At 49.2% G+C, this 70,118-nt stretch overlaps 3 protein-coding genes across 3 annotated transcripts; 2 read left to right on the forward strand and 1 right to left on the reverse strand.

Moving 5' to 3' along the window:
• Positions 1-15,161: 15,161 nt before the first annotated feature.
• On the forward strand, positions 15,162-19,020 carry LOC141964345 (transmembrane protein 209-like). The gene is made up of 6 exons (XM_074914613.1): positions 15,162-15,373; positions 15,762-15,934; positions 16,554-16,729; positions 17,444-17,515; positions 18,454-18,550; positions 18,884-19,020. Exons 1-6 carry the CDS (start codon positions 15,162-15,164, stop codon positions 19,018-19,020), a joined length of 867 nt encoding a protein of 288 aa, XP_074770714.1.
• Positions 19,021-29,626: 10,606 nt separating this feature from the next.
• LOC141964346 (transmembrane protein 209-like) lies at positions 29,627-41,550 on the reverse strand. Its single transcript, XM_074914614.1, has 10 exons — positions 41,536-41,550; positions 40,597-40,625; positions 35,339-35,397; positions 34,441-34,579; positions 33,274-33,517; positions 32,713-32,914; positions 31,918-32,093; positions 31,132-31,203; positions 30,097-30,193; positions 29,627-29,763 (listed from the first exon to the last, which is right to left on the reverse strand). The coding sequence occupies exons 1-10, from the start codon at positions 41,548-41,550 to the stop codon at positions 29,627-29,629; spliced, it is 1,170 nt and encodes a 389-aa protein (XP_074770715.1).
• Positions 41,551-49,372: 7,822 nt separating this feature from the next.
• LOC141964373 (electroneutral sodium bicarbonate exchanger 1-like) lies at positions 49,373-59,346 on the forward strand. Its single transcript, XM_074914688.1, is given in 21 exon segments — positions 49,373-49,499; positions 49,938-50,073; positions 50,287-50,447; positions 50,821-50,935; positions 51,065-51,206; positions 51,318-51,475; positions 51,846-51,933; positions 52,395-52,541; positions 52,720-52,808; positions 53,282-53,456; positions 53,597-53,730; positions 54,411-54,656; positions 54,758-54,863; positions 55,273-55,434; positions 56,073-56,186; positions 56,540-56,701; positions 56,815-57,066; positions 57,819-57,887; positions 58,420-58,593; positions 58,693-58,824; positions 59,245-59,346. Coding segments are annotated over 21 exon segments (2,976 nt in total). The 5' UTR covers positions 49,373-49,387.
• Positions 59,347-70,118: the final 10,772 nt, after the last annotated feature.

Here is a 70,118-nt window from a genome sequence, read left to right on the forward strand (position 1 = left end):
CATTCCTTTCTAAAAACAAACAAAGAGGTATTTCCAAACTGGGGAAAAAAAAACCCAAACCCTGCACCTTTTATCACAGCAGGTTACAGTCTCCAAAGGCGATACCTGCAGGACTCACTAGCTGGCCCTTGGCCACAGGACATGGCCACCAACAACCCTCAAAGGCTCTCAAGAGCCTGTAAGGGCAAAGCTTCATCTTCAGCCCTACGAGGCTCCAGCTTCCCTTGCTGCAGGGGCGCTTCCCACCAAACACACCGATTTTATCCTTGCAAAAGCCAGGGGCTGAGAGCTGACGCCCTCCTCGCCTGAAGTACCACTGCTGGTGCTGCATGAAGAGCAGTTGTGCCTTAAAAGCTGAAGGAGAACTACAGGGGCAAACAGAAATAAGTCCTTTGGCTTCTCTTTCCCCTTGCCACCGGGGCTGGGGAAGGGCATTGCCAGGATTATCGTATTCAAAGCAAGAAAATCCCAGCCACTGGGTCTCACACTCAGGTCACAACTGTGACTGTGAAAGGGCCTCCTGGAAGCACTTGGTGGCACCGGTTAACCAGATGGGCAACAGGAACAAACGCTCCTGTCGGGTGATGAGTTTGCTGGTCCCTGAGTACTAATTTCAGAGCCAACTTGTTGTTACCTCCCTGCCAGCTCCCGGGACTTGCCCGTGTTTCCCGGCACCCAGATTACCGTGCCCTCTCTCCGATGACAGCCCCCACCACCCTCCGTCCCTTCCGAGCAATGCATCCTGCTCCCCTCTGGATTTGTCAAGAAAACCCCAAACCCCGACCTTGGAAAAATCACGGGATGAAAGGGCTTAAAATAAAATTGCTTTAAATCACAATTTAAATTAAAAAAGCAATTTAAATAAAATCACAAGCTCAAGTGTGTTACATGGGTTTTGGAGTGGGCAGAAACGGAGCGATTTGGGAGTCGCCGCTTTCAAACGCCCCTGGGCAACACGGGGAAAGTCTCCTTCTCTCTTAGAAACCACTTTTCCTCTGTGCTCCAACCAGCGACACTAAACCTGCCCCAGCAGCCCTCCCTGGCGCAAAGCATCTCCCTCCTGCGCACCGGGGAAATGCCAGTGGGATTTTGGGGAGAGTTTTCCCCCTGGCTGGGGGATGCTCAGCCCCTCGGCAGAGCCCCGGCTCTGGTACCTGTAACTCTTCCAGAAGGGACGTGTTGTAGCCCCCACTTGGGTTCATCCTCACGTTGGTCACTGGTTTTGGGGTCAGTCGACCCTCCAGAGCAATCAGGGGTCAGATTCCCCCCGGACACCAGTGCAGCTCTCAGCGAGTGGAGCTCAAATGGCCCCCAGTGCGCCCCAGCAACAGAGCCCCCACTGTGGCCATTGTGACCTCATCAGCTGTGGGGCGGAGCCTGGACTGAAGCCGTGACTTGGCCTGGCTCTCGCTGCCCGAGGAGCTGCTCAGCCCCGACTGCAGCGTCCTCGAGACCGCCGACGCCATCCTGGGCCTGGAGGACTTTGTGTTGGGGCTGGAGGCCCGGGAGCCGTGGGGGAATGCGGGGATGGAGCCGCCCCCGTCCCAGTCGGCCGTGCCAGAGGAGAGGGACTGGAAGCGGGGGCAGAGCACCCTGTCACCACCCCCCAGCAAGCGCAGGGCGCTCGCAGCCAGGCCGGGGGGGCCAAGGGGGAGTGATGAGGGGAGCGGGGCGGTGGGCAAAGAGGGTGGTGTTATAAATTACGACCACAATGGATCATAATCCAATTAGAATTTAATTAATTATAGCAAATAGCATATGAGCAAAGACAGCGCTGGACGGCAGGGGAGTCTGCGCTCCGCCAACTGCCGTCCTGATCAGTTCAAACAGTCCCTTTTTATACATCCTTCCTTCCGTGTTCATGAAGTAGTGGAGGTACTCTGCGCATGCTTCAGTTGTTGTTAGGGGGTCGTCTTCTGCCTCTTGGTGGTCGCTGAGGCCAAAGTAAGAAGTCTTCCTCTTTTGTCCCATAGTTGACCCTTCACTCATATGTCCTTATATGGTGTTATTTCTCCTGTTTCTGTCGGTTTCCTGGAAATCTGGCGGTTATCTTATCTTGCACAAACGGTATCTGGTGACTGTTTGTGTAAGCAGTTGCGGTTATCTTATCTTACACAAGCGGTGTCTGGTAGCTGTTTGCATAAGCGATTTCATATCTTTTGTTGCCTAACCTTTACATTGAGCTTAACATAAATCTTAATAAACAATACTCTAGTCCATAGTTTCTCACAATCCCCCCTTTTTCTTTTTTATCCTATTCTTGTTTATTAGACGCTACTTTCATTTTCGGCACTGCAAGAAACCTTTTTCCACACTCCCAACATTTATCATAACATTCACAAGGTAATATCTCACAATTACAATAGGCATAGTCTTTACGTGGCATAACGCATTCACAATAATCTTCATCCTCATTAATAGATACACTCTTATATTTTGCCCCAGACCTTGTAGTTAAAATAAACAGTTTAGCTATGTCAAATCGTTCTTTAATGAAGTGTAAAATATAGCGTGATATACAAGGTCCAAATATAAGTCCCAGAATCAACATAATAAGCGGTCCTGCTAAAGCAGATAACAAAGTGGTTAGCCAAGGTGAAACATTAAACCAGTTTTCATACCATGATCTGCCCGCCTCACGATCTTTCTCACGTTGATCTAACCTTTTCCGGAGTTCAGACATGGTGTCCTGGACTACTCCCGTATGGTCAGCAAAAGAACAACATTCTTCATTGAGAGCTATACAGAACCCTCCTTCCTTTAAGAACAATAGATCTAATCCTCTTCTATTTTGCAGCACTACTTCTGATAAGGACTTTACTGAAGTGGCTAAATTTTGGATATATTGTTCTATTTTTGCTAAATCCTCATCTACAGCCATCTGCAAATTTTGTAATTCCTGACCTTTTACTAGGGAGGCTATGCCTGTACCTGCTCCAGCTCTGCCTGCTATCAACAGTGTAGCTAGGGTTACTACTGTAATTGGTTCTCGTTTTTGTCTATTCAGGTCTCCTTCAAAGTGGCGTAACACTTCCTCAGAGGGATGATAGATCAGACGAGGAACAATAATCACCTGTATGCAAAACTGAGATTGATAAAACACATTTAGGGATAGGCAAGGTGTTACTCCGATGTCTGAACAAACCCATTTCGCTCCTGGTGTCGGGATAGCCCATTTGTCATTTTGATTCTTATGTTTCTCTATATTGGTGTTAGTGACTGTTCGGTTGCACAAGGGCTGATACTTTTTGGGCACTGTACCTATACATTTTCCTTGGCCTGTTACTAATTGAATAGTAACTCCTTGCGTCTGGTTCTTCATGTCATCCCATGGGCATTCTCGTGGGTTTGATCCATTAGACCATTGAATTCTACCTGGTTTTCCAATTGCTTCAAAATATGGAGGTCTAACATTATAACATAACCAGCATTCCTCAGTCAAATTTGGTTTTGCTCTCATTAAGGGCACAATAAGAGGCCTGCATTAGATTCCATAAGGGGTCCTTGGATTCTGGCAACTCCAGATCCCTGGATAAGGAGAATTCAGTCATAGCGTCTTTAGTTGTTTCCGAAAGGAAGTCTGGAGAAGGGGTCACGACAATTACGGGGGCAACCTTTTCTTCAGAAGTGGGTGGGTTCAGGACCAGGTTTGGTCCTACTGGTAAGGGATCGTGGGGCATCGGTCTTTTTTTTTTTTTTTACTTGAAAAATTCCTCCTCTGTCTGCACCTGTTTCCCAATATCTAACTCCCCAATATTTTCCTGCCAGCCAGGAGTCCTGAGCAGGATTTCTTATAGTTATATTGATGCCCACACAAGGAATCGTTTGACTTAAGCAATGGCCCCACCGGTCTCCGGTTAATTTTGGTCTTTTGCATCCTTCCGGTGACCACTTTATTTCTAGATATTGGTCTCCAGGTGCGGACCACTCAGAGGCCCATGTTTCGCACCCCCAATATGCACAGTAATAATGACCTGGAGAATTACAGTATCCTTTACCAGGGTTTGATGCTGGGCATATATAAATTGGTTTACATATATCCGCTTCATCTCTGTGATCTTCTTCAGTAATTAAATCATGCAAACTCACATTGAAACTAACTGTGCCCGGTGTAGTTCGTGCTTGGATTGGATTATTTGGATATCTTATGTTTGTTATTGTCCAGTTCATAGGTTTATGAGGGTTTCCATTTGCTTGGGTTATTACTAATAACAAAACTAACGGTATACCAGAAAAAAGGGTGTCTGTCAATTTTGCCAATTTAAGTATATTTTTACCAGTCCTAGGGAAGTTCGGCCATTGCTGCTTTTGCGTCCCATTGTTCTGGTTCTTTTCTCCACAGTTTGTTCCTCCTCTGCCTCGCCCGTCGACTCGGTTGCTTCGAGTCACGGGGTGTACCATCTTCTCGGCAGCAAGGGAATTCTTCAGGAGAACTGCTGTTTCGGGCTTTCTGCCTATTTACATAGGCTTCCCACTTCGCAGCTTTAACTAATGAGGCAAAGCAAGACACGGTTAGTACTTCCCTTCTGCACTTTATAGCCAAAATTTCAGCTACAAAGGGGACTGGTTCGTTGGAGTGGTAACAATAATATTGAGGGTTTATTCCTTTGGCAAAAATTTCCCACCACTCATGGGATCCCCGAATAATTTCTTGTTTAGACTCTAATTGTTTTAATTTCCACTCAGTGAGAGTTCTTTGGATTTTCCAACACTGTGTGCACACTCCTATTGGAGGGTATCCACATTCACAGTGTGTCCACCATTTGTCCTGGCATACCTTACATCTAAAACAAGCAAATGGATAACAATTGCAGTTCAAATCATTACATCTAATTTGTATATCTAGAGTGCATATATTATTTCCATCAGCATATTTTCTATATTCGATATTGTGTGGTTGCGTAAGTCTAGCAATTTCCTTTAACACACTTTGTACGCTTCCATATATAATAGATAAAAAAAGAAATAATTATAGCAAGTATAAACAGCAATACACACTTTATACCAAAAGGTAATGCGGCAAAGTAATCAAATAAAGTCTCTATCATTACGTTATCTTTTCAGGGTTATCTTGGTGTCACCTGGAGTACTGATTACTTTCCAGTGGGGTCTCGTCACTGGGCCTTTAATGCGACTGGCATGAGTCCATCCACGCTCAGCAGTCCGGACAGCTGTTTCTGTTGTGAGCAAAACAAGATAAGGTCCCTCCCAATTGGGTTTTAGGGTTTCTTCCTTCCACACTTTAACCAATATCCAATCCCCAGGTTTAACATTGTGAATTTTTAAGTCCAACGGGGGTCGTTGCACAATCAGTCCATGTTCCCAAAGCTTGTTACGATGTTCTGCTAATTGTGAAACATATTCATTAATCACACAGTCTCGAATTAAAACATTTGTTTGTGGATTTTCAATTCTATAGGACATTCCATACACCATTTCAAACGCTGATATTCCTATATCTGCTCGGGGTCTGGTTCTGAGAATTAATAGTGCCACGGGTAGGCACTTAATCCATGATAATTTGGTTTCTATCATTAACTTGGTCAAAATAGTTTTGATTTCTCCGTTCATCCTTTCAACTTTTCCCAAACTTTGTGGATGCCATGGGGTATGGTATTCCCACTTAATACCCAAGCTTTCGGTTAGGTCTCTAACAATTTTTGACACAAAGTGTGTTCCTCTGTCCGAGTCGATTACTTCAGGTACTCCATATCGAGGTATAATGTGTTCAAGTAACACTTTAGTAACTTGGTTAGCAGTTGCCTTGGAGGTAGGAAAAGCCTCAACATAATGTGTTAAATGATCCACCATTACTAATAAATATTTGTAACGCCCTACCCTGGGTAGTTCAGTAAAATCCACTTGTATGTGTGAGAAAGGTCTGTATGCTGGGGAACGTCCTCCAAGAGGTTTTTGTCTTACGTTGTTTCGATTAACCTTTTGACAGGTCTCGCAGGCTGCCGTGACTGTCTTTGCTACGTTATATACGCTTATACAGGCAAACTGTTGATTAAAATGATCAACTAACGCCTGGGTTCCCCAGTGTGTTTTACTGTGTATTTTTGAAAATATTTCGAGTGCTATGCCCTTTGGCAAGGCTTCTCTCCCATCTGGCAATATGTACTTACCATCTTGTTCCTTAGCTCCCATCTGTTCTAGTTTTTCCTTTTCTGCAGACTCAAAACTCAAATTTTTACTAACAGGTATTTGTTGCATAATCAAAATCGTACTATAATTGCCTGCCACTCATTTTGCTTCTGTATCAGCTGCATTATTTCCCCTGACTTGATAACTTGTACCTCGCTGGTGTCCCTTTATATGTACAACTGCTATTTTATTCGGCATTTTCAATGCCCCCAGAACTCGCCGAATTAATTCCGGGTGTATCAGTTCTTTTCCCTGTGAGTTAACAAATCCTCTTTCCTCCCATATTTTCCCAAAAGCGTGTACTACTCCAAACGCATAGCGTGAGTCTGTATATATAGTTCCATCCCTTTCCTTCAGTGACTCTAATGCTTTCCACAATGCATACAACTCACAGGCTTGAGCCGACCAGCTGGCACTCAGGGGGCCTGATTCTATTGTCTTAAATTCTCCTTTTTCCAGCTTCACGATAGCATATCCGGACAATCGTTTACCTTCCACTATTCGTGATGACCCATCTATAAATAATACTTCTCCACGTTGTAGTTCTTCTTCTTCTAAGTCTGGCCTAATGCGTGTCTGCTGTTCAATTGTTTGAAAACAATTGTGCAATAGTTCATTACCTTCTCCTGGGTACAAAAATTCAGGGGGGTTAACTGCTCCAATAGTTTTCAAAGATAGTTTAGGGGATTCTATAAGTATTCCCTCATACTTTAATAATCGGCTATCTGTAAGCCATTTTTCTGCTTTTTGTTGTAACACTCCCCTGATATTATGAGGCGCATATAAGACAACTTCTCCATTAAAGGTAATGCGATTTGTTTCCTCAAGTAATAAGGCAGCAGCAACAATGATTTGTAAACAACTCGGCCAACCCCTGCTCACAGGGTCCAACAGCTTTGATAGGTATGCCACCGGTTTCTTTTGTCCGGCCCATTCCTGAGTTAATACTCCGAATGCCGTTCCTTCATGTATGTTAACAAATAAATGGAATGGCCGCTTTAAATCTGGTAGGCTTAAAACCGGTGCTTGACTTAGCTCCCTTCTGAGCTTGGCAAACTGCTCTTGATCCTGAGGGGTCCACTTGGGTATTCTGTCTTTAGACAGTTGTTCATATAAGAATTTAACTTTAAAGCTGTAGTTTTCTATCCCCTGCCTACAATACCCAAATAGCCCTAATGCTTGCCGAATTTGCCTCTTAGTGACAGGCATAGGTAATTCCAGAATTCCTTTAATGCGTTCGGGATCCAATATCTTCTTGCCGTTAAACAAATAATGCCCCAAATATTTCACTTTTTCCTCCACAAATTGTAACTTTTCTTGTGATACCCGTAGTCCCTTTTGTGCAAGAAAGTTTAGGAGTCGAATGCTTTCTTTTCTTACATCCTCCTTATTATTCCCTGCTATGAGCAGATCATCTACATACTGTAATAGTACGTTTCCCGTTTGTACTCGGTATTCTTTTAAGAGCTCTTCCAGGGCCTGTCCAAACAGATTAGGGGACTCAGTGAACCCTTGGGGGAGCACGGTCCATCTCAATTGCTGTCTACGGCCTGTCTCTATGTCTTCCCATTCAAAGGCAAAATAATCACGGCATTCTTCTGCCAGTGGACAGGCCCAAAAGGCATCCTTTAAATCAGCCACACTATACCAGGAGTTATGGGGTCCTAGCTTGCTTAGCAGTGTGTATGGATTTGCTACTACAGGGAACCGGGTGATAGTTCTTTTGTTTATTTCCCTTAAATCATGTACGAGCCGATATTTCCCATTTGGTTTCTTTACAGGCAGAATGGGGGTGTTAAAGGGTGACCTACAAGGCTCTAAGATTCCTTGTGCTAGCAATCGATCAGTCTCTGGTTTTAATCCTCTTCGTCCTTCTAGGGATATGGGATATTGCTTTACCCTCACAGGTATGTGGGGTTCAGAAATTTGGATTTTAATCGGTGGAATTTCCAGTCTACTAATTGTGTCCGGAGAGTACCAGACATCGGGGTTAATTTGTCTTTGATCATCCACGGTCAAAGGATAAGCAGACACTGTTAGCTCTTGATTTTTCACTTTAATTTCTAATTGCAATTCAACAATTAAATCTCGTCCTAGCAGATTAAATTCTGCTTCAGGGACGAGCAAGAGTTCACCCATTCCAAATTTATTTTCAGTTTCGAATACCACATTTTTGATTTTGTTTACTTTAAAGGGTTCTCCTTTTGCCCCAATTACTTGTACTTTTTCAGGGGAAATTTTACATCCCTCAGGTATTTGCCTAATAGTCGATTTCTCAGCCCCAGTGTCTACTAAAAAGGTGAACTCTTGTTTGTGGGGACCTAATTTTAATTTTATCAAGGGCTCATGATGACTCCGGTCCCCTAAAATATAGAGCCCCTGACTCTCCTATTCCGTTTTCAATATTTCCTCATCCCTGATCTTTTCTCTGCAATTCTTCTTTATATGTCCCTTCTTTCCACAGTAAAAACAACATCTCTGTTCCTTCTTTACTACTGTGTTCCCTTGTTTCGTTCCAGCAGATCTGTGTTCACCAGTCCGCCCTTTGCGATCCTCTCTGACCGCTGCTACCATCATTTTTACTTGTCGCTTACTACTTTCTTCTTCCCGCCTTACATAGACTTTCTGAGCTTCCCTCAATAATTCATCCAACCCTCTATTCTGCCAGTCTTCTAACTTTTCAATCTTCTTTCTGATATCTTCCCATGATTTTGCCACAAACTGAGTTTTGAGGAGCGCTTGCCCTAAAGGGTCGTCTGGATTTACCCCGGAGTATAGCTGAAGGGCTTTCCTCAGTCGTTCCAGCCACTCAGTAGGGCTTTCATCTTTCTTTTGCATTTCATTAAATGCTTTATTGATATTCTGGCCACGGGGTACTGCTTCTCTAATCCCCTGAATTACTATAGTTCTCAGGTCCGGCATATGAGTTCTATGCACCGGATCCTGATTATCCCAATTAGGTCTTTGGAGTGGCCATTTAATATCTGCTTGAGGTCCCTGGGCATGTTGAGCATCCCACAGTCTCATTCCTGCTCGTCTAATCATATCTCTTTCCTCGGTAGTAAATAATTGACCAAGGATAGATTGCATCTCATCCCAAGTATAAAGGTTTGGTCCCAAAAATTGATTTAATCTTTCTGCCACTCCGAGTGGATCCTCAATTAAGTTTCCCATCTCGGTTCTTTTAAAATCCTGTAGGTCAGCCGAGTTGAGGGGTACGGAAATATATCCGATCACAGGTTGAGGTCCCCCCATGGGTATTTCCCTTAAGGGGTACATCTGAGCTGCCCCTTTTTGACTTCTAGCTACGCGTCTAGGAGGAGGGGGAGACCCTTGTTCCGACTCTGGTGGGGGAGTGGGCGCTCTGGGGACCTCTGAAGGGGCCACGGGAGCAGGAGGAGGAATGTAAGGAGGGGGGGGATTAGAAGGGTTTCGTCTAACTCTTCCTTCTTTTTCTTTTGTTTAGTTTTTATCTCATTTAGCGGGTAAAGTCTAGCTCCCGGTCTTTCGAGCCACACTTCTGCATATTGACTCTCCTCTGGGTTAAGGGGTTTTTTACTATTAACCCAGACGTTTAATTGCTGTCTGTCCCAATCTTCTTCTGACCCATAGACTGGCCAAAAGACATTTTTATAAATCTTCTTCCCTCCCCATATCTTAGTACAATATTCTATCATCTTCTGTTTATCTTTCCCTAAGGTTCCAGGGAAATATCTCCAATTGTCTAAGATATATGCCAGAGGGGTATTCTTAGGTACAGTGGGTACCCTTCCCATGGGAGTCGAAGGTTTGCTGCCCTTCGCCCCCATCTTCTGGATTATCCACAAATATACACTCACTCGCTCCCCTTGTTCCTGGCCCAGTCCCTCGCGGGAGATGGAAAACGCAGTACTTAAGGGTCCACACTCGCTTGGTTCAGTATATCGAACCTCTCACTCGTTATAGTCCAGGAAACCCAATCCCGCCCAAACGGCAAACCCGCGAACAAATTCGCAATATACTTACGCGTCCTGCGTCTTCGTCCGGACTCCCGTGCACAGAATTTTTATGGGATTTTACCGGTTTCTCCTTTGCTCATTATTCTAGAATTTTTAGGTTCGTCGGTAAGGTTGAGGTAGGCTCTCGGTCACGGGGCCGCGGATTATCGCGGGGCGCCTCCCCGGAAGACCAAAGCTCACCGTTCCTTATCCGAGTCACGGCACCAAGAAATTGTTATAAATTACGACCACAATGGATCATAATCCAATTAGAATTTTATTAATTATAGCAAATAGCATATGAGCAAAGACAGCGCTGGACGGCAGGGGAGTCTGCGCTCCGCCAACTGCCGTCCTGATCAGTTCAAACAGTCCCTTTTTATACATCCTTCCTTCCGTGTTCATGAAGTAGTGGAGGTACTCTGCGCATGCTTCAGTTGTTGTTAGGGGGTCGTCTTCTGCCTCTTGGTGGTCGCTGAGGCCGAAGTAAGAAGTCTTCCTCTTTTGTCCCATAGTTGACCCTTCACTCATATGTCCTTATATGGTGTTATTTCTCCTGTTTCTGTCGGTTTCCTGGAAATCTGGCGGTTATCTTATCTTGCACAAACGGTATCTGGTGACTGTTTGTGTAAGCAGTTGCGGTTATCTTATCTTACACAAGCGGTGTCTGGTAGCTGTTTGCATAAGCGATTTCATATCTTTTGTTGCCTAACCTTTACATTGAGCTTAACATAAATCTTAATAAACAATACTCTAGTCCATAGTTTCTCACAGTGGGTATTTGGGGGGGGGGACTATTGTTTTATTTTGTGGGTGGGGTGTTGAGGGTGGTGTATTTGCGGGAGAGGGGGGAATGTTGGTGTTTGGGGGGGGCAGTGGGATTAGAATAGTTTGGACAGGACCTTCTCTATTGTTTTTTTCATTAAAATTTGTTTTCTAGAAAAACTTCCTGTCAGTGTGGGAGGGGGAGGCAGCGCAGGGGGCACCGGGAAACAGCACCCGATGGTGCAGCAGCCCCGCTGAGCCCCAGATCAGAGCTGGCAAGCTTTTTGCCCCCCGCGGGAGGCAGGCGGGAGCCTTTAGGACCCAGCGGCGTCCCCGCGGGCTCCGTGCCGGCGGCAGAGGGGGTCCCGGCGGCGGCGGCGCCCCTGCCCGGTGCCCCGGCAGGCGGGTCCGCCCGGCGCAGCGCGGGGAGGCCGGGTCTACCCGGGGCGGCCCTTCCCGCCCGCGCCCCCCCTGCCCGGCCCCGCCTGCCGCCGCGGCAACAGGCGCCCCCCCCTCGCGGCGCGGCCGTTGGCTCCCGGGTGTGGGGGGGCCGCGGCTGCCGGGCACCCCCGCCCGCTGCCGGCTGGAGGAGGGGGAGCCCCTGCGCCGCCTGAGGGCGGGGGGAGCCTCCTCGCCTCTGCGGAGCCCCAGCTCTGCCGCAGGTACTGTGGCTGCCCCCGCCCGGCACCGCCTGGGGCCCGGGGCCTGCGCAGGGCCGGGGTCTGAGGGAGAGGCGGGGGGCCTGTGCGGGGGGGTCGGGGCTGGGGGGTGTGGGGGCACCCGTGTGTGACAGGGGTCGGGACGGGGGATGGGGAGCCTCTCCTGTGCGAGGGGGGTGCGAGCTGTGGGGCTGCCGGCGCGTGACAGCGGGGACGTGCAGGGGCAGCTCCGAGGGTCCCTGTGCGTGGCGGGGGAAGCTGGGGCAGTTGCGTGTGTGTGGCAGCTCGGGGGGGAGGTGCCGCGGGGCGGGGGAAGCTGGGGCTGTGTGTGGCAGAGGGGGGGCGTGGGGGGAAGCCGGGGGGCTTGGGGCAAGGGGAGGTGTGGGGCACCTCCCTGTGTGGCCCCGGGGTCAGCGCCTGCCGGGCTGTCAGGGCGAAGCCTCCCCTCATTCCTTAGCAGCAGAGGGCAGGGACGTGGGAGGACACCGTTCAGTCTGGAGGGGAAACCCCCCCGGCAGCCCTCCCCTGCCGGCAGAACAGGATCCAGCGTGCCTTTGAGTTCCGTGCCCCGAGAGCGCAGCTTCTGCAGGAGGACGTGGCTCAGAGAGAGAGGTGGGGAGCGTGAGGATGGGGAGCGGGTCTCTGCTTGGGGTCGCTCCTTTTGTCAGTGTGGGAAGGGAGGTCTTGGGGCTGAAACTGTGTGAAAAACCTGTCAAGAAAACTACCAGGCAACGTGTTCTTACAGAATTCTCCCAGTAACCGCGATATTCACTATTTCACCGTTGAATCCTGTACCAGTAAGGAGGTAGTGATGTGTACGAGAAGTATTTGTCCCAGAAAGCAAATTATTTATGTTCCCCTCTAGTGAGGAACTATGTGACAAGCTTTCAAGTGAGTGGCAGGAAGGAACAGCAGCATATTTTGGTGACAGGACTAGAAGAAAAAGTCACCAGGGTTATTTCTTTCATATCTGGTATTAACTTTTAGATGTACCGAACGCCCAGCATGTGGCTGTACAGTCTGAAAATCCTCCGTTCCCAACTGAAACGAGTGGGATTTTTCAGTAGAAAAACTGCAGAGCTGTGCAAGGCCTGTCCTGCCTCTGGCTGCTGAAGGATGTGATTTTTCAAAACTGAGGTTGGAGTCTGTTTCTGTCCTCTTATCTGCACCTCACTGGAGAAGGTGGATGCTGTTCCTCAGTAATGAGGTGGCAGTGCTGACAGGAGTGTTCATCAAAGCAGTATTACCTGTTTTTACTGGTAAAAGGAATCTGTGGTTGGTGAGTTTGTTTCTTTAAAGATGCTAAACATGACTCTGGCTAAAGGTAAAGTCCATTCACATAGTCTCTTTTGGATTACTGCTTTTTTTTTCTTGAATCTTGTGCTGACTGAGGGTCTTACTGTATAAAAGCTGTCAAATTCTGGCATTTCTCTGTGTTTGTTGTTACAGATCATGGCACCAGAAACAGCAACTTCCATCCTCGACAGGGCCGTCAAGATGAGGAAGGAGACGGAAGCCCGGAAAGGGCTCTTGGCCTGGACACTCCTTAATGTGTCTCTCGCAGGCATGCGATGTACTGAAATGTGCGTTAATTGTCACACCTGAGTCAAAGAAGCAAAGCCTCCTCCTTCGTATCTCCCTAAGTATTTCCTGGGACTGAGTAGTTGCAAAATGGTAACTTCTTTTGTGTCTTTTTCTTTTCAGGACTGAAAATCTCATCAGCTCATATTACAACATCACATGCTGGCCAATCTGGCATCTTGGTGAGTTGCTGCAGCATTTAGTGTTTGGGGTTCTTTTCTTTTTTTCACTTGTCAGTTTGATTGCTGGAGAGTAGTCTTTAAACAAGCTTTTTTTTTTTTTTTAAAAAAAAAAAAAGGTTTTTTTGTTTTAAATTTAAACCAAAGCTTTAGTTTGCTTTCTGCTGCCTCCCTTGAAACTTGGAATTTCATCCGTGTTAGTGACAGGTAAGGAGTGTTAACAGCTTTCTTAGATAGGAAGAACTTACTTGGTGCATTAAATCTGTTGACCGTGTAGAGGAAGGCTTTGGGGAACACGGCGGATTTTCCTGCTCTGTTGTCCCGTGGGCGTGGATGGCATTTCACAAGAATTCAGTTTTGGTTTGGAGGAGCAGACTCTAAGCCAGCTGTATCAAATATGGTTAGAGGATGAAGCAAGAGGAGGAGAAAAATCATGAGATGAATGACAGATGATTTGACAGAAGATGGTTTTTGAGAAATACTGTGAAACTTCACGGTAGTGGATTTGAAAATGACTGTCCATCTTTAAAAATTCCATTTTAGCAGTATCAGTTAATGTCAATATAGAAAGGAAAATTGTCTCCAAGGGTTCTGGCATGCAAAGGTGAAGAAATCTTGGCTACTGCCCAAATTGGTACTTACTGACAGCACTGATAATTAGACCTGTTTTTAATGGGCATATGCCCGTTTTTGCAAACGAGACGCTTTGGTTATTCCCTGTGCTCAAGCTACGGTAAAAACTTCTCTGTTTCTTCTAGAACTCGCACCACTTGCATCTCTGTTCATCCTGAACGCTGCCTTTGATTTCTGGGTGTACTTCAAATACACAGTGGCACCGACCAGCCTGGTCGCGAGTCCTCGCCAGCAGACCCTGCTGGGCTTGCAGAATGCAGCTGGGTGCAGTCAATATCTCCGGCAATTCTTTTTTTTTTTTTTTTTGCTTGTTTCAAGATGGTGTCTGTCTCAAGGGCAGGATTCTCTAGCGAAGCAAGTTCTGAATCGCCTCCTCTGACAGGAGCAGTAAACTGAATTACCCGCAGCGTATTAAAATTCACCGCATCAAGTGATAATTTGATGAGTGTTTGTGGGAGAACTGGAGGGGAAACAAACACAGACGGTGGGAAAGGGCAGGATGAGAGCGGCGGCTGCCGGACAGGGAGGGACTTGAACCCTGTGAGGTCGGGCAAGGAATTTGTGACTTGTCCATGGAACTAGGATCTGGGCAGAGAGCGCAGGTTCATATTTAATTTTGATGTCTTACTACTGTCACGCTGGGTAAGGAGAACCGAAGGAGAGGGACAGACAGACCTTCTTGTGAAGTCTGAAATGAGCCTCGAGAGTGGTCACTCAGAAAGCTTTTGAAGATCAAAGCAAAGTTCTAAAAAGAACCTGACAAGGCAAATATACCAAAAGCGGAATGCTGGCACGGTAGTATTGCGCTCTGCTCGTCTGCCCTAGAAAATGGGGAGCAGACAGTTGTAACGCTGTAACACCAAGGTTTGAGCATCTCCCGTGTTTATTTGCACAGATCAATTGAGACATTCAGCGGCTCAAGATGCACAGAGTAGGCAGGTAGAGGAGCTGATGAAATAGGTGATGGAATAGAGAACCCTCCTGCGTTAAGCAAGGTGCCTGGTAACACTGAACTGAAATCTGAAGCTGCAGGATTCGTGCTGAGTTGTGGTCCTGTGTCTCAGTCTTCTCTTTTTTTTTCTGTCAGTGGCTTGACTGCCGTGTTCTGTGGGGGCCAGATTTTTCTAGCATCCCTTCTAGCATCTTTTCTAAATCGCCTTAAGCTGGCGTTGTGTGTGCGTCTAAAGCGGGGAGGAGAGTTTGGGGCTGCTGCATCCGCAATGCTCATTCTGGCTTTCCCTTCCGGCACCTTCTCCTCTGCCCCGGGGCCAGAGTGTGCTGAGTTACAGCCCGTCACGCTGCCCTCGCACCCACCCACAGTTTGGTACCGGTTGTGTCCCGCGGCACAGCCCCCAAGGACGGGCTCTGCCAAACGGCAGCGCTTCTTACAGCCTTACTGGAACCTCTTCCCCGAGCAGCAGCTGCACTTCAGGTAAGGACCAGGACAGCTCCCCAGGGTGCAGTTTGGGTCTTTGCTTGGTGCCCTGTGCTGCTGAAGGGGAGCGGTAGCCAGTGGAGAGTTGTCTATGTGTGTGTTTGCTCCTTTTGCAAAGCGGATCTAAATTTGTCGTATGGGGATTTGTCCTTCTTCCCTAGTGCCGCTTCCTTCCGTTTAGAGCAGCTGGTTTGTTTCAGAACAAGGCAAAACCAAGCAATCAAAATGTAAGTGCAAAGGAGACCAAAAAGACGCAACCCAGACCCCAAACAGGAGTCTTTTACGTTCATGTCGTTTAGAAATCAAGGTGGAATTCTGTCTGCCTTCTATGACACAACCGTTTTCCTTTGCCCAAGGTTTCCAGCCCCAGCTCCTCTCCCAGCAGGTCACCGTCCCCCAGTAGCGCTGGGCCAGTGGAAAGCGGCGGGTTAAGGTCTCGTTGCCGCTCTTCCCCCGCTCTGTGTAATTCTACGGGCGCGGAGGAGGATGTGACAGACCTCAAGGCACTGCACGCCTTCCTTTGGAGAGAGGAACAGAAGCGACAGAGAGTTCAACTCGGTAAAAACCAAACTGATTTGATGGGAAAAGCTTGGTCAGGAGAAGGGGCTGGGTTTATTGGAGGTTGGCTTTTACGGATGAGAAAAGTCCCAAAGGATTCCAGTGCAGCCTACTAGGAGATAGACCTGACTCGTTTATGGTGATCGCCTGTGACCTTGGTAAAGGTGGCTGCTGACTAGTGGAGTCTTTTCCTGAGGGGTTCGGACGTGAGGTGGGACACCATCATTTCTACCTGTCTCCATGGCCCTCAGGATGTTTTCCTCCAGAGTTTTGCTGGGGATGAGCTGGGAATGTGTGCTGAAAGATCGTCTCTGTGGCACTTGTTGGCCGTAGCGGCCCGTGATAAGCTGCCGGGCTCTGTTGCCGTGTGATGAGAGGGATATCTTGTGGAGAAGGCGTTTCAGATGCGGGGGGTGAATTACCTGCAGGCAGTTTTTGTCCTGGATAGGGACAGTCGGGGTGCAGTCGGTGTTTCTGCAGACTGACCTCAGTGTCCGTATTCATGGCAGTTCGTGTCCGTGTGTCTGGCCAAAGCCTCCACCCGCTGTGCCTGTGCTGTTGCATTGAGAACTTCTATGCAATGACTGCACGTGCGTGTTTAATGAAGGAATCGTTTCAGGGTGTTTGGATTCCAGCTCTCCTTCCATCAGCCCAGCTTTTGGGAACTGCAGCCGTTCCATCGCCGACTGCGTGCAGGTGCTGAGAAAGTTCCGGTACCAGCTGGCCTGCAGGCCCCGGGCCCCATCACCACACAAGGATGTACCTGACCTGCGCTCGATATGGGCTGCAGAAGAGGTAAATTCCACGGCGAAAGTGGTCAGGAGAGAGAAACGGGTCTGTAAAGTACACAGCTTTGTGCAGAGGTTTGGATTTGAGCTGCGTCAAAAAAGTGGGAGAGAGAAATCCTCTAGCTCTGAGCTGTCTTCATCCAGCTTGCGAGGCTCCTGGTCACTGTAAATGGCCATTGCAAACTCTGAATTGTAGTGGGAAAAGTATTTTTCCCTTGGAGAGCAAGGCTCACACTGGATACAGTAAATTTCTGATCTAAAACTGGAGTTGGAAGGGATTTGTGTTTAACCCCGTGGAACAGCTGAAGGATATAAAGCATAAAGCCTTTACGCTGGCGTCTGAAAGAAGTCTGATGCCAAGGAATGCCACTCCCGTGGCTTCACTGAAATAGGATCGATTATTTCCTACGTTACTTGAATGAAACTGCCCATTCAGGTACCTCTTTCATCAAGCCTGCAGTTCAGAGCAATTTTATCCTCATAGAGCAGAGAGCTTCAGACTGACTTTGGCCTCGTGGCGGGTGGCTGTAGCGTGACTGGAGAGTGAGCGCATCCTCCGTGAAGCTGCTGTAGGAGTCCCGTGATCCAGCCAGCAGGCGTATAAGAATTTGGGGAAAAATGCGATTGGAATGATGTAGCTAGTGTCAGAAGTTGTCACAGACCCTAAAAACTCTTGGTATTCTCGGAAGTTCTTACACGTACTTAATGAACCTTTCCATAGGTCTGGGCACGGGTGACGATGCAGCGCCACCTCCTTGGTCCCGTGGATTCCTGGACCACGAAGGTCAGAAACGTAAGTCCCGTCTGGGGCCGAGACGTCCCGTCTCTGTGACAAGGTTTGGTTTTCCTTGCTGGAACCCAGACTGCTAAATTGGTATTTCTGCAGTATTTCTAACTCACTCCCCCGGGCTCAAAGCGTGGAAAATTCCAACCCAAAGGCTGGGTTTTTTTCTGACTGTCCCGAGCAGCGTAATAAAATCAAAAGGGAAAACCTCAATCTTAGTTAGCAACAGCCCTTGCTGGAGCAGGGCAGAGTGAATTGCACACGGTGGCAAAATAATGAGTCGGTCTGGCTTTGGATTGCCCCTTCACTCACAGCATCTATCAGGTCTAAAGTTTTGCTTGTGTGTTTTGTGTGTTTTTTTGTTTTTTAATAAGAGTTGTGAAAAGCAAAGATGGGTATGAGATCCATGCCAGATTGCTGAGCATCTATTCCTAAACCCAGGGCTAGCGCGCTTCAGTTATCAAATCCCACACGGAGTGCTTTTCAGCTTCTTGATTTCCCCAGACAAATGTGAGAGAGAGTGGCCTCATCAAAGTATAAATTCCCTTTATGGCTGGAGGGCTGTGTTCCTAATGCCCCTTTCCTCACGGTTCAGAAAAGCTGCAGAAAGAAAAGCTTTATCTGATACTTTCTAGAGATGTGTTTTCCTGACTCCTTTATTTGAATTTTCTGGTCTTTTAGACCTGTTAGGTTTTTTTAGACCTTTTAGTCCATTTCTGTACTGAATTTTCTGGTCTTTTAGAAAGTATTAGAGAGTCACTGAAACTCCACCTAACTTGATATGCTAACTGAATTCCTTTTCTCCTTGGTTGGCTTCAGCATTTCCGTTGTTAAGCTCCTTTGTGATTGTAACAGTGATGATTAGTAGGATGTAAGCTAAAGGTTGGGGATTTTTAAACATTTTTCTTGCTTCTGACCTCTTGAATTTTCACCTTTTTCTTTCCTAGTGGATTAATGAGACTATTGTAGTGCCACTTGTCCAAAAGATTGAGTCTGTGCGCATTCAGCTGCAAAGAATGGTGTGTCCAGAGTTGCAGATCAGAGGTAGGATGAGGCTTTGGAGCCCCCTTCCCCCCCTCTTTGCTTCCCCCACCCCTTCCCTGCTTCCTTCCTTCCTTGCTTCCCCTCCCCCCCCCGCCCCGCCCCTTGCTTCTCCTCCCCCATTTTTCTGGCTGGAAATTCTCACTCTCTCTCTACAAACTCTCCCTCTCTCCACTACTACGCCTTTTGACAAATGCTGCCCTCAACAACTTGTTTGAACAATTCTCATCAACTCCATCCACTTGATCTTTTTCTGACACTTAGACAATTCTCAAACAACTGTTGCTCTTCTTGCATCAAATCCAGGTGCCCTTCACCCACAACTCCATTTCATAGGCTGCCTTTCCATCTGTGCTGCTGAAGCCGTGTCACGCAGATCCCCTGCAAAGCAAATGCTTCTGGCTTGCGGGCGCGACTGTGCCGAAGCCATTGGCCGGCGCCCGTGGGTGATGCAGTTCAGGGGCTACGGGTGACCGGCGGCGGAGGGGGAAGCGCAGAGCTCTGCCTTGGCAGGGAGTCCCCGGGAGGGTCGGGATTAGACCGGAGGCTGCGCTTGGGCAGGTCCCGAGCCGCACTGGCTCATCTGAGCGGCTTCACTGAGCGCAGAGAGAAGACGCTCGAGGCGGGAGGGTTGATTCGCCCGGCGCAGGCCAGCGCTGGAGCCATCTGCACGGCCTCTCCACGCACGCTCAGACAATCCTCTCGCTCCGCAAACCGGGAGCGGGGTCCCGGCTCCAGCCGGGCTCCGTGCTGTGCCCGGGAGCCGCAGCCCCCCAGGAGCCCCAAGCGGCCCCATCCCATGTCCCCGGGGCTGCAGCCGAGCCCCGGCCCTTCCCTCCCAGGGGCCAGGGCTCTTTCCTTGGGGGTAGAAGCACCTTTAGAGAACCCCGGCGCTGGGGGCGGGTGGGTTGGCAGCGGCAGCAGACAGCTTCACTAGTGCCGCTCGGCCTTGGGGGAGAGCAGGCGAGTGGGGAACCACGAGGCAGCCGATCTGCCGAGGCGCTCGGGCGGCAGGACACCTGGAGCACCGGGCAAGGCCCAGATGAACGGTGCAGTAGTGGTTGGAGGGAACTGGAAAGCTGACAAGTCATTATCTAAAGTACTTATAAATGGCACTTGTGCATAAGAATTTAACAATTAGGGAAATTAATCCTTTGCTTAGGAGCATGCAGACTCATACCAGTTCTTGTATTGCTCTAAAAACCCACACTTCAGATATTCTGGTTCTATATACAGATAGGAAAAATGAAAAGATCAAATCTCCCAAGAACACCCCACAATTTCTGAGCTCATACTGTACTGATGAAATAATCTTTGTTCTCTCATGCTTCCTTCTGACAGCCACATTTACAGGATGGATACAAGCGAGGAAACCACCCGTACCCCATCCTGACAGCTCACTCTGCACTGTACCAGATGGTTTCCCCCCGCTCACATATTCACCTTTTTCCTCGCTTTTTGACACACTGGCAATGCCATGGGCAGCTGCTTGGCACAGCGCGGCTGCAGGGTGACGTGAGCCTGACCCATGCCTGGGACACTGCGCTGTTCACGTCTGGCTCCTGTAAGGCAACTGATTTCTAAAATGGTTGGAGGACTTGAACCAGACACGGAATTGAGCTGAATTTGGCAGTTTCCGCTTCAGAGCCCTGCTGTGCTGCTGGTGGTGTGGCTGTCAGACGTACCAGCTGTGTGCTTTCAAAACACGGGCACGCCTGTAGGCTGAGCAGGTGGAGTTTTGGTAAGGCGCAAAACCATCCAAATGGATAATTTTATGTTTTTGGAAATGCTACTCATGGTAATTTCTGCTCTCCTAACCCTTGCTAGTAAGTAATTGACTTCAAAGTGAAAAAAGGTAGGTGGCACTTAGGGAAAACCAAGATGTGCACAACACCAAAAAAAAAAAAGAGAACTAATATTACACTGAATATCTGTGAGAAAAGCAAACTGTCCAACAGTGTTGCCACTGGCAAAACATTGTTGTCTCACCACAAAGGCTTTTTTTTACGCCTTAAACTGTCGGGTATTCTCAGTACCTTGTCACTGGATGCTGCTGATGGTGCTGCAGACGCTCACAGGGCTGAAATCGCACCCAGGGACATTCAGCAGGGGCTAAACAGACGCCTCTGGCCCTGCAGGCGCAGGATGAGGAAGGGTGTTCCAAGTCCAGCTCCTGGCACCGCGCACTGAGTCCCGGGCACGGCCTGCCCGGCCGGCAGCACCTCGCCGTGGGGCGGCATGGCGGGGCTTGTGGGCCGGGGGCTCGCGGCAGTGTTTTGTGGACTCGGCGGTACAAATGGGGTGCAGCCAAGCCCTCTGCATGCCTGGTGGGGCCGAGGTGGCCATGCCGAGCCGTGGGCTCGCTGGAGCTGCCCAGGAACGCGGCGAGGGCCACCAGCCAGAAAATGTCTCCAGCCCTGTGGCTGCCCCAGCCCCGTGGCTCCGGGTCGCCGTGCAAGCAGTGGTGTGGCTGGACACTGGTTTCTTTTAATCTAGATCATCTGTTGCTGATATGTTAAACTACAGCTGACAGGCAGCGGCTGGTCTTAGAAGCAGGGTAAGAATCGTTGGAGCATCTCATTCTGTATAAATATTTCAGCGTGCTGCTCTGGGAACAGCACAGACTAATTTCATTCCCACAAACAACTGTAGAACGTGCTCTATGCAGTAATTCACGTTTCAGCCTTTTCATTTGTATTAATAACTGATCACTCCTATGAAACACACCTTCCCCCTAAGCCTGATGTTTCTAAAACATTGTTTTCTTAAAAAAGCCCAGTAATTTTAGTTAATAGTAAAATTATTTGCAAGCAGTTGGCCTTGTAAGGAGCTTTCTGAACTATAAAAGTTTTGCCTTCTAAAGCCTTCTGATTTTCTTCTGTTCTTTCTGCACGTCCACTTCTGACCCTTTCCAAGAAGGTGTTCACAGATCGTACCAAGCACCTTGTACGTAGAGGTATTAATGCAAATTAAGTCTACTTTCCTTGCTCTATTTTCTGTTCTCTAGTCCAGTTTAGTTTCTGGTGTCCGCGTACAGCTGCTGGATTAATGAAGAGTCATCGCATGAGTGTTTTAAGCAAGGGAAAAAGACATAGTGCTGAGGTATTTCTGAGAAACAAAAATCCCGTTGAAAAGGAATGCACCGGCCATTGCAAAAACCGTGGAATGAGGTCTGATCTCTGTCACCCCTCCCTGCCTCAGCTTGTGCCCTGACTGTGCCTCGGGGCCTCTGGCCAAGGGGACAGGTAGGGAATTTTTATCAGCATCCCTAATGTGCCTTCTCCCGTCGGCTCTGCATGACTTTCCTCAAAGCATGGCAGTTTCCAGTGTTGCTTCTACTTCTAGAAAAGAATATGACATACTTCCTCTACTTGCAAAGAAATCTGGATGTGGTGGTGTTGTGGTTTGCAATGTGGAGGTTGGATTGTTACAGCTGCAGGGGAACAACATGGCTGAGTTCACTGGGTGTTGGTGAGGTCCTGTTTGACTTGGGGGGGTGTGAGCATCATGGTCAGAACTCTGTGTTAGCAATGAACTGGAATTTGTTCAGGGGACACCTCCTTTTTACACCCTGAGTGATTTATCTGAGGGGACAGCGTACTAAGTTCTGTGTGTTTTACACACTTTTTCTGCTTTCGTGAACCAAAAATGGGAAGAGATCAAGGAGGATGCTCTTAACCTGAACAAGTTCTGGCCATTTGGGGTTTGTGGTGCAGATGTGCCTGCCCCTGGCCTGGGGTGCTGCGGGGTTAGCGGAGTTGGGCAGGGGTAGCTCCTGTCTCAGTGCCTAATCCTCTCAAGCTATAAGCTCCCCAAATTCTATAGCCATAATGGGAAATATTCCTGCCAGACAAGGCATTTGCAAAATAATAAAGCTAATCATTGGTTTGAAAAGTTACCGTGATGATTGATGATTACCTTGGATCTGTGGGAAAGACTGATGCCTCCTCTTGCTCTTTTTTATTAAAGCTCTGGGCAGTTTGACATTGCAGTGTCTGTGTAGTCACAGCACCTTGTTGCTAAAACTTTGCAAAGATGGGGTGCAGAGTTCTCTGCGGGTTCTGCCAGAGGAATGCTCTGAGAAAATGCTCATCACCTCTGAAAGTTGTGACTGTACCCAGGGAAGTAGGACGGGCTGTCAGCTGCTCCCTTCCAGTGGAAGCAGCGTTTAGTCCCCTGAAACGCTGGGCCGCAGCCAGGGTGCTGCACTGGTGCTTTCTTTGTCTGCAGCGCTGAATTCCTGTTTCACGACATTTAGGTGTTAAACTGAGAGGGCTCACTGGTCACAGAGACCTGCCTCGGCCTCAGGGAGGAAGAGGCTGCCATGGTGGTGGTGGTGGGATCCAGCGGTAGCGCCAGCGGGCACGGGGCAGGGCAGGATGCTCACGGGGTGGGATCAGCTCCCAGCTGGAATTCTGATGGGGCTGGGGATTTCCTACAGGGTCCGGAAGTCCCACAGGGAGCTGCATCCCAAGCCGTTCTGTGTCTTTCTTCTAACATTTACATTAGTCCAGTAGAATGTTGGTGTAAATGATAATGGAACTGAAACATGAACTGAGCAGAACGGGAAGTAACTGCTGGGTGGAACCAGGGGCTGGTGGCAGATCTGCAACATGTGGCTTATGGCTATGGTTCTCATTCTCCCCCACTGAATTTTTCAGAAAGTGAAACAAAACAAATGAAGAAACACCTGTAACCTTGAGAAGTTAAATCTTCTCCACTTTTATTGCTTTAGGATTGTGAAATGAATGGCATGCATGGACGACATGGGTTGGCAGAACCTACTTGGCTTTCGTGGTTCACATGTGTTGCACTGTAGGGTGGAAGCACCAGCACGGAGGAGGGAAGTTTTGCAGGGGAGGACGATGAAGAAGGTGCTGTCTCTGAGGCAGAGCAGGATGCAGAGGATTCCAACTTGACAGAAGAAGGGACTGCCTGTAGAGTAGTCCCTGAAGGGGAAGAGGCTGCAGAGGAAGGCAGTTCTGAAGGGGAATATGGAGCCAGCTTAAATTACATTTTGAACTTTAAAATATTGTGCATGCTCAAAATCATTCCTTTTGCCTGCATGATATTACTCCTGCATGATTTATGTGTGTTCAGTGTGCACATCTCTCCCTGAATCACTAGATGCTAGTGATGATTTAGCTTATGTGCTTTGATTTGTGCACTTTGAGATAGTATGGTCTCCTGGATCAAATCAAATCAAAAAAGGCAGCAAAAATTCTTCACTATATGGAGGGCTGACTTTTTGTGCATTACAAACAAGTTAATCACTGATATGTCAAAGGATAACTGTTACTTAAACCTGACTCTGAACAGCAATACTGGGACGGAAATTTCTGTGCCAAGCCACTCTTGCCTGAAAAGTCAAATTCAGCTGCTGACTGGCAGAGGTAGTACAGAAGAAGACAGACTGTGCTGGGAATGCCACACTTTTCTGTACATCTCCTCTCTTCCATGGAATTTCCTCTTAATGGTTTTCACACCAATTAGATGTTCTTGGCACTGAAAACTGTCTGTAAACTAGATAACATAAAGTGAGCACAGTTTCCATTTTCCTGGAATAAAGGCATAAACGCACAATGCTTGATGGGAAAAACAGTCAAGTTTCGTCAATGGTCATCTTGAGGGAGGCCTTCCATGTGCAAGGGGCAAGCAAATGGGTGCATATATTGTTCTATACATTGCTCTACTCTGGATACAGCCAGAGGCTGCCTGAGAATGTCCTCACTCCAGTAACAGCAACCTGTGAGGAGAAGGTGACTGGAAAGGGTGCTGGTAAAAAGTGGCAGAGCACTGGATCCAGTTCATCTCTGCCTTCAAGGTACCCCACACCTGTTAGCTTTGTGGAACAGGGTCACCAATACATAACACAAATCCCTACGGCATTGCAAACTCCTGTTTAATTTATTTTTTATTATTACTTCTTTAATATTAATAACTCTGGTTGATTGTAGTCTGTTTGCTTGTGTAGGAAATAATGTTTCCCATACATGGCAATCACCTTAAACAAGTTAGGAACAAGCTAGGACCGTGATATAAAGTCTGAATTTTATTTCTAGCTGGTTTCCTTCTCTGTTCTTCTGGTTTTTCCTTCTCTTGCACACACAGACCTTTTGTCTCATTCTGGGCATATGGGAAAGGTAGCAAACTGGTCTGTAACTAAGGATCCTGCCTATTAGACAGAAGTAAATATGCTTCATCAGTGAAATGTCTGTACAGTCTGCCCAGGGACTGGCCCCCATGGCTCCGCGCGCCCCGGGATGGGACCCTGACGGCGCTGCCCGCCCCGGGACCACACCCGGTTCCGTGCTGCCCGCCCTGGGACCGGATGCCGACGGTGGTGCCTGCCCTCCAACCAGACTCTCAACGGCGCTGCCGGCCCTGGGACCACACCCCGATTCCACGCTGCCCGGCCGGGGATGGGACCTCGACAGTGCTGCCGCACCCGGACCTGGTGCCTGGTGCTGAGCTGCCTGCCCCGGGACAGACCTCACGGTTATGCCAGCCCCTGGACCGGCCCCCGGTCCCGTGCTGCTCACCCTGGAACGAGACGTCGACGGCTCTGCCCGCCCTGGGACCAGACCCCAATGGCTCTACCTGCCATGGGACCACACCCCAGTTCCGCACTGCCCGTCCCAGGAGGGGACCCTGACAGTGCTGCCAGCCCCGGAACCAGTGCCTGGTGCGAGCTGCCTGCCCCAGGACCGGACCCCGAAGGCTATGCAGCCCCAGGACTGAACAGTAGAGCCGCGCTGTCCGCCCCAGGACTGGACCTCGACAGCACTGCTCCCCCCTGGACCAGACCCCGGAGGCGCTGCCCGCTCCAGGACCGGTGTCTGCTGTCACGCTGCCCACTCTGGGACCTCACCCCTGTTCCACGCTGCTGGCCCCAGGATGGGACACTGTCAGTGCTATCCTGCTCGTGATGGGACCCCCACAGTTCTACTGGCCCCGGGACCACACCCCAACGGCACTGCCCACCCCAAGACCAGACCACGACAGCGCTACCTGCCCCATGACCGGACCCCCATGTCTCTGCCAGCCCCGGGACCGGCACGCGGTGCCACACTGCCCGCCCCAGGACCGGACCTCAATGGTGCTGCAGGCTCTGGGACCACACCCCGTTTCCATGCAAAGTTTGTTCATTATTAGGCAGGACTTTTTACAGCCTGGGAGATAAAAATGTTTAAGTTAGCTGCCTCCCCAAGGGCAGGCTCTGTTGCTCTAATGCTCTCAGGCTTGCTCTGTTACTCTAATGCTGTGAGGACAGAACTGGACACAAAATATCTGTGTGGAACTTGAATCTCTTCTTCTTCTAGTGCTTTTAATTACAAAACCATGAAAGCTTATTCTGAAAACATCCATCAAATTAGTTAACCCTTAATATGCCTGCTGTAGGAAAAATGTTTTGTCATGAAGACAGATTTTCTGTGAGTCATGGTACATGTAATTTTTGGCCATGGATGGATAGAAAAAATAGCTTTTGTAAATACAACCTATAATATTGGTAGCACAAACATTGAGGTATTTGTCTTTTACATTTTTGTAGGTAAACGCCCTGTCCTGGCAGGTGTGCTGTCTCTCGTGCAGTGTTTGCAGAATGTCTCTAGGAAGATGTACCAGCTGTTACATCAAAGATAAAGATATCTCCTGCAAACTTGATTATTTCAAGTATATCATACAGGAATATAATTTTATTAAACATGCTGCACTTGCTTATGGCTTTTCACTTAAGCCACAACCAGAGTGCACATTTTAGCTCTTTGGTTTAATTTGACAGGTTTATTTTCAGTAGTCAAACTTGGGAAACCCCAAGTCAATCTGATGTAACTACTTACATTGCACCTCACTCCCCCCCCCCGCCTCACCCTGGTCCTCGGCCCCTTCCCTCACACCCCTCCTGGCTGACCCCTCACCTGCAAGCTCCATTGGCTGCCCCTTCTTCGTGCCCTGCAGACCCCCTAGAGCACCCTCCCTCAGCTGACACCCCTGCCCTGCTCTATCTCCCCCACCCCTGCTCCCATCACCCCTCCGTGTGCCCTGTCACCCCCTGTGCTAACCCCAGACACCATCCCTTCCCTAGGCCACCTCTGCTCCCCACTCTACAGATATCTCTCCCTCCCAGGCTCCCTTGACCCTGCTGCTCCACCCATGGCCATGGCACATGCCCAGGTGTTCATGGTGGTCATACCAGTGGGGGGTCGACCTGTTGGCATCTCCAATCTCCGCACATCTTCCTCACCCAAAATTCCTCTTCACCCATCTCGCACGCAGGTGCAGCTTGGCAGGCACTGCCAAGCATGAGGTTTCAGATTTGGGCAGATATCGTTGTTTTGTTGGGAATAATTTGTCTCTTTCAAAGTGTACTCCTCCACAGTGACAGGATGCTGAGGCCAGGAAGTGGTAGTGGCACAGCAGCAAAGTTGAGACATAGTCCAACACAGTCCCTTATAACTATGTCTTTTTCCCTTGCTTAAAACACTCATGCGATGACTCTTCATTAATCCAGCAGCTGTACCCGAACACCAGAAACTAAACTGGACTAGAGAACAGAAAATAGAGCAAGGAAAGTAGACTTAATTTGCATTAATACCTCTACGTACAAGGTGCTTGGTACGATCTGTGAACACCTTCTTGGAAAGGGTCAGAAGTAGACGTGCAGAAACAACAAAAGAAAATCAGAAGGCTTTGGAAAGCAAAACTTTTATAGTTTAGAAAGCTCCTTACAAGGCCAACTGCTTGCAAATAATTTTACTATTAACTAAAATTACTGGGCTTTTTTAAGAAAACAATGTTTTAGAAACATCAGGCTTAGGGGGAAGGTGTGTTTCATAGGAGTGATCAGTTATTAATACAAATGAAAAGGCTGAAACGTGAATTACTGCATAGAGCACGTTCTACAGTTGTTTGTGGGAATGAAATTAGTCTGTGCTGTTCCCAGAGCAGCACGCTGAAATATTTATACAGAATGAGATGCTCCAACGATTCTTACCCTGCTTCTAAGACCAGCCGCTGCCTGTCAGCTGTAGTTTAACATATCAGCAACAGATGATCTAGATTAAAAGAAACCAGTGTCCAGCCACACCACTGCTTGCACGGCGACCCGGAGCCACGGGGCTGGGGCAGCCACAGGGCTGGAGACATTTTCTGGCTGGTGGCCCTCGCCGCGTTCCTGGGCAGCTCCAGCGAGCCCACGGCTCGGCATGGCCACCTCGGCCCCACCAGGCATGCAGAGGGCTTGGCTGCACCCCATTTGTACCGCCGAGTCCACAAAACACTGCCGCGAGCCCCCGGCCCACAAGCCCCGCCATGCCGCCCCACGGCGAGGTGCTGCCGGCCGGGCAGGCCGTGCCCGGGACTCAGTGCGCGGTGCCAGGAGCTGGACTTGGAACACCCTTCCTCATCCTGCGCCTGCAGGGCCAGAGGCGTCTGTTTAGCCCCTGCTGAATGTCCCTGGGTGCGATTTCAGCCCTGTGAGCGTCTGCAGCACCATCAGCAGCATCCAGTGACAAGGTACTGAGAATACCCGACAGTTTAAGGCGTAAAAAAAAGCCTTTGTGGTGAGACAACAATGTTTTGCCAGTGGCAACACTGTTGGACAGTTTGCTTTTCTCACAGATATTCAGTGTAATATTAGTTCTCTTTTTTTTTTTTGGTGTTGTGCACATCTTGGTTTTCCCTAAGTGCCACCTACCTTTTTTCACTTTGAAGTCAATTACTTACTAGCAAGGGTTAGGAGAGCAGAAATTACCATGAGTAGCATTTCCAAAAACATAAAATTATCCATTTGGATGGTTTTGCGCCTTACCAAAACTCCACCTGCTCAGCCTACAGGCGTGCCCGTGTTTTGAAAGCACACAGCTGGTACGTCTGACAGCCACACCACCAGCAGCACAGCAGGGCTCTGAAGCGGAAACTGCCAAATTCAGCTCAATTCCGTGTCTGGTTCAAGTCCTCCAACCATTTTAGAAATCAGTTGCCTTACAGGAGCCAGACGTGAACAGCGCAGTGTCCCAGGCATGGGTCGGGCTCACGTCACCCTGCAGCCGCGCTGTGCCAAGCAGCTGCCCATGGCATTGCCAGTGTGTCAAAAAGCGAGGAAAAAGGTGAATATGTGAGCGGGGGGAAACCATCTGGTACAGTGCAGAGTGAGCTGTCAGGATGGGGTACGGGTGGTTTCCTCGCTTGTATCCATCCTGTAAATGTGGCTGTCAGAAGGAAGCATGAGAGAACAAAGATTATTTCATCAGTACAGTATGAGCTCAGAAATTGTGGGGTGTTCTTGGGAGATTTGATCTTTTCATTTTTCCTATCTGTATATAGAACCAGAATATCTGAAGTGTGGGTTTTTAGAGCAATACAAGAACTGGTATGAGTCTGCATGCTCCTAAGCAAAGGATTAATTTCCCTAATTGTTAAATTCTTATGCACAAGTGCCATTTATAAGTACTTTAGATAATGACTTGTCAGCTTTCCAGTTCCCTCCAACCACTACTGCACCGTTCATCTGGGCCTTGCCCGGTGCTCCAGGTGTCCTGCAGCCCGAGCGCCTCGGCAGATCGGCTGCCTCGTGGTTCCCCACTCGCCTGCTCTCCCCCAAGGCCGAGCGGCACTAGTGAAGCTGTCTGCTGCCGCTGCCAACCCACCCGCCCCCAGCGCCGGGGTTCTCTAAAGGTGCTTCTACCCCCAAGGAAAGAGCCCTGGCCCCTGGGAGGGAAGGGCCGGGGCTCGGCTGCAGCCCCGGGGACATGGGATGGGGCCGCTTGGGGCTCCTGGGGGGCTGCGGCTCCCGGGCACAGCACGGAGCCCGGCTGGAGCCGGGACCCCGCTCCCGGTTTGCGGAGCGAGAGGATTGTCTGAGCGTGCGTGGAGAGGCCGTGCAGATGGCTCCAGCGCTGGCCTGCGCCGGGCGAATCAACCCTCCCGCCTCGAGCGTCTTCTCTCTGCGCTCAGTGAAGCCGCTCAGATGAGCCAGTGCGGCTCGGGACCTGCCCAAGCGCAGCCTCCGGTCTAATCCCGACCCTCCCGGGGACTCCCTGCCAAGGCAGAGCTCTGCGCTTCCCCCTCCGCCGCCGGTCACCCGTAGCCCCTGAACTGCATCACCCACGGGCGCCGGCCAATGGCTTCGGCACAGTCGCGCCCGCAAGCCAGAAGCATTTGCTTTGCAGGGGATCTGCGTGACACGGCTTCAGCAGCACAGATGGAAAGGCAGCCTATGAAATGGAGTTGTGGGTGAAGGGCACCTGGATTTGATGCAAGAAGAGCAACAGTTGTTTGAGAATTGTCTAAGTGTCAGAAAAAGATCAAGTGGATGGAGTTGATGAGAATTGTTCAAACAAGTTGTTGAGGGCAGCATTTGTCAAAAGGCGTAGTAGTGGAGAGAGGGAGAGTTTGTAGAGAGAGAGTGAGAATTTCCAGCCAGAAAAATGGGGGAGGAGAAGCAAGGGGCGGGGCGGGGGGGGGAGGGGAAGCAAGGAAGGAAGGAAGCAGGGAAGGGGTGGGGGAAGCAAAGAGGGGGGGAAGGGGGCTCCAAAGCCTCATCCTACCTCTGATCTGCAACTCTGGACACACCATTCTTTGCAGCTGAATGCGCACAGACTCAATCTTTTGGACAAGTGGCACTACAATAGTCTCATTAATCCACTAGGAAAGAAAAAGGTGAAAATTCAAGAGGTCAGAAGCAAGAAAAATGTTTAAAAATCCCCAACCTTTAGCTTACATCCTACTAATCATCACTGTTACGATCACAAAGGAGCTTAACAACGGAAATGCTGAAGCCAACCAAGGAGAAAAGGAATTCAGTTAGCATATCAAGTTAGGTGGAGTTTCAGTGACTCTCTAATACTTTCTAAAAGACCAGAAAATTCAGTACAGAAATGGACTAAAAGGTCTAAAAAAACCTAACAGGTCTAAAAGACCAGAAAATTCAAATAAAGGAGTCAGGAAAACACATCTCTAGAAAGTATCAGATAAAGCTTTTCTTTCTGCAGCTTTTCTGAACCGTGAGGAAAGGGGCATTAGGAACACAGCCCTCCAGCCATAAAGGGAATTTATACTTTGATGAGGCCACTCTCTCTCACATTTGTCTGGGGAAATCAAGAAGCTGAAAAGCACTCCGTGTGGGATTTGATAACTGAAGCGCGCTAGCCCTGGGTTTAGGAATAGATGCTCAGCAATCTGGCATGGATCTCATACCCATCTTTGCTTTTCACAACTCTTATTAAAAAACAAAAAAACACACAAAACACACAAGCAAAACTTTAGACCTGATAGATGCTGTGAGTGAAGGGGCAATCCAAAGCCAGACCGACTCATTATTTTGCCACCGTGTGCAATTCACTCTGCCCTGCTCCAGCAAGGGCTGTTGCTAACTAAGATTGAGGTTTTCCCTTTTGATTTTATTACGCTGCTCGGGACAGTCAGAAAAAAACCCAGCCTTTGGGTTGGAATTTTCCACGCTTTGAGCCCGGGGGAGTGAGTTAGAAATACTGCAGAAATACCAATTTAGCAGTCTGGGTTCCAGCAAGGAAAACCAAACCTTGTCACAGAGACGGGACGTCTCGGCCCCAGACGGGACTTACGTTTCTGACCTTCGTGGTCCAGGAATCCACGGGACCAAGGAGGTGGCGCTGCATCGTCACCCGTGCCCAGACCTATGGAAAGGTTCATTAAGTACGTGTAAGAACTTCCGAGAATACCAAGAGTTTTTAGGGTCTGTGACAACTTCTGACACTAGCTACATCATTCCAATCGCATTTTTCCCCAAATTCTTATACGCCTGCTGGCTGGATCACGGGACTCCTACAGCAGCTTCACGGAGGATGCGCTCACTCTCCAGTCACGCTACAGCCACCCGCCACGAGGCCAAAGTCAGTCTGAAGCTCTCTGCTCTATGAGGATAAAATTGCTCTGAACTGCAGGCTTGATGAAAGAGGTACCTGAATGGGCAGTTTCATTCAAGTAACGTAGGAAATAATCGATCCTATTTCAGTGAAGCCACGGGAGTGGCATTCCTTGGCATCAGACTTCTTTCAGACGCCAGCGTAAAGGCTTTATGCTTTATATCCTTCAGCTGTTCCACGGGGTTAAACACAAATCCCTTCCAACTCCAGTTTTAGATCAGAAATTTACTGTATCCAGTGTGAGCCTTGCTCTCCAAGGGAAAAATACTTTTCCCACTACAATTCAGAGTTTGCAATGGCCATTTACAGTGACCAGGAGCCTCGCAAGCTGGATGAAGACAGCTCAGAGCTAGAGGATTTCTCTCTCCCACTTTTTTGACGCAGCTCAAATCCAAACCTCTGCACAAAGCTGTGTACTTTACAGACCCGTTTCTCTCTCCTGACCACTTTCGCCGTGGAATTTACCTCTTCTGCAGCCCATATCGAGCGCAGGTCAGGTACATCCTTGTGTGGTGATGGGGCCCGGGGCCTGCAGGCCAGCTGGTACCGGAACTTTCTCAGCACCTGCACGCAGTCGGCGATGGAACGGCTGCAGTTCCCAAAAGCTGGGCTGATGGAAGGAGAGCTGGAATCCAAACACCCTGAAACGATTCCTTCATTAAACACGCACGTGCAGTCATTGCATAGAAGTTCTCAATGCAACAGCACAGGCACAGCGGGTGGAGGCTTTGGCCAGACACACGGACACGAACTGCCATGAATACGGACACTGAGGTCAGTCTGCAGAAACACCGACTGCACCCCGACTGTCCCTATCCAGGACAAAAACTGCCTGCAGGTAATTCACCCCCCGCATCTGAAACGCCTTCTCCACAAGATATCCCTCTCATCACACGGCAACAGAGCCCGGCAGCTTATCACGGGCCGCTACGGCCAACAAGTGCCACAGAGACGATCTTTCAGCACACATTCCCAGCTCATCCCCAGCAAAACTCTGGAGGAAAACATCCTGAGGGCCACGGAGACAGGTAGAAATGATGGTGTCCCACCTCACGTCCGAACCCCTCAGGAAAAGACTCCACTAGTCAGCAGCCACCTTTACCAAGGTCACAGGCGATCACCATAAACGAGTCAGGTCTATCTCCTAGTAGGCTGCACTGGAATCCTTTGGGACTTTTCTCATCCGTAAAAGCCAACCTCCAATAAACCCAGCCCCTTCTCCTGACCAAGCTTTTCCCATCAAATCAGTTTGGTTTTTACCGAGTTGAACTCTCTGTCGCTTCTGTTCCTCTCTCCAAAGGAAGGCGTGCAGTGCCTTGAGGTCTGTCACATCCTCCTCCGCGCCCGTAGAATTACACAGAGCGGGGGAAGAGCGGCAACGAGACCTTAACCCGCCGCTTTCCACTGGCCCAGCGCTACTGGGGGACGGTGACCTGCTGGGAGAGGAGCTGGGGCTGGAAACCTTGGGCAAAGGAAAACGGTTGTGTCATAGAAGGCAGACAGAATTCCACCTTGATTTCTAAACGACATGAACGTAAAAGACTCCTGTTTGGGGTCTGGGTTGCGTCTTTTTGGTCTCCTTTGCACTTACATTTTGATTGCTTGGTTTTGCCTTGTTCTGAAACAAACCAGCTGCTCTAAACGGAAGGAAGCGGCACTAGGGAAGAAGGACAAATCCCCATACGACAAATTTAGATCCGCTTTGCAAAAGGAGCAAACACACACATAGACAACTCTCCACTGGCTACCGCTCCCCTTCAGCAGCACAGGGCACCAAGCAAAGACCCAAACTGCACCCTGGGGAGCTGTCCTGGTCCTTACCTGAGTGCAGCTGCTGCTCGGGGAAGAGGTTCCAGTAAGGCTGTAAGAAGCGCTGCCGTTTGGCAGAGCCCGTCCTTGGGGGCTGTGCCGCGGGACACAACCGGTACCAAACTGTGGGTGGGTGCGAGGGCAGCGTGACGGGCTGTAACTCAGCACACTCTGGCCCCGGGGCAGAGGAGAAGGTGCCGGAAGGGAAAGCCAGAATGAGCATTGCGGATGCAGCAGCCCCAAACTCTCCTCCCCGCTTTAGACGCACACACAACGCCAGCTTAAGGCGATTTAGAAAAGATGCTAGAAGGGATGCTAGAAAAATCTGGCCCCCACAGAACACGGCAGTCAAGCCACTGACAGAAAAAAAAAGAGAAGACTGAGACACAGGACCACAACTCAGCACGAATCCTGCAGCTTCAGATTTCAGTTCAGTGTTACCAGGCACCTTGCTTAACGCAGGAGGGTTCTCTATTCCATCACCTATTTCATCAGCTCCTCTACCTGCCTACTCTGTGCATCTTGAGCCGCTGAATGTCTCAATTGATCTGTGCAAATAAACACGGGAGATGCTCAAACCTTGGTGTTACAGCGTTACAACTGTCTGCTCCCCATTTTCTAGGGCAGACGAGCAGAGCGCAATACTACCGTGCCAGCATTCCGCTTTTGGTATATTTGCCTTGTCAGGTTCTTTTTAGAACTTTGCTTTGATCTTCAAAAGCTTTCTGAGTGACCACTCTCGAGGCTCATTTCAGACTTCACAAGAAGGTCTGTCTGTCCCTCTCCTTCGGTTCTCCTTACCCAGCGTGACAGTAGTAAGACATCAAAATTAAATATGAACCTGCGCTCTCTGCCCAGATCCTAGTTCCATGGACAAGTCACAAATTCCTTGCCCGACCTCACAGGGTTCAAGTCCCTCCCTGTCCGGCAGCCGCCGCTCTCATCCTGCCCTTTCCCACCGTCTGTGTTTGTTTCCCCTCCAGTTCTCCCACAAACACTCATCAAATTATCACTTGATGCGGTGAATTTTAATACGCTGCGGGTAATTCAGTTTACTGCTCCTGTCAGAGGAGGCGATTCAGAACTTGCTTCGCTAGAGAATCCTGCCCTTGAGACAGACACCATCTTGAAACAAGCAAAAAAAAAAAAAAAAAGAATTGCCGGAGATATTGACTGCACCCAGCTGCATTCTGCAAGCCCAGCAGGGTCTGCTGGCGAGGACTCGCGACCAGGCTGGTCGGTGCCACTGTGTATTTGAAGTACACCCAGAAATCAAAGGCAGCGTTCAGGATGAACAGAGATGCAAGTGGTGCGAGTTCTAGAAGAAACAGAGAAGTTTTTACCGTAGCTTGAGCACAGGGAATAACCAAAGCGTCTCGTTTGCAAAAACGGGCATATGCCCATTAAAAACAGGTCTAATTATCAGTGCTGTCAGTAAGTACCAATTTGGGCAGTAGCCAAGATTTCTTCACCTTTGCATGCCAGAACCCTTGGAGACAATTTTCCTTTCTATATTGACATTAACTGATACTGCTAAAATGGAATTTTTAAAGATGGACAGTCATTTTCAAATCCACTACCGTGAAGTTTCACAGTATTTCTCAAAAACCATCTTCTGTCAAATCATCTGTCATTCATCTCATGATTTTTCTCCTCCTCTTGCTTCATCCTCTAACCATATTTGATACAGCTGGCTTAGAGTCTGCTCCTCCAAACCAAAACTGAATTCTTGTGAAATGCCATCCACGCCCACGGGACAACAGAGCAGGAAAATCCGCCGTGTTCCCCAAAGCCTTCCTCTACACGGTCAACAGATTTAATGCACCAAGTAAGTTCTTCCTATCTAAGAAAGCTGTTAACACTCCTTACCTGTCACTAACACGGATGAAATTCCAAGTTTCAAGGGAGGCAGCAGAAAGCAAACTAAAGCTTTGGTTTAAATTTAAAACAAAAAAACCTTTTTTTTTTTTTAAAAAAAAAAAAAAGCTTGTTTAAAGACTACTCTCCAGCAATCAAACTGACAAGTGAAAAAAAGAAAAGAACCCCAAACACTAATTTAAATGCTGCAGCAACTCACCAAGATGCCAGATTGGCCAGCATGTGATGTTGTAATATGAGCTGATGAGATTTTCAGTCCTGAAAAGAAAAAGACACAAAAGAAGTTACCATTTTGCAACTACTCAGTCCCAGGAAATACTTAGGGAGATACGAAGGAGGAGGCTTTGCTTCTTTGACTCAGGTGTGACAATTAACGCACATTTCAGTACATCGCATGCCTGCGAGAGACACATTAAGGAGTGTCCAGGCCAAGAGCCCTTTCCGGGCTTCCGTCTCCTTCCTCATCTTGACGGCCCTGTCGAGGATGGAAGTTGCTGTTTCTGGTGCCATGATCTGTAACAACAAACACAGAGAAATGCCAGAATTTGACAGCTTTTATACAGTAAGACCCTCAGTCAGCACAAGATTCAAGAAAAAAAAAGCAGTAATCCAAAAGAGACTATGTGAATGGACTTTACCTTTAGCCAGAGTCATGTTTAGCATCTTTAAAGAAACAAACTCACCAACCACAGATTCCTTTTACCAGTAAAAACAGGTAATACTGCTTTGATGAACACTCCTGTCAGCACTGCCACCTCATTACTGAGGAACAGCATCCACCTTCTCCAGTGAGGTGCAGATAAGAGGACAGAAACAGACTCCAACCTCAGTTTTGAAAAATCACATCCTTCAGCAGCCAGAGGCAGGACAGGCCTTGCACAGCTCTGCAGTTTTTCTACTGAAAAATCCCACTCGTTTCAGTTGGGAACGGAGGATTTTCAGACTGTACAGCCACATGCTGGGCGTTCGGTACATCTAAAAGTTAATACCAGATATGAAAGAAATAACCCTGGTGACTTTTTCTTCTAGTCCTGTCACCAAAATATGCTGCTGTTCCTTCCTGCCACTCACTTGAAAGCTTGTCACATAGTTCCTCACTAGAGGGGAACATAAATAATTTGCTTTCTGGGACAAATACTTCTCGTACACATCACTACCTCCTTACTGGTACAAGGATTCAACGGTGAAATAGTGAATATCGGGGTTACTGGGAGAATTCTGTAAGAACACGTTGCCTGGTAGTTTTCTTGACAGGTTTTTCACACAGTTTCAGCCCCAAGACCTCCCTTCCCACACTGACAAAAGGAGCGACCCCAAGCAGAGACCCGCTCCCCATCCTCACGCTCCCCACCTCTCTCTCTGAGCCACGTCCTCCTGCAGAAGCTGCGCTCTCGGGGCACGGAACTCAAAGGCACGCTGGATCCTGTTCTGCCGGCAGGGGAGGGCTGCTGGGGGGGTTTCCCCTCCAGACTGAACGGTGTCCTCCCACGTCCCTGCCCTCTGCTGCTAAGGAATGAGGGGAGGCTTCGCCCTGACAGCCCGGCAGGCGCTGACCCCGGGGCCACACAGGGAGGTGCCCCACACCTCCCCTTGCCCCAAGCCCCCCGGCTTCCCCCCACGCCCCCCCTCTGCCACACACAGCCCCAGCTTCCCCCGCCCCGCGGCACCTCCCCCCCGAGCTGCCACACACACGCAACTGCCCCAGCTTCCCCCGCCACGCACAGGGACCCTCGGAGCTGCCCCTGCACGTCCCCGCTGTCACACGCCGGCAGCCCCACAGCTCGCACCCCCCTCGCACAGGAGAGGCTCCCCATCCCCCGTCCCGACCCCTGTCACACACGGGTGCCCCCACACCCCCCAGCCCCGACCCCCCCGCACAGGCCCCCCGCCTCTCCCTCAGACCCCGGCCCTGCGCAGGCCCCGGGCCCCAGGCGGTGCCGGGCGGGGGCAGCCACAGTACCTGCGGCAGAGCTGGGGCTCCGCAGAGGCGAGGAGGCTCCCCCCGCCCTCAGGCGGCGCAGGGGCTCCCCCTCCTCCAGCCGGCAGCGGGCGGGGGTGCCCGGCAGCCGCGGCCCCCCCACACCCGGGAGCCAACGGCCGCGCCGCGCGGGGGGGGCGCCCGTTGCCGCGGCGGCAGGCGGGGCCGGGCAGGGGGGGCGCGGGCGGGAAGGGCCGCCCCGGGTAGACCCGGCCTCCCCGCGCTGCGCCGGGCGGACCCGCCTGCCGGGGCACCGGGCAGGGGCGCCGCCGCCGCCGGGACCCCCTCTGCCGCCGGCACGGAGCCCGCGGGGACGCCGCTGGGTCCTAAAGGCTCCCGCCTGCCTCCCGCGGGGGGCAAAAAGCTTGCCAGCTCTGATCTGGGGCTCAGCGGGGCTGCTGCACCATCGGGTGCTGTTTCCCGGCGCCCCCTGCGCTGCCTCCCCCTCCCACACTGACAGGAAGTTTTTCTAGAAAACAAATTTTAATGAAAAAAACAATAGAGAAGGTCCTGTCCAAACTATTCTAATCCCACTACCCCCCCCCAAACACCAACATTCCCCCCTCCCCCGCAAATACACCACCCTCAACACCCCACCCACAAAATAAAACAATAGTCCCCCCCCCAAATACCCACTGTGAGAAACTATGGACTAGAGTATTGTTTATTAAGATTTATGTTAAGCTCAATGTAAAGGTTAGGCAACAAAAGATATGAAATCGCTTATGCAAACAGCTACCAGACACCGCTTGTGTAAGATAAGATAACCGCAACTGCTTACACAAACAGTCACCAGATACCGTTTGTGCAAGATAAGATAACCGCCAGATTTCCAGGAAACCGACAGAAACAGGAGAAATAACACCATATAAGGACATATGAGTGAATGGACAACTATGGGACAAAAGAGGAAGACTTCTTACTTCGGCCTCAGCGACCACCAAGAGGCAGAAGACGACCCCCTAACAACAACTGAAGCATGCGCAGAGTACCTCCACTACTTCATGAACACGGAAGGAAGGATGTATAAAAAGGGACTGTTTGAACTGATCAGGACGGCAGTTGGCGGAGCGCAGACTCCCCTGCCGTCCAGCGCTGTCTTTGCTCATATGCTATTTGCTATAATTAATAAAATTCTAATTGGATTATGATCCATTGTGGTCGTAATTTATAACAATTTCTTGGTGCCGTGACTCGGATAATGAACGGTGAGCTTTGGTCTTCCGGGGAGGCGCCCCGCGATAATCCGCAGCCCCGTGACCGAGAGCCTACCTCAACCTTACCGACGAACCTAAAAATTCTAGAATAATGAGCAAAGGAGAAACCGGTAAAATCCCATAAAAATTCTGTGCACGGGAGTCCGGACGAAGACGCAGGACGCGTAAGTATATTGCGAATTTGTTCGCGGGTTTGCCGTTCGGGCGGGATTGGGTTTCCTGGATTATAACGAGTGAGAGGTTCGATATACTGAACCAAGCGAGTGTGGACCCTTAAGTACTGCGTTTTCCATCTCCCGCGAGGGACTGGGCCAGGAACAAGGGGAGCGAGTGAGTGTATATTTGTGGATAATCCAGAAGATGGGGGCGAAGGGCAGCAAACCTTCGACTCCCATGGGAAGGGTACCCACTGTACCTAAGAATACCCCTCTGGCATATATCTTAGACAATTGGAGATATTTCCCTGGAACCTTAGGGAAAGATAAACAGAAGATGATAGAATATTGTACTAAGATATGGGGAGGGAAGAAGATTTATAAAAATGTCTTTTGGCCAGTCTATGGGTCAGAAGAAGATTGGGACAGACAGCAATTAAACCTCTGGGTTAATAGTAAAAAACCCCTTAACCCAGAGGAGAGTCAATATGCAGAAGTGTGGCTCGAAAGACCGGGAGCTAGACTTTACCCGCTAAATGAGATAAAAACTAAACAAAAGGAAAAGAAGGAAGAGTTAGACGAAACCCTTCTAATCCCCCCCCTCCTTACATTCCTCCTCCTGCTCCCGCGGCCCCTCCAGAGGTCCCCAGAGCGCCCACTCCCCCACCAGAGTCGGAACAAGGGTCTCCCCCTCCTCCTAGACGCGTAGCTAGAAGTCAAAAAGGGGCAGCTCAGATGTACCCCTTAAGGGAAATACCCATGGGGGGACCTCAACCTGTGATCGGATATATTTCCGTACCCCTAAACTCGGCTGACCTACGGGATTTTAAAAGAACCGAGATGGGAAACTTAATTGAGGACCCACTCGGAGTGGCAGAAAGATTAAATCAATTTTTGGGACCAAACCTTTATACTTGGGATGAGATGCAATCTATCCTTGGTCAATTATTTACTACCGAGGAGAGAGATATGATTAGACGAGCAGGAATGAGACTGTGGGATGCTCAACATGCCCAGGGACCTCAAGCAGATATTAAATGGCCACTCCAAAGACCTAATTGGGATAATCAGGATCCGGTGCATAGAACTCATATGCCGGACCTGAGAACTATAGTAATTCAGGGGATTAGAGAAGCAGTACCCCGTGGCCAGAATATCAATAAAGCATTTAATGAAATGCAAAAGAAAGATGAAAGCCCTACTGAGTGGCTGGAACGACTGAGGAAAGCCCTTCAGCTATACTCCGGGGTAAATCCAGACGACCCTTTAGGGCAAGCGCTCCTCAAAACTCAGTTTGTGGCAAAATCATGGGAAGATATCAGAAAGAAGATTGAAAAGTTAGAAGACTGGCAGAATAGAGGGTTGGATGAATTATTGAGGGAAGCTCAGAAAGTCTATGTAAGGCGGGAAGAAGAAAGTAGTAAGCGACAAGTAAAAATGATGGTAGCAGCGGTCAGAGAGGATCGCAAAGGGCGGACTGGTGAACACAGATCTGCTGGAACGAAATAAGGGAACACAGTAGTAAAGAAGGAACAGAGATGTTGTTTTTACTGTGGAAAGAAGGGACATATAAAGAAGAATTGCAGAGAAAAGATCAGGGATGAGGAAATATTGAAAACGGAATAGGAGAGTCAGGGGCTCTATATTTTAGGGGACCGGAGTCATCATGAGCCCTTGATAAAATTAAAATTAGGTCCCCACAAACAAGAGTTCACCTTTTTAGTAGACACTGGGGCTGAGAAATCGACTATTAGGCAAATACCTGAGGGATGTAAAATTTCCCCTGAAAAAGTACAAGTAATTGGGGCAAAAGGAGAACCCTTTAAAGTAAACAAAATCAAAAATGTGGTATTCGAAACTGAAAATAAATTTGGAATGGGTGAACTCTTGCTCGTCCCTGAAGCAGAATTTAATCTGCTAGGACGAGATTTAATTGTTGAATTGCAATTAGAAATTAAAGTGAAAAATCAAGAGCTAACAGTGTCTGCTTATCCTTTGACCGTGGATGATCAAAGACAAATTAACCCCGATGTCTGGTACTCTCCGGACACAATTAGTAGACTGGAAATTCCACCGATTAAAATCCAAATTTCTGAACCCCACATACCTGTGAGGGTAAAGCAATATCCGATATCCCTAGAAGGACGAAGAGGATTAAAACCAGAGACTGATCGATTGCTAGCACAAGGAATCTTAGAGCCTTGTAGGTCACCCTTTAACACCCCCATTCTGCCTGTAAAGAAACCAAATGGGAAATATCGGCTCGTACATGATTTAAGGGAAATAAACAAAAGAACTATCACCCGGTTCCCTGTAGTAGCAAATCCATACACACTGCTAAGCAAGCTAGGACCCCATAACTCCTGGTATAGTGTGGCTGATTTAAAGGATGCCTTTTGGGCCTGTCCACTGGCAGAAGAATGCCGTGATTATTTTGCCTTTGAATGGGAAGACATAGAGACAGGCCGTAGACAGCAATTGAGATGGACCGTGCTCCCCCAAGGGTTCACTGAGTCCCCTAATCTGTTTGGACAGGCCCTGGAAGAGCTCTTAAAAGAATACCGAGTACAAACGGGAAACGTACTATTACAGTATGTAGATGATCTGCTCATAGCAGGGAATAATAAGGAGGATGTAAGAAAAGAAAGCATTCGACTCCTAAACTTTCTTGCACAAAAGGGACTACGGGTATCACAAGAAAAGTTACAATTTGTGGAGGAAAAAGTGAAATATTTGGGGCATTATTTGTTTAACGGCAAGAAGATATTGGATCCCGAACGCATTAAAGGAATTCTGGAATTACCTATGCCTGTCACTAAGAGGCAAATTCGGCAAGCATTAGGGCTATTTGGGTATTGTAGGCAGGGGATAGAAAACTACAGCTTTAAAGTTAAATTCTTATATGAACAACTGTCTAAAGACAGAATACCCAAGTGGACCCCTCAGGATCAAGAGCAGTTTGCCAAGCTCAGAAGGGAGCTAAGTCAAGCACCGGTTTTAAGCCTACCAGATTTAAAGCGGCCATTCCATTTATTTGTTAACATACATGAAGGAACGGCATTCGGAGTATTAACTCAGGAATGGGCCGGACAAAAGAAACCGGTGGCATACCTATCAAAGCTGTTGGACCCTGTGAGCAGGGGTTGGCCGAGTTGTTTACAAATCATTGTTGCTGCTGCCTTATTACTTGAGGAAACAAATCGCATTACCTTTAATGGAGAAGTTGTCTTATATGCGCCTCATAATATCAGGGGAGTGTTACAACAAAAAGCAGAAAAATGGCTTACAGATAGCCGATTATTAAAGTATGAGGGAATACTTATAGAATCCCCTAAACTATCTTTGAAAACTATTGGAGCAGTTAACCCCCCTGAATTTTTGTACCCAGGAGAAGGTAATGAACTATTGCACAATTGTTTTCAAACAATTGAACAGCAGACACGCATTAGGCCAGACTTAGAAGAAGAAGAACTACAACGTGGAGAAGTATTATTTATAGATGGGTCATCACGAATAGTGGAAGGTAAACGATTGTCCGGATATGCTATCGTGAAGCTGGAAAAAGGAGAATTTAAGACAATAGAATCAGGCCCCCTGAGTGCCAGCTGGTCGGCTCAAGCCTGTGAGTTGTATGCATTGTGGAAAGCATTAGAGTCACTGAAGGAAAGGGATGGAACTATATATACAGACTCACGCTATGCGTTTGGAGTAGTACACGCTTTTGGGAAAATATGGGAGGAAAGAGGATTTGTTAACTCACAGGGAAAAGAACTGATACACCCGGAATTAATTCGGCGAGTTCTGGGGGCATTGAAAATGCCGAATAAAATAGCAGTTGTACATATAAAGGGACACCAGCGAGGTACAAGTTATCAAGTCAGGGGAAATAATGCAGCTGATACAGAAGCAAAATGAGTGGCAGGCAATTATAGTACGATTTTGATTATGCAACAAATACCTGTTAGTAAAAATTTGAGTTTTGAGTCTGCAGAAAAGGAAAAACTAGAACAGATGGGAGCTAAGGAACAAGATGGTAAGTACATATTGCCAGATGGGAGAGAAGCCTTGCCAAAGGGCATAGCACTCGAAATATTTTCAAAAATACACAGTAAAACACACTGGGGAACCCAGGCGTTAGTTGATCATTTTAATCAACAGTTTGCCTGTATAAGCGTATATAACGTAGCAAAGACAGTCACGGCAGCCTGCGAGACCTGTCAAAAGGTTAATCGAAACAACGTAAGACAAAAACCTCTTGGAGGACGTTCCCCAGCATACAGACCTTTCTCACACATACAAGTGGATTTTACTGAACTACCCAGGGTAGGGCGTTACAAATATTTATTAGTAATGGTGGATCATTTAACACATTATGTTGAGGCTTTTCCTACCTCCAAGGCAACTGCTAACCAAGTTACTAAAGTGTTACTTGAACACATTATACCTCGATATGGAGTACCTGAAGTAATCGACTCGGACAGAGGAACACACTTTGTGTCAAAAATTGTTAGAGACCTAACCGAAAGCTTGGGTATTAAGTGGGAATACCATACCCCATGGCATCCACAAAGTTTGGGAAAAGTTGAAAGGATGAACGGAGAAATCAAAACTATTTTGACCAAGTTAATGATAGAAACCAAATTATCATGGATTAAGTGCCTACCCGTGGCACTATTAATTCTCAGAACCAGACCCCGAGCAGATATAGGAATATCAGCGTTTGAAATGGTGTATGGAATGTCCTATAGAATTGAAAATCCACAAACAAATGTTTTAATTCGAGACTGTGTGATTAATGAATATGTTTCACAATTAGCAGAACATCGTAACAAGCTTTGGGAACATGGACTGATTGTGCAACGACCCCCGTTGGACTTAAAAATTCACAATGTTAAACCTGGGGATTGGATATTGGTTAAAGTGTGGAAGGAAGAAACCCTAAAACCCAATTGGGAGGGACCTTATCTTGTTTTGCTCACAACAGAAACAGCTGTCCGGACTGCTGAGCGTGGATGGACTCATGCCAGTCGCATTAAAGGCCCAGTGACGAGACCCCACTGGAAAGTAATCAGTACTCCAGGTGACACCAAGATAACCCTGAAAAGATAACGTAATGATAGAGACTTTATTTGATTACTTTGCCGCATTACCTTTTGGTATAAAGTGTGTATTGCTGTTTATACTTGCTATAATTATTTCTTTTTTTATCTATTATATATGGAAGCGTACAAAGTGTGTTAAAGGAAATTGCTAGACTTACGCAACCACACAATATCGAATATAGAAAATATGCTGATGGAAATAATATATGCACTCTAGATATACAAATTAGATGTAATGATTTGAACTGCAATTGTTATCCATTTGCTTGTTTTAGATGTAAGGTATGCCAGGACAAATGGTGGACACACTGTGAATGTGGATACCCTCCAATAGGAGTGTGCACACAGTGTTGGAAAATCCAAAGAACTCTCACTGAGTGGAAATTAAAACAATTAGAGTCTAAACAAGAAATTATTCGGGGATCCCATGAGTGGTGGGAAATTTTTGCCAAAGGAATAAACCCTCAATATTATTGTTACCACTCCAACGAACCAGTCCCCTTTGTAGCTGAAATTTTGGCTATAAAGTGCAGAAGGGAAGTACTAACCGTGTCTTGCTTTGCCTCATTAGTTAAAGCTGCGAAGTGGGAAGCCTACGTAAATAGGCAGAAAGCCCGAAACAGCAGTTCTCCTGAAGAATTCCCTTGCTGCCGAGAAGATGGTACACCCCGTGACTCGAAGCAACCGAGTCGACGGGCGAGGCAGAGGAGGAACAAACTGTGGAGAAAAGAACCAGAACAATGGGACGCAAAAGCAGCAATGGCCGAACTTCCCTAGGACTGGTAAAAATATACTTAAATTGGCAAAATTGACAGACACCCTTTTTTCTGGTATACCGTTAGTTTTGTTATTAGTAATAACCCAAGCAAATGGAAACCCTCATAAACCTATGAACTGGACAATAACAAACATAAGATATCCAAATAATCCAATCCAAGCACGAACTACACCGGGCACAGTTAGTTTCAATGTGAGTTTGCATGATTTAATTACTGAAGAAGATCACAGAGATGAAGTGGATATATGTAAACCAATTTATATATGCCCAGCATCAAACCCTGGTAAAGGATACTGTAATTCTCCAGGTCATTATTACTGTGCATATTGGGGGTGCGAAACATGGGCCTCTGAGTGGTCCGCACCTGGAGACCAATATCTAGAAATAAAGTGGTCACCGGAAGGATGCAAAAAGACCAAAATTAACCGGAGACCGGTGGGGCCATTGCTTAAGTCAAACGATTCCTTGTGTGGGCATCAATATAACTATAAGAAATCCTGCTCAGGACTCCTGGCTGGCAGGAAAATATTGGGGAGTTAGATATTGGGAAACAGGTGCAGACAGAGGAGGAATTTTTCAAGTAAAAAAAAAAAAAGACCGATGCCCCACGATCCCTTACCAGTAGGACCAAACCTGGTCCTGAACCCACCCACTTCTGAAGAAAAGGTTGCCCCCGTAATTGTCGTGACCCCTTCTCCAGACTTCCTTTCGGAAACAACTAAAGACGCTATGACTGAATTCTCCTTATCCAGGGATCTGGAGTTGCCAGAATCCAAGGACCCCTTATGGAATCTAATGCAGGCCTCTTATCGTGCCCTTAATGAGAGCAAAACCAAATTTGACTGAGGAATGCTGGTTATGTTATAATGTTAGACCTCCATATTTTGAAGCAATTGGAAAACCAGGTAGAATTCAATGGTCTAATGGATCAAACCCACGAGAATGCCCATGGGATGACATGAAGAACCAGACGCAAGGAGTTACTATTCAATTAGTAACAGGCCAAGGAAAATGTATAGGTACAGTGCCCAAAAAGTATCAGCCCTTGTGCAACCGAACAGTCACTAACACCAATATAGAGAAACATAAGAATCAAAATGACAAATGGGCTATCCCGACACCAGGAGCGAAATGGGTTTGTTCAGACATCGGAGTAACACCTTGCCTATCCCTAAATGTGTTTTATCAATCTCAGTTTTGCATACAGGTGATTATTGTTCCTCGTCTGATCTATCATCCCTCTGAGGAAGTGTTACGCCACTTTGAAGGAGACCTGAATAGACAAAAACGAGAACCAATTACAGTAGTAACCCTAGCTACACTGTTGATAGCAGGCAGAGCTGGAGCAGGTACAGGCATAGCCTCCCTAGTAAAAGGTCAGGAATTACAAAATTTGCAGATGGCTGTAGATGAGGATTTAGCAAAAATAGAACAATATATCCAAAATTTAGCCACTTCAGTAAAGTCCTTATCAGAAGTAGTGCTGCAAAATAGAAGAGGATTAGATCTATTGTTCTTAAAGGAAGGAGGGTTCTGTATAGCTCTCAATGAAGAATGTTGTTCTTTTGCTGACCATACGGGAGTAGTCCAGGACACCATGTCTGAACTCCGGAAAAGGTTAGATCAACGTGAGAAAGATCGTGAGGCGGGCAGATCATGGTATGAAAACTGGTTTAATGTTTCACCTTGGCTAACCACTTTGTTATCTGCTTTAGCAGGACCGCTTATTATGTTGATTCTGGGACTTATATTTGGACCTTGTATATCACGCTATATTTTACACTTCATTAAAGAACGATTTGACATAGCTAAACTGTTTATTTTAACTACAAGGTCTGGGGCAAAATATAAGAGTGTATCTATTAATGAGGATGAAGATTATTGTGAATGCGTTATGCCACGTAAAGACTATGCCTATTGTAATTGTGAGATATTACCTTGTGAATGTTATGATAAATGTTGGGAGTGTGGAAAAAGGTTTCTTGCAGTGCCGAAAATGAAAGTAGCGTCTAATAAACAAGAATAGGATAAAAAAGAAAAAGGGGGGATTGTGAGAAACTATGGACTAGAGTATTGTTTATTAAGATTTATGTTAAGCTCAATGTAAAGGTTAGGCAACAAAAGATATGAAATCGCTTATGCAAACAGCTACCAGACACCGCTTGTGTAAGATAAGATAACCGCAACTGCTTACACAAACAGTCACCAGATACCGTTTGTGCAAGATAAGATAACCGCCAGATTTCCAGGAAACCGACAGAAACAGGAGAAATAACACCATATAAGGACATATGAGTGAAGGGTCAACTATGGGACAAAAGAGGAAGACTTCTTACTTTGGCCTCAGCGACCACCAAGAGGCAGAAGACGACCCCCTAACAACAACTGAAGCATGCGCAGAGTACCTCCACTACTTCATGAACACGGAAGGAAGGATGTATAAAAAGGGACTGTTTGAACTGATCAGGACGGCAGTTGGCGGAGCGCAGACTCCCCTGCCGTCCAGCGCTGTCTTTGCTCATATGCTATTTGCTATAATTAATTAAATTCTAATTGGATTATGATCCATTGTGGTCGTAATTTATAACACCACCCTCTTTGCCCACCGCCCCGCTCCCCTCATCACTCCCCCTTGGCCCCCCCGGCCTGGCTGCGAGCGCCCTGCGCTTGCTGGGGGGTGGTGACAGGGTGCTCTGCCCCCGCTTCCAGTCCCTCTCCTCTGGTACGGCCGACTGGGACGGGGGCGGCTCCATCCCCGCATTCCCCCACGGCTCCCGGGCCTCCAGCCCCAACACAAAGTCCTCCAGGCCCAGGATGGCGTCGGCGGTCTCGAGGACGCTGCAGTCGGGGCTGAGCAGCTCCTCGGGCAGCGAGAGCCAGGCCAAGTCACGGCTTCAGTCCAGGCTCCGCCCCACAGCTGATGAGGTCACAATGGCCACAGTGGGGGCTCTGTTGCTGGGGCGCACTGGGGGCCATGTGAGCTCCACTCGCTGAGAGCTGCACTGGTGTCCGGGGGGAATCTGACCCCTGATTGCTCTGGAGGGTCGACTGACCCCAAAACCAGTGACCAACGTGAGGATGAACCCAAGTGGGGGCTACAACACGTCCCTTCTGGAAGAGTTACAGGTACCAGAGCCGGGGCTCTGCCGAGGGGCTGAGCATCCCCCAGCCAGGGGGAAAACTCTCCCCAAAATCCCACTGGCATTTCCCCGGTGCGCAGGAGGGAGATGCTTTGCGCCAGGGAGGGCTGCTGGGGCAGGTTTAGTGTCGCTGGTTGGAGCACAGAGGAAAAGTGGTTTCTAAGAGAGAAGGAGACTTTCCCCGTGTTGCCCAGGGGCGTTTGAAAGCGGCGACTCCCAAATCGCTCCGTTTCTGCCCACTCCAAAACCCATGTAACACACTTGAGCTTGTGATTTTATTTAAATTGCTTTTTTAATTTAAATTGTGATTTAAAGCAATTTTATTTTAAGCCCTTTCATCCCGTGATTTTTCCAAGGTCGGGGTTTGGGGTTTTCTTGACAAATCCAGAGGGGAGCAGGATGCATTGCTCGGAAGGGACGGAGGGTGGTGGGGGCTGTCATCGGAGAGAGGGCACGGTAATCTGGGTGCCGGGAAACACGGGCAAGTCCCGGGAGCTGGCAGGGAGGTAACAACAAGTTGGCTCTGAAATTAGTACTCAGGGACCAGCAAACTCATCACCCGACAGGAGCGTTTGTTCCTGTTGCCCATCTGGTTAACCGGTGCCACCAAGTGCTTCCAGGAGGCCCTTTCACAGTCACAGTTGTGACCTGAGTGTGAGACCCAGTGGCTGGGATTTTCTTGCTTTGAATACGATAATCCTGGCAATGCCCTTCCCCAGCCCCGGTGGCAAGGGGAAAGAGAAGCCAAAGGACTTATTTCTGTTTGCCCCTGTAGTTCTCCTTCAGCTTTTAAGGCACAACTGCTCTTCATGCAGCACCAGCAGTGGTACTTCAGGCGAGGAGGGCGTCAGCTCTCAGCCCCTGGCTTTTGCAAGGATAAAATCGGTGTGTTTGGTGGGAAGCGCCCCTGCAGCAAGGGAAGCTGGAGCCTCGTAGGGCTGAAGATGAAGCTTTGCCCTTACAGGCTCTTGAGAGCCTTTGAGGGTTGTTGGTGGCCATGTCCTGTGGCCAAGGGCCAGCTAGTGAGTCCTGCAGGTATCGCCTTTGGAGACTGTAACCTGCTGTGATAAAAGGTGCAGGGTTTGGGGTTTTTTTTCCCCAGTTTGGAAATCCCTCTTTGTTTGTTTTTAGAAAGGAATGACAGGAAGGAAGCAGGAGGTTTGTTTTTCTGGTCTGAAACCCTCAGCTCTCCTCCCCTGTAGTAAATACTTCCCGACTCACGTTGTGTACAACAGAGGTGATGTTATGAGCTCTTTTATTTCAGTATGGGAAGAAAAAGCTCCTACAAGTCCGTGTTTTTAGGGCTGTGCCTGGAGGAGGAGGCACGCAGAGGCCTCGTGGACTTGCGTGGAGGCCAGGGTGGATGATGGGTGGGAGGATGTAAGGGAGCTCCACACACCCAGCCCCAACTTTGTACCTTCTTCTCATTGCTATCCAGAGACACGACGAGGAGGCAGTGATTGACCAGGGAAGGGTGAGCAACCTTGCCAATATTCACTATGAGAGGGAGGATTTGGAAGGTGAGTCTCTGCAAGTGCTGTGCTTCTGAATAAAGCAGCACAGTTCTTTTCACAGAATTTACTATTGTGGCTTTTTTAACAGAGGGAAAAAAGCCCCTGCAGAGGCGATGGTGTGAGTTTTAAATGACCCAGAGCCATCGCTTGTTGCTCAGTTGTTGCAAAGCTCGGGTAAAATAAACCTCGATAAAAGGGCAGGTCTGTGACATTCAGGGATCCAGTGAAAATCACAAAATTAAGAGAAGTTGGTGTTTCCTCCTGGGATAGCTGCACTGTTTTAACTGTGATGTCTGTGTCAACCATCCCACAATAGTGAGAACGCTGCAAATGCTGCTTTTTCTCAGGCCACTGGACCCTGGACATGTGGATGCCACCGGTGAGGCAGAGCCACCGGCGTCACCGACACCACAGCCAGAAGCATCGGAAACGGGAGCGGGAGAAGGACTCTGCCCCAACGGAGCCGGGCTACCACTGTGAGTCCCGCCGCGGCCTTCATTAAACTCCTCAGGGCTATGTGGGTGCTGGGGTCCATGTGGCTAGCTGGAGTGACTTGTTGTTCTTCCGAGGGAAAGGGGCATTATTTAGCAAGACTCCCTTTTTCCAAACTTTTCTCAGATTTTTTCTCTTTAAGGCAGTTAAATGCATAATGGAATTAGGGTCACCTTCCTTAGAGGGATCCTGGCTTTAAGAATGGAAATGTGGGGAAGGAAAACTGCCCATCCCTATGCAGAGGTGGAATCGAAGCTTCTCCTTCTCCGAGGCTCTGTGCAAGCCTGGCCAGAGCCAGGGGAGAGGGCCCAGCCCAATATTTGTGGCTGAACTGGTGCTGATCCGATGACCACTTTGCATGTGAGCATGACGCGCCGTATTCAAGTGCGGTAACGGGACGGGCCTTTGTCTTCTACCCCCAGACACCCCGTCCCAGCGGGTGCAGTTCATCCTGGGGACCGAGGAGGACGAGCAGCACGTTCCCCATGACTTGTTCACCGAGCTGGATGAGATCTGCGCGAAAGAGGGTGAAGGTGCCGAGTGGAAGGAAACAGCAAGGTAAGTCTCTGCTGCTGGCTGCGGTAGGAGAGGAGTCCCCGTGCCGACAGCGCCCGCGGGCTCTGCTTTCTGCTCTGTGGGAGGCAAGGCTTTGCAGCTGCAGGTGATGCTGTGAGGAGCCTTCTGCTCTCGGCACCCCACAGCTCGATCCCGGGGGCTGCAGGGCTGGGGCTTTTTTCTTGCAATGGGGCTGACGGTGCTCGATGTCTGCAGGTGGCTGAAGTTTGAGGAGGACGTGGAAGATGGTGGCGAGCGCTGGAGCAAGCCCTACGTGGGAACGGTGTCCTTGCAGAGCCTCTTTGCACTGAGGAGCTACATCCGCAACGGCACGGTGCTGCTGGACATTTGTGCCAACAGCATTGAAGAGATCGCAGGTACCGTGGGCGCGGCGAGTTGCAGTCGATCGGCCAAGGCAACTCTGGCAAAGACTGTGCCGTAGGTTGCTTATAAGTTGGTTAAATGTCTAGATTCAGACAGAACGGCCAGACGGGACAAGAGAATTGCATTATTTAGAATGGGAAATAATTACCTTAGTGGAGTAATGAATAAGCATTTTGATGATGTTTTTTAGCAAAAGAAAATTCTTGCTGTGGCTGCAAAGGGTGAACTGTGTTAAAACGTCTTGCTAAGCAAGGCTGAGCCCGCGTTAGGGTATCCTGCGTGGCATGGGCCTCTGCGGGGTCTTTGGGGGTCAGGACTTGTGGGGGTTTCTGCTCTGATGGCTTCATTTCCCTCTGCCATCCCCAGATGTGATCCTGTGCCAGCAAGAACAGTCCACGGAGTTTGACGAACACATGCGGGCGAAGGTTCGAGAAGTTCTTTTGAAGAAGCATCACCATCAGGACAAGAACAAAGGAAACATGTTTTCTGACATTGTCCACTTCTTTGCTGACGAGAGCAAGAAGCCGCCAGACCTGCATGTCCTCGACAAGACAGGTGAGGGTTCCTGCAGGGCTTCGGCCCCATTACACTGTTCCTGGCAAAGGGGAAGCATCCCAGTTGTGCTGTGTCTGTCTTTCTGACTGTTTTTCTTTTTCCTACCAGCCCAAACACTCACCCCTCTTCCTTCTGCCACAGCTGCAGAAGCTAAAAATGGGGTGAACCAAGAGACCAGCACAATGGCTTTAAGCAAGGTGAGACACTTGTAGCTTTCTTATGCTTTTGGGGCCCTTGCAAACTTGGCTGCAGAGTTCTGTGGGCTTTGTTTTGGGGGTAAGTGCCTGAAAATTGCTTGTTGCGCCCAGGCGGAGCTGCACTTCCTGAAGAAGATTCCTGCGGGCGCTGAAGTGTCCAACGTGCTTGTAGGAGAGCTGGATTCCCTTCAGCAGCCCATTGTGGCATTTGTCCGCCTGACCCCGGCTGTCCTTCTCTCTGGCGTGACGGAAGTTCCCATCCCGACAAGGTCTGAATGAGAAGCTGAGAATTTTATTTAAAAAAACCCCAGCAAAACAGTATCAGATTGCATGCATCAGTTTGGTGTCCCAAGGGAACAAGGCCAGCGGGAGCAAGCACGTTTCTCCCCTGCACATCTCCTCACCATTGTTTCTCCCTTCTCTGCTGTATCTTTTAAACCCACTAGCCAATTTTAATGACAGTTGGCCGAAAAGTTAGATTTGGGATTGGTTTTGGTGAATTTCAACTTCACCACAGAGTCGGTGAGCCTATGAGTCCCCTTTCAAACTGTGCGCTGGGCTGGGAGCTCCCAGGGGTTTTCTTGGGTGGCCTTTGACCAAGGGCACGTTCGTCTCTCTCACGTTGTTTTTCTTGCCCAGGTTCCTGTTTGTTTTGCTCGGACCAGAAGGAAACAGCCATCAGTACCATGAGATCGGCAGGTCCATGGCTACCCTCATGACTGACAAGGTGCGATGAGATAAGAGAGATTTCCGGGTCACTTTTGGCTTTCTTCTCCTCTCCCTGTCTCTGTAGTAGTGAGGAGGAGGATTTGCTGTCCCGCAGCTCTCCAAATAGCCCACCCCTCGTTCTCAGCCCAAAGCAAACAGGCACATTTGCTGGAGGCTGAAATCCCACCCGGGGTGCATCCTGCACCTCGTCCTTCTGCCCGGGGGTTCCCAGCATGCTGTCCCCAGTGCTAGCATCGTGAGGGCCAGGAAAACTTGCCTTGCTCCTGGAGGAAAAGGCTGTGGTGTGCCGTGGGGGACGGGGCCTCATGCAGATACCTGGATGCACAGATTTTTCCTTTGTGGGGAACATTTCCTGCCATTTGCGGGGGAAAATGACCTTGCGTTTAGCCAAGAGCTGATTGCACTGCTCAGGCTGTCCGAGATGGGTTGTCCTCTCACCAGGTTGTCTCCTCTTGGCAGGTTTTCCATGACGTGGCCTATAAAGCCCAGAACCGGGCTGACCTCGTGGCCGGCATCGACGAGTTCCTGGATCAGGTCACGGTCTTGCCACCAGGAGAGTGGGATCCATCGATCCGAATCGAGCCCCCCAAAAACGTCCCTTCGCAGGTGGGTGCTGCGGCGCAGGGAGGCACGAGGGGGCCGGGCAGGACGGCAGCCTGGCTGGGGATGCTGCTCAGGGCCCGAATTCCCAGGGTCCAGTTTGACACAGTCACATTCCCAGAGCAGAAGCAAGGCAAGCCAGGGCTTGCAAATCCATCCCTTTATCCTACTCCCATTTCAACAGCAAAAAAGGATGATGTCAGGAGCTCCCGATGACAGTGCTCACAGCAAGCTGGAGAAACACAGCGGTCCTGAACTGGAGCGAACGGGAAGGTGTGAGCTTTATTTGTTTTTTTTTTTTCTGTTTGCCTCTCAAACGTGAGCAGGTACCTTCCCTTCTAGCAGGTTCCTGGGGTTAGATGGCTGAGTGAAGGGGCTCCACGTTACCAGCGTGGTCCCCTGGGCTGGGCAGGTGGGAGATCTGGGCAGCTGGGCTCAGCCACAGCATCACTGCACACAGGTTTTCCTGATTTGGGGTGGAAGCAGATGTGTAAGTGCCTCCAGGTAGAGCTCTGCTGCTTCCCAAAGCAAGGGACTGTTGCAGTAAGAGGGGAGAGGCTCTCAGGTTGGGTCCTTTGTCTTTTGGTCGGAGGGGTGTGTTCGTGGGCCTGTTTCTAGTGGGTATGAAATGGGAGGAGGCAAGTGCTTCTGTGGATCAGCGCCTGTGAGGGCCCTTCTGCAGCAGAGCAAACTCCCGTGTGTTCTTCCACAAGAACAGTCTATATTTTTATTGTCCGTTCCTCCAGGCTCTTTGGAGGTTTGATCCGGGATGTGAAGAGGAAAGCCCCATGGTTCTGGAGCGACTTTCGGGATGGGCTGAGGCTGCAGTGTCTGGCGTCCTTCCTCTTCCTCTACTGTGCCTGCATGTCCCCCATCATCACCTTCGGGGGGCTGCTGGGGGAGGCAACTGACGACCACATCGTGAGCACCTCTCTTTGTTGGGTGGCACGGGGGAGGGTAACACTCGTGCAAAAGACCTTGCTGCAGTGAATTTGCTCTGGTTTTGGTTTTTTTCCCCCTCATGATTTATTCCCTGACTGCTGCCTCTCTTCCCTGGACAGAGTGCCATGGAGTCGCTGCTGGGCGCATCCATGACCGGCGTGGCGTATTCCCTCTTTGCTGGCCAACCTCTCACCATCCTCGGCAGCACCGGACCCGTCCTTGTCTTCGAGAAGATCCTCTACAAATTCTGCAAGTAAGGCTGCCTGCTGCTGCTGGGTGCTGCCAGAGTCTTCAGAAGGCAGCAGTGATGGAGAAACAATGTTTTTCTTCTTTTTTTCGGTGGTAGTTGTTAGTTTTGTCTTCTGTGTCCAAGACATTGCCTGCTGCTGCTGCTTTAGTATGTGACGGTGCAAGAGCCCTCAGCCTCTGAGGGATGGATGGGGGCGTTTGGGGTTTCAAGGGTTGAAGTACAGCAGTGGCAGGAGGAGAAGCCACAAGAATGTGGATGCCCAAGATGGGCTGAGACAAATCAGTCTGGTTTGGGAAGGAGGGAAGACGCTTTTCTCAGAGTTCAAAAGCAGGCACTTCCTAGCCCGGATTTTGCAGGGAGAAGAAAGACATTTTTCCCAAATATCCAAATAGTTTTTCTGTGTTTGTCCATCAGGGAGATGGGGGAGAACGCCATCTTGCACACCAGCTGCAATTAGCCTCAATTAGATGAGTGCTAAATGATGATAATGAAATAACTGGCCTCTCCTCCTGCAGCCCCCTACCCTGCACTGCAGCACCAAGGCAGTCTGTGGTAGTACGTGGAAACTGCATTTACCCTCCAAAGCCTTGATGGGCTCCTAAATTGCTTCCCCCTTCATGGGAAGGCCTGGCTCGGAGCCTCGTGCTGCCCTTCCCACCCTTGGTGTCATTTTGGTTTCCCAGGGACTACGCGCTCTCCTATCTCTCTCTGCGGGCGTGCATCGGGCTGTGGACCGCCTTCTTCTGCATAGCGCTGGTGGCCACCGATGCCAGCTCTCTGGTGTGCTACATCACCCGCTTCACCGAAGAAGCCTTCGCCTCCCTCATCTGCTTCATCTTCATCTACGAGGCTCTGGAGAAGCTGAGTCACCTGTGGGAGATCTACCCTGTGCACATGCACAGCAAGCTTGACTTGCTCACCACCTACTAGTGGGTTTTTCCTCCTAAAACATGGCTGCCCCTTGGCAGGAGCCCAGGGCTACACCTTCACTGCCCTCCCCTGACCCCTCTCTTGGCCTATTTCCTCCCAGCTGTAAGTGTGAGGCACCGACCCATCCCAGCAACGAAACCCTGCGCTTCTGGGAGAGCAACAACATCACTGGGTCTGGCATCGCCTGGGAAAACCTCACGGTGACTGTAAGTGCCCTGAGCCACTGCTGGGGGAAGGGACGATTTGTCTCTTACCCTTTCCTGCCATGGCTCTCTTAGACCTCCTTCCCCGTTCCCTCTTTCTCTATCCCCAAGAGTTTCCAGTGTTTCCTTCCCCTCTGGTGTCTTCTTCAGCCACGGCTACCTGCCATTCTGGGGGAGGATGTGCCCTGGCTCTGTGTTATGGTGTCCCATCACCTCCCATCTCTCCGCTCTCCTCTCTGCAGTTCCCTGTGTCACTCGTTCAGCTGCTGCTGCTCATTAACTATAAATCTCCAGCAGCAGCAGCAGCAGCAGTCACAGGACCTTTGACCACGATCCTCAAATCCCGCTTGTTATCCCAGGTTTCCTTGCCGCACGTGCACTGCCTTTGTGTCCTGACGCTCTGTTTCTCCAGGAATGTCGGTATTTGCATGGAGAGTTTCAAGGACCTGCCTGTGGACACAACGGCCCCTATGCACCCAATGTCCTCTTCTGGTGCTGCATCCTCTTCTTCTCCACCTTTGCGCTGTCGAGCTTCTTGAAGAAGTTTAAAACCAGCCGTTACTTCCCAACCAGAGTAAGCAGAAGATGGTGGCCTGCCGCAGTTTCCATGCTCATTTCCCAAAATGGCTTTCCTGGAGCACTGAGCAGTGTTTGCCAGCACTTGGTCAAGCTGGGAAACACCGACCTTGGAGACCGAGCTCTCCATCAGCTGCCATGTCCCTCGCTCATTTCCATGAGTGCAAAGCCATTGTAGCATTTCCCACCTGCCTTGCGACCTGCCCCGGAGTGATTTTTTGATCAGGCAGTGGGAAATCAGGTCTTCCAAAGTGTTGGGTTTTTTTCCCACCTTCTGTGCATCATGTGCTCAAGGGGAAAGTTGGTTCAAATGAGGAACAAATGGTGCCTCGGTGCCTTATTCCCATTGTAGCGGTGAGCGTGGCTGTAGTGGCAGACATCCATTTCCTTATTTCTTGATTATTTTTTTTTAAAGGTCTGAATTCAAACAACGCTTTTCCACCCAATTAAGCACCAGATCTCCCAGGGACAAACACAGCAGCAGCAGCACCTAACCAAGGGAACTGGCTGCATGTCTGCAGAGGGCGGGGGGGGGACGTTGTTAACCAACCTTCACGTTGTTGATGTCCCCAACTCTTCCACCTCGTGTTAGGGCCCCGTTTGCGATGCCCCTCTCAGCTCTGGTTCTTGCTCCAGGTACGGTCCACAGTAAGTGACTTTGCTGTTCTCCTCACCATCGTCATCATGGTGCTCATGGACTTCATGGTTGGGATCCCATCCCCGAAGCTCCACGTCCCCCATATGTTCAAGGTAACGGAGGGGTTTGGCTTGGAGCTGGTTTCAGCTCTTGGGGATGCCCCAAGGGGATGTCGGGGCAGGGCAGGTCTGAGTCTGGAGGAGGTGCTGGTGGTGTGACCATCTCTTCTTCCACCTCTGAACGCATCGTTTCCTTCTGGAAATGAGAAGGCAGCCCCAAAGTAGATACCTACAGGAGAAGTATCTGTAGGTGCTTGCACAGAGGACGCTGGCACTCTGAACCCCACGGGAGAGGGCAACATGAAGCCAGGGCTGGGAGATGCTCTGACACAGGCAGGGAGGGAAAATCAAAACCAGTGAAGGGGCTGGGCTGGGAGATGATGCTGAGGTATGAGCTTTGTTTGCAGCCTACCAGAGACGACCGCGGGTGGTTCATCAACCCCATAGGACCCAACCCTTGGTGGACGGTGTTGGCTGCGCTCATCCCAGCTCTGCTCTGCACCATCTTGATCTTCATGGACCAGCAGATCACTGCCGTTATTGTGAACAGGAAGGAGCACAGGCTGAAGGTAAGGGGCTGCAAGAGAGGGGCTTGTGCTCAAGTAGGGTTTGAGCCTGACTTGTGACGTTGTTCTTGCTCTTGTGCCGCGGGGTGCTGTATCTCATGTTTTGCTCCCTGCAGAAAGGATGCGGGTACCACCTGGACCTTTTCATCGTGGCCGTGATGCTCGGGGTCTGCTCCGTGATGGGGCTGCCCTGGTTTGTGGCTGCGACTGTCCTGTCCATCACCCACGTGAACAGCCTCAAAGTAGAGTCCGAGTGCTCAGCTCCAGGAGAACAACCCCATTTTCTGGGGATACGAGAGCAGAGGGTCACTGGCTTGATGATCTTTGTGCTCATGGGCTGCTCCGTCTTCTTCACTTCTCTGTTAAAGGTGAGAGGAAAATGCAAAACACCCAATCACCGTGAGCTTTTTGGGGGTTATGCACAAGAAGTCCCCTCTCTGCAAGGCTGAGTGGTTGTGGAGCAGAGGAGGAGGTGATCCCAGACCTTGGGGCTTGACCTGCAGTAGGAACCAGCCTCGGCCACGCTTTCCAGCCCTTCAGAGCCCCGTTTGCTGTGCTCGAGGCAAGGGAGCAATGCAGCGGCTTTAACTTTCGGGCATCTTTCAGGCCCACCCGTGTTTATGGGTTGCAACTAAGGGTATTCAGAGCAGGACATCTGCTTTCTTTCAAACAGGCAGCACTTCACTGGTTGCAGTTTGCTGCTCCCAATGCCCCAAAACTGCTGTTGCCAGTAGCTGAACACACTGACATCGTCCCCATGGGCTTCCTCACACAAAGTGATCTCATCTCTAGGCTGAAAGCAGGCACGTCACTTTTGCACGTTGCCACAAGAATATGTAGAAACAGAACATGGCATAGGGTAGCATGGGTGAAGTCACCTCTTTTCCTCCAAGCTTTCGGGAAAAGAGGATTATTCTCATGAAAGAACTCCAAGGTTCAGCCTAAAGCAGAGCATTAGCTCACTTGCACACACAGAATCTCTGAGGGGGAGAATCCGACACACCTCTAACCCTGTGGAAAGTGGAAACCTTTAGGCAATTTTAGGCAGTGCCTGTAGAAGAGAGAGATAACACTGAAATTGCAATTTAACGCCCCAAATGATTGCATTCTTTGTTTTCAGTTTATACCAATGCCGGTGCTTTATGGCGTCTTTCTCTACATGGGCGTGTCGTCGCTCAGTAGCATTCAGGTACGGACTCTTGTGCAGCATGTCGGCTCCCTGGTATTTCACCTCTGTAGAAGCAGGAAAAAAGCAGCAGTGTGGGAAAAAACCTCTCCAAAAGCGAGCAATGACAATGTTTGGTGTAAGGGAAAGATTGGTGGAGGCACAGCAGGTATAGAGGGCTGGGAGGGGCAGGCGGGTTCAGTGCTCTCTGTTACACAGTTTAGAGCAGGTCGGTGTTTGGTTCTGTGAAAATGGGGGAATTCAGGGCAAATGGGCGGTTTCTCCCACTGGTGGAAATCCTTGCTGGGGGATTCAGTGGGCCACAAAAGGCTGTTAATAGACCAGTGTGGAATAACAGCAATTTGGTGGGCAGCCCTCATGGGCAAGCTGGTTTATAGATGGAGCGAAGGGAAAATGAGTGCTGCTCCCAGGAGGAACATAGTGGGATCCAGGATTTCTCACTGCACGTGAGGTCCTGAAAACTCCTCCCACATCTCAACAGGGCCGGAAACTTCCCGCAGTCCCAAGGTGGCCACTTGTCGCTTTTATTTTGCAGTTCTTTGACCGCCTGAAGCTGTTCTGGATGCCGGCAAAACACCAACCGGATTTCCTCTACCTGCGGCACGTCCCCTTGAGAAAGGTGCATCTCTTCACCGTGATCCAGCTGATCTGCCTCGTCCTGCTCTGGGCCATCAAGGTGTCCCGTGTCGCCATCATCTTCCCCATGATGGTAAGAGCCGGTGCCGCTGGGCAGCGGGATGTTTGCAGCGCTGGAGGGAGATGTAGCCTCATCTCTGGCCTCACCGCTTCTTCCCTCTGACTCGTGAAGGTTTTGGCTCTCATTTTTGTCCGGAAGATGATGGATTTCTGCTTCTCGAAGCGAGAGCTCAGCTTTCTGGATGACCTTATGCCAGAAAGCAAATTGTTGGATGGTGCCAAGAATGAAGCCGAAGGAGAAGAGGTAACACTTGCTGGGGGCTGGGGCTGGGCATCACCCTCAGGCTGTGAGATCGCCTGTTTCTATCACAGCTTGTCTTGAAATGTTGGGGGAAGGTCAGGACTCAGCAGAAATAGATCCTAATAGCCTGGATCCCACATTGCAACCTTTCTTCCTAAATTAGGAGGGAGCTTAACACTCGAATTGAGGTATAATCTTTAAAATGAATTATTTATAACAAAGATGGTTATTATGGAAAGCTTTGCCCATAATGGTGTTTTTAACCTCCAGTCTTTGGAGTGAAAAGACTTTACCCTGCTGCACTCACAGCTAAAGCTGCCAAGGTTCAGAAGGAGAGGGCAGCAGGCACTGGTTTTGCTGGGTGTTTAGTTTACGCCCACTTGGGTCAAAGACAGAGAACTTGATTTGTCCCTCTTACACCAGGAGCCCCAGAAGATGATGGAAGCTGCTGCTACAAAGTCAGTTCAGCTAAAGCTGGGGAAGACAAGCGACTCAGTTACCCCAGAGCAGAGCAGTGACAGGTAAAGCCCCGCCTGGCGCCAGGACCCACAGCAAGATTGGTCGGAGGGCGTTTGGAGAGATTTCCCCCCTTGTATCTTTATGGAGCATCCCATGGAAAGCAGCAGTCAGCCTGGTGGGAAATGCCAGTTTAGGGGCAGGGCTGCAGGAGGTGATCGCAGGGCTCTGACCCCAAGCAGAGTGGCTGATCAAGTCACGTTTGACCCCAAAACTGGCCTCATCAGTGACTTGACAGTGGCTGGAGACCCTCACGCTTAACAATGAGGAGTTGCAGGCACAATCTGTACCAGCGGTGGCGGCTTAGGAGCCCACTGCAGGGCCAAACACCAGCAAGAGCCTTTGCTGGAGCTGTTGCTCTGCAGCTCTCCGGTTTGCCTCCCCTAACTCCTCAGCCAGCACAACCTCCTGTGCTTACGCTGAGCTTTGGTTCTCTGCACCCCCTGTGCCTCATGCTGCTGCGCTTGATGGCATAAGTTCCTCTCCTCACGGGTTGCTGTGTGAAATATTTCTTGCAGGGCGGCTCCTGGCACATTTGATATCTGGAATGACACGTACGAACCCACCGTTCGTGGGGCAGGACCCTGACCTGCCGGGGGAGCAGGACGCGGACGATGGGGATGCACCCATGGACATGGCACCGATAATAAAACAGTTGATGCTGCACCTTGTTGTAGGGTCTGTGGTGTGCAGCGGGCCCTGGAGGAGTGAGATCCCACACACACTTCCCGGGGGTCCCCAGGCTGCCGGGCCCCTGCCTGCCCCACTGGTGGGAGCTGCCCGACGCTTCCCTAGGGGGGCAGAACGTGAGGTGGGAGAGACGGTTTGTCAGGGCTGGGGCTGGTGCCCAGAAAGCGGGTTCGTCGCCCACTGGGCAACAGGTCAATAATCCCACCCTTATTTATTGTAGGCTTGCACAAGCCTGGGGGCTCGGCACTTTCCCACAAATCAAGCACCCCAACGGGTCTTTTCCTGCTAGATTTATACACAGAACTTGCAGAGTTAGTAATCTCCCAAGCCCATCCTCTCTAGGAGGATGGGTTAGTAATTTACATACAATTATAACACTGCTGACACAAGACTTCTACTCTACGCATGCTCAGGGGAAGGGTCTTCACCTGGCCAAGGGTCTGCTTGACCTACAGGCAGGATTTTTAGTATTCTAATGAGGGCAGTTCAGTGAAGGATACCCGGACCTTGAGTTTGCTTGCCCAGTTGGCAGTGTACCCCCTTCAAGGTCAAATGGCTCCAGTCTGTCCTGGCTCAAAGGCAGCTGTCGACTTGTTCTGCTGATGAGGGATGACTTTAACACAGCCAAAGGACATCTTGCTTGACCTAAGCATGGCTACGCCGTGCTAAAAGTTTAACCTTCAAGACCACTGCTTTAAAAACAGGGAAAAGATCACGTCTCCATTATAAAATAGTTTGCTGAGAACCAGACAGAATCTGGGCAGTGATACTGCTTGGTGGGTGCTGGAGTATCTGCCGTACATCTCTGAGTGCACAGGGGACGGTCGACAGGTTCTGTAAGAAACAACTGTTCTCAAAAAGACTCCTTCATGGAAAAAGTTGGCTCAGTGCTTAAAGGGGAAATTCCCATAGTACGTTTCTTCTGTCATTCTGACAGATTTGACTGTTTCCAAGAAGAGATGGCTCCTTCCTCTGAAAGGGAAAAGATCCATAATGCTACTGTTCAACTCCAATGGATAAAACAATTTGCTAGCCTACAGTTTCAATTCATTGCAACTCCATCACTTCCTCCATCTTAAAATGCAAAGCCTCTAAGTGGAAAGGATTGGGATTGCCATCTCAATCCCCAGGGGAAGGACACCGGCGATTGACACTTCATGATTAAACGAGAACAGATAAGGAAGACCTAATGCCTGCAGGCCACTGACCCACCCTCCTGCCATTTTCTGGGAAAGGAAAAGGTAAAGGGGAGAGTGGCAGGAAAGCCCAGAACAGACAGGCAGGCAGAGACTAAGGCTCTGAACAGCTCCTGACAGAGCCTCTTGGGCCTTTCTCATCTAGAAATTAAGGACTCACAGGCAGGATAAACAGACTGTTACGTGGGTTGAAAATTTTCTGGACTACCAGGCTCAAAAAATGACTGACAGCAGGACACCTCGGACTCCCCGGCCCCGCCCCCCGCGCGCGCGCCCCCGGCCCGCGCGCGCCGCTCCCCCCCCGCGACACGCGGCGGCGCGCGCCCGGGGGGAGGGTCCGGCCCCGCCGCGCCCCGGCCCGCGGCCCCGAGGCGGGGGAGCGGCGGCCGCCCCGCCCAAGCCGGCGGCGGACGGGGACGGCGCGGATCGCCCCGCGGCTCCGCTCCCGCGGCCAGGCCGCGCTCCGGGGGGGGGCGGCCGGGCCGTGCGCGGGGGGGCACGGAGCGAGGCGCGGGGCCGGCGGCGGCGGCGGCCCTTGGCGCTTGCTTGGCCCCGCCGCTGCCCCCGGAGCCGGCGCCGGGCTCCGCGCCGAAGGGGCCCGCGGGAGCGGCTCCGCGCCCGCCCGCGGCCCCGCGCTGGGGACGCGCCGCCTCCGCCGCGCTCGGGCGGGGCCGGCGGGAAGCGCCGCCGCGGGCCGCTGCTCCGTCGCCCCGAGGCCGCTGCCGGCCGCTCGCTCCGCTCGCCGCGTCTCGGTGTCCGCGCCGCGGCGCTCGGCGCTGCGCGGTGCTGCCGCGGGGCCGGCGGGGCGGCGCTGCCGGAGGGGCCGGCGGGGCCGGGTGTGCCGCTCGGTCCCGGGACAGCGGTTCCTCCGGGCAGGGGATTCCCGTGGGCTCTGCGCGGGGACCCGGGGCGGGCGGCCGGGAGCACTCTGTGACCGACTGTAACTCGCTCTGCTGCCCGTCCTGGGGCCGAGCTCGCTCCGCCGGAGGGGCTGTGCAGAGTTGATAGGTCGCTCTGTCTGTTGATAACTGCTCCGGGTAGTCCCGGAGCGGGGCCTGGCGGGGCAGCGCTTCAGCTCCTGCAGTAGTGCAGTGCAGTACCTGAGGCGTGTAATGCTCATTTTAAAAGTCCCAGTAAAACTTGGAACCTCATGTCGAAGTAGTAAAAATGATGTGTAAATCAAAACAACCTGTCAAGCCCTTAAATGAGACTAAGGGTTAGCAATGTCTGGTCAGACCTGTTAGAGAGTCACAACTTCAGATGAACTCACACCCAGAGGCAGTGAATCATTTCCAAAGTTCTGTTATGTCTTATGGAAAATCATAACTCGTTAAAACTTCCAGTGCCAGCAGTAAGTGCCTTCCTCTGTCAGCAGTCTTGGTATTGTCTTTCCTTAACAGATATTTTATGGATTGTGAATGAGGATCCTGAGCCCAGGTTTTGGCAGAGTGCTTGGGTTTGATGGCTTGGAAATTCAGTACGAATACCAACATGTTAGGTGCACTTTGGTCATAGCTACCTTGCTGTTGAAGAGGCAGCCGTGCTGCTTTTTACAGTTGTTTTTCTAATAAACATACTATAAACAAAGCTGTTATTTCTTAGAGGGATGTTTTTGGCACCTTGCAGTTCCATCTTTTCCCAGAATGTGTGTGGAGGGGTATTTACTGAGGGTCTGTACATGTTCATGGGAAAGAGAGAAAATGCATTACGGACATATCGAAAGTGTGCAAAGGAAAGTTCGGTTTTTTTAAGAAGAGCATAAAATACCTGTTTCTAGGCCTCAAGGCCGCGTGGAAATTGCATTTTGGGCAATAGTCACACTGAACAAAGGATTCGTTTTCTCATTCCTTCTCAGTATAACTGGGACTGTGGATATTTTAGAGGATTTTGGAAAGCTGGAGGTGAGCTGTCTCTAGGGAATGCCGCTGTCAGACTCACAGCAGGTACCGGGTGTTCCCCTCCAGACCCCATCTGCCGAGGTTCCTGGAGATCTGGGTTAGAGTCTGGCCTGCGATGGCTGTTAAAACACTTTAATCAAGGTAAGAGTACAGTGGCTTGAGAAACAAAAATTAATGCCCTGGCTGCTGCTGGGTGTAAATAGGAAGGAAATTTATAGAAGTGTCAGAATTCTTTTTGGTGCAGGAGGAACCCCGGGCAGTGGTGCCAGGATCTCTGTGATCGTGTGTGTCTGGGATATACCCACGGTGAAGCGATGCTCCAGACCCTGGGCTTCTGCTCTTGATAACACATGACCACCTGCACACGTACCAATATCAGCCAAGGGTTGCTTTTACGGTGGACTGAGCTTTTTGGATTGCTGGTTGACTTTGTATAAAATGCAGTAAGTGCAGATTTGAAGGGTTTTGCTTCAGAGACGAGAGCCTGGAGCCTTTGCTGTGAGTTGGCAGCGCTGTGATTTCTCGTGTCCCTGGGCAGACCCTGGGGTTGAGAAGAGCCCTGCTGCTGTGTGAAGCTGCAGGAGGGCACACAGGTGACAAGGTTCCAGAAAGACGGTTTCAGTTGATGGTGCTGGGTTTACTTGTAAAGGCCAAACCCGAGGTTTTTCCCCATTAATGTTTTTTTTTGTTTGCTTGATTATTTTTTGTTTGTTTGTTTGTGTGTTTTGGTGTACTTAACCTATTTTGAAAACAAATTACTTGTGTTTTAATATGTAAGTCTGCGTCCTAGAGGTTGACCTGTGTCAGGTGCACACTTGAATCAGTAGCTATTCACCCCTCGCCACTGAGGGATGAAGAGAAACTCCTCAGTCTGCAGCTGCTGGGAGAGCAGCAACCTTCACAGTGGTGTGAGCACCGAGGCACAAGCAGCACTGCCCTGCATCTTTAAAGCTACTTCTGTGCTAGCCACAAACTGAAACAAAAATTTTGGAGATGGTAAAACCGGCTTCACACTGCAAGTAAAAAGATTGCATAAAGCAGTGGATTAAAAAAGGGGAGTTGACTGGCAGTTCTGAGGTCAGGTGGTTATGCCAGCTTCTGCATCTTAAGGGTTTGCACAGTAAAACAATTGGCATGACTCTAATTGGGTCATTTAAGTTTCAATTAATGTTATTTCTCTCATCTTATGCAATATATGTAATTAAGATATATAAGTGCACATTTTATAACACACTGGAAGGCTGTATTACAATCTGTTTATGGTAGGGCTTTTCTGGCTGTCTTTAGCACTTGCAATATTATTCATTAATGGGTAATTCAGGTTCATTTGCTGGTTTAAAACAAAGAAGTGGAGTGAAAATTAGGGCAAGATACAATGCAATAAGATTATTTTTTCCCCCCAGATTGCTTAGCAGACTAGCTGTCAGAGATGTGAAATACGTGGCCTAACTGAAATTTCTGGTGAAATGTTTGTCCTGTTGGTGGCACTGGCACATGTAGACATGCGCTGCTGCATCTCCCCTGTGAGACAGGTGGGTGCCAGTGGAAGCTCTGCAGTTCTATTGCCCTGGGCTGTGTAGGGCAGCCGGCCTGTTGGAGCACAGTGCTGTGTTCTGCCCCCTCACACGCTGGTGTTTATGTCTCAAGAAAACAAGAATTTGCCCTAGAGAGATGTGATGCTGCATGTTGTGCTCTTGTCCCAGCACTGAGCTGAGTGGAGACCAGAGCTGTGACTTAAGGACAGACTTAACCTGTTGCAGGGAACCCTTTATTTGCAGGATGAGGTTGTGAGACAAGACACACACCAATATGGTTAACAGTCAAGCTCCGATCTTTATTAGAAAAACAAGTCCTTAGATACTCTTGTGACAGCAAACCCGTGTGTTGCTCTGGCGCATGCTCATTTCAAAAACTCGTTCCTCTCAGCACTTTCAACAAGCGCTACTAAGCGTGCACAACCGGTAGATAAATTTCTGCTTTGTTATTCTAAAGATTCCCTTCTTATCTGTTTCTTCCCTAATGAGCACAAATTCTTTTGCTTTTAGCCGTCGTTAATCTAGATGCCGTTAATCTTCTAACACAAGTGCGTCATTAATTTAGACATCGATAATCTTCCAACTTGAATGCTGATGACACTTTTACATTGTCAGTGACACAGATGGTTTGCGACCCGGCATACACACCCACAATTCCCCCTTTTCTTTTTATTAAGGCCTCCATCCTATTTACCACACAAGACAGATGACATCTCATTAAAACAGGAAGACAGCATGTCAGTAATCCCACAATGCACATTGTCTTGCAGTTACCATCAATGCCTAGACATAAATTGAGAGTGATCAGAAAGATTCACACAGCACATACCCTCAAATTCTTCACATCCATGTCTTGGTGCCAGTAACAAAAATCTATAATTGCTTTATTCTGCAAAACAGCATGCCTTACACTATCTTAATCTGTCAACAAATTACTTACTATATTAGATGTTAAGTTAAATTGTTTTTCACTCCAACAGTCTATTTTGTTCAAGGTGGATAGAGCTTTTACAACCCCTACTCCTGGGGGCTAAGAGAGATGCAGTGACAATCTCTCCAGGCCTCCACAATGCCGTTTTATTAAAGGACACACAGCAATCTATAGACCACCATAAAGCACACGCGCAGCTACTTGATTGTTCATAGGCTAAAGCTACTTGTCCATGCGCCCTTTTACCCTCTACGATTGGTCCCGGTGTGTTGTCCACGAGCTGTTCTCCTGCCAGGCAAACATCTTGTTTTCCACAGTCCAGCTTCATTATCTTTTTGCTGCGCACGCAGTTTCTCAGCCCCTTGGCCTTGCAGGTGTTCTTCACACCAGCTACAGGCTGTTGTTACAGTCAGGCCACTCGGTCTGGATCGCTCATAATGTGCCCATTGTTTTCCAACCATTCCACAAATCCCTCTTTTTGTTTTTGAGCGATCCAGGCCCCTTTTATTGCTCGGTCCATCGTTCTCAAAACACTTCCACACACAGTTTAACATCATTAAAAGGATTATAATGACAATTTAAACTGTTATTCCATGTAAAACCAAATCTTTTAACTATCCAGTAATTGGTAACCTTTTAGCTGAATCATTATTAAATATTCTTTCTTCTTTAAGATGTAAACCAAACTATATCCGTCCCCAGGCCTGATCTTGCATGCTATTCCCAGCTACTGGGGGAAGAGACCCTCTCAGCTCTAATTCCAATCAAACAGGTCTGAGATGGGTCGGCAGCAGTTGCTAAACCCAGCAATATGCCTGCTGTGCTGATTGATTTTTCCCTGCCACCTTAGAACAACTCAGCAGTTTCTTATCTATCTTCTGAGGCCTGTTCTTCATCAAAGCTTAGCTGTTTCTCAGAAGCTGTGTAAGGCCGATGCCTCCCAGATCTCCCCTTTCTTGGTTTTGCAACGGCACCTGCAAGACTTGTTTGAGAGCTGTATCAATTAAGGGTTCGACAAACTTCAAAAACATACTGTACTTAGAATAGTTCCACAGAAGGCTAAAACAATACCGCAGTTACAATTAATGATTAAAAGAGTAGGCTAATTTCACTACCTATAAATAAGGGATATGACTAAATACTACAAAATAAACAGTAAGGAAAATACAGAGTAGCACACTTACTTAATGGGGTACTAACATTCAGATCTGCAGTTGCTGGGGAACCCTGGTTGCGGCGAGGATTTAGAGTGCCCTTCCTCGCAAATCCTATGCAATGCATCCATCCGTAGAGGAGGCATCCAAAGTCGCTGCAAGCAGGTCCAGCCTCTAAATCAACAGGCCAAAATAACTGGCACTTTTCTGTGAGCGGAACATCTGATCTCATCCTCCTGTTGGGTTCCACCCAGAGCCTGGCCAGCACTCAAGGGGGAAAACCAAGGAATTTTCTGATAAGGTTAAACACTTGAGTTCTTAATTCTTAATACTGCTAAACAAAGAAAGTTGAATACACACATTCTTGCAGCATTTCATCCTTATTAATAACTACATTTTGTCTAATCTACATCCTTCACTAGTGACTAGTAAACCTATATATCTCATTAAGGAGTTGCAATTACTGTTAGCATTTTCTCTTAAAAGAATTGGCAACTGTAGTGTAGTTTGTCCTGTTGCAGTAGCAAACATTACTCAGACATTCTGCTTAAATGATCAGTCGAAGAGATCACAAACTGTCAGCACAGGGGCACTCACAGCACCCACAGCTGGATCCTGAGTGCTGGCTGCCTCTCACCCTCAGGTGTGGTTGCACACACCCTGCCGGTGACTATTGGAGACTGAGACCTGTGGAGACACCAGCATCACCTCTTCCCCAGGTTATGAAAGGAAATGGTCCTTCCCAGTTACTACTTTCCAGGTTTTTTGCTAACACCTGAGCCTTGCCCTGGACTTCTTGTTGATCTGGTATCTGTGATGAGAAGTGATGCAATATTGGTGGAACCTATGAGACAGGGGGAATGTTTAAAAGGTTCATGACATTATTTAGCCTTATTCAGCCTTTTGTGAGGTGTAGATTGATACCTTGCATCTTCCCCCTCCCCCCCCCCTTTTTTTTTTTTTTTTGTTATTGTTGCAATAGATGCTTTAGCTTGATAGATGTGTGCTCCACAGTGGCCTGACTGGCCGGTGAGTGCAGAATGCCGGTCAGATGCTTGACTCCCCATGCATGGGCCAGGATGCAAACAGTGCTCCAGAAAAGGTATTAACAGACACATGTACATATTTTAACATTTCAAATGTAGCTAAGTGAGTGACAACAGTCTGGCATAATTCTGAGGAGGTGAGTCCCCAAGGGTCGACACCACTTCCCTGTTGAAGAGATGGAGTCTTTCTGGTATTGAGGGCAAGTGGCAATGATGTCTTTAGCCTGATGCCTTGATAAAGAAAACTGTTTTTGTATTGCTCTGGCATTCTGGTGGAAAAAATGCACGTGTTTTCCATCCCACTGAAACAGCAGAGCATATGGCTGACCTGGAGCCAAGACCTCTCCCCCTTTTTGTTTTTGCAAAAGCGCTTTCAAGGTTTGGTGTGCTCTTTCTACGATGTCTTGTCCCATGGGGGAATGCAGTGTACCTGCGATGCTTATCTGTTTGAGATGGTGTTAGCTGTACGGTGGAGATCTTGTTTTGCTTTCTCTGTAAGTACTTTGGGTGATGTCAGTGAAGGATCTTTTCACAAAATATCAAAAAGGCTATGCAGATCATCATGAGTTAGGCCCACGACGGCTGTATCCAATTTATGGTTCCTAACAGTGTCTGTAAATCTTTTAAAGTCTTAATACCAGTTTTAAGTTTAACCTGTTGCAGGACAGTGGTCTGTTCACAAATTCTTCAGCCCAGGTACTGCCTGGTGATGACATCTGTACCTTTTCAAGTGCTATTTGCAACCCCATTTGAGTGCTTGGTTAAAGCAAGAGCCTTTTCCATGATCTGTGTTTCTGCTTCAATAAGGATGTCATCCATATAATGATGTACAACAGCCTGGGGGACCTGGTGGGACTTGGTAAAATAACGCAGTGGTATTGTTTTGCAGGTTGTGCAGGTTTAGCTCCTGCCGGGATCGGAGAGCACGTTGCCGTTGCCCCTCCCCCACCCGCGGCCGGTCGGGCTGGAAGTTAGGCACAGACCCGGGCTAAAGTAACAAGGAATTTAATACAACAGAGTGATAGAACAATCTGAACAACAACAGTAGCAGTGATAATAACAATGAACAGCAATAACAGTGAACAAGATAAAAGATATACAGAGAAATACCGCTAGATGGTCAAGGAGCAAGCCCGCCGCGTGTAAGCAACCCCCAAAACCAGAAGCGAAAGTAAAAAGGCTCCGCCCCTGGACCTGACGTCAGCATGGTATGAATAACCCGGCTGGAGATCCCTTCCCCCTCTCTCTCTGCTGAAAAAAAAAACTTGACTCTATCTTAGCTAAACCAGGACATAATCCACCCCTTTATTCTATACCATCTGCGTCATGTCCAGCTGCCATTTAGCAGTTAACAATAACAAAGTAATAATTTACAAAGGCACAGCATATTTTACGGCATGTTCTCACCCAGAATCAAGTCCCCCTGTGGTATGCATCGGGCCTCTCCATTGTTCTGCATCACCCACCAGGTGCACCCAGGTCCTTGGGTAAAACCAATCCCGTGGATGGGTTTGCCTTTACCTTTGCCTGGTGCAGGACTAAACCAGACCATTTTTCCCAATATATTCCTCATGCGCACCACAGGGACTTTATCCCCATCTACAGCACGTGGAGGTTTCGACTGAGCCGGGTCAGCTCGACTGGCAGACCCTCTTGTGTTGACTAGCCAGGTGGCCTTTGCTAGATGCATGTCCCAGTCTCTGAAGGTCCCACCTCCCAGTGCTTTCAATGTGGTTTTTAACAGTCCATTGTAGCGCTCGATCTTCCCAGAGGCTGGTGCGTGGTAGGGGATATGGCAGACCCACTCGATGCCATGTTCTTCTGCCCAGGCACTGATGAGGTTGTTTCGGAAGTGGGTCCCATTGTCTGACTCAATTCTCTCTGGGGTGCCATGTAGCCACAGGACTTGGGTTTCAAGGCCCAGGATGGTGTTTCGGGCGGTGGCGTGGGGTGCTGGGTAGGCTTCCAGCCATCCAGTGGTTACTTCCACCATTGTGAGCACGTGGCGCTTCCTGTGGCGGGTCTGTGGCAGTGTGATGTAGTCGATCTGCCAGGCCTCTCCATATCTATATTTCAGCCATCGCTCTCCATGAGGGCTTCACCCGCTTGGCATGTTTAATTGCAGCACACGTCTCACATCCGTGGATGATCTCTGCAATGGTTTCAATAGTAAGGTCCACCCCTCGATCTTGAGCTCACCTGTATGTTGCGTCTCTACCTTGGTGGCCCGAGGTCTCGTGGGCCCACCGGGCTATGAACAGTTCACCTTTGCGCTGCCAGTCCAAGTCCACCTGAGCCACTCTAATCTTCGCAGCTTGGTCTGCCTGCTGG

This window comes from Athene noctua, chromosome 10 (genome assembly GCF_965140245.1).
Source record: "Athene noctua chromosome 10, bAthNoc1.hap1.1, whole genome shotgun sequence".
Lineage (NCBI taxonomy): Eukaryota > Metazoa > Chordata > Aves > Strigiformes > Strigidae > Athene > Athene noctua.

Bases quoted from the DNA above. Each gene is read 5' to 3' on its own strand.
- LOC141964345 (XM_074914613.1), top strand. From the start codon at position 15,162: ATGCTCATTCTGGCTTTCCCTTCCGGCACCTTCTCCTCTGCCCCGGGG. The intron at 15,935-16,553 runs GTAAAAACCAAA...GAATCGTTTCAG, and splicing joins GCGACAGAGAGTTCAACTCG to GGTGTTTGGATTCCAGCTCT. The intron at 17,516-18,453 runs GTAAGTCCCGTC...TTTCTTTCCTAG, and splicing joins GGACCACGAAGGTCAGAAAC to TGGATTAATGAGACTATTGT.
- LOC141964346 (XM_074914614.1), bottom strand. The intron at 33,518-34,440 runs GTGCAGTCAATA...GTGCGTCTAAAG, and splicing joins GGCTTGCAGAATGCAGCTGG to CGGGGAGGAGAGTTTGGGGC. The intron at 32,094-32,712 runs GTAAAAACCAAA...GAATCGTTTCAG, and splicing joins GCGACAGAGAGTTCAACTCG to GGTGTTTGGATTCCAGCTCT.